We start from the raw sequence: 72,089 nt of genomic DNA, 5'->3' as shown, positions 1-72,089 counted from the left end.
AACAGGTCTGTGAGAGCCGGAATTCTTACTGGTTGGTAGGTGATCAAATACTTATGTCATGCAATAAAATGCAAATTAATTACTTAAAAATCATACAATGTGATTTTCTGGATTTTTGTTTTAGATTCCGTCTCTCACAGTTGAAGTGTAACCCCTGCTCTGCCGTGTCTGTGTGGATTCTAACCCCTGCTCTGCCGTGTCTGTGTGGATTCTAACCCTCTGCTCTGCCGTGTCTGTGTGGATTCTAACCCCCTGCTCTGCCGTGTCTGTGTGGGTTCTAACCCCTGCTCTGCCGTGTCTGTGTGGATTCTAACCCTCTGCTCTGCCGTGTCTGTGTGGATTCTAACCCCTGCTCTGCCGTGTCTGTGTGGATTCTAACCCCTGCTCTGCCGTGTCTGTGTGGATTCTAACCCCTGCTCTGCCGTGTCTGTGTGGATTCTAACCCCTGCTCTGCCGTGTCTGTGTGGATTCTAACCCCTGCTCTGCCGTGTCTGTGTGGATTCTAACCCTCTGCTCTGCCGTGTCTGTGTGGATTCTAACCCCTGCTCTGCCGTGTCTGTGTGGATTCTAACCCCTGCTCTGCCGTGTCTGTGTGGATTCTAACCCCTGCTCTGCCGTGTCTGTCCCTCCCCCAGTGGACCTGTTGGAGAGTTTTGAGAACCACCCCCCCATCGTCCTCCCCAGCGGGGGGTTCAGAGTGGACCTAGACAGTGACTGTATAGAGGACAGCATCTACAGACAGCTGCTCTACGTTAGACACTTCCTCTGGGGGCTACGCACCAAGACTCACCCCACTGGCAACAACACACACACTCACCCCACTGTCAACAACACACACCCCACTGTCAACAACACACACACTCACTCCACTGGCAACAACACACACCCCACTGGCAACAACACTCACCCCACTGGCAACAACACTCACACTCACCCCACTGGCAACAACACACACACTCACCCCACTGGCAACAACACTCACACTCACCCCACTGGCAACAACACTCACACTCACCCCGCTGTCAACAACACACACACTCACCCCACTGGCAACAACACTCACACTCACCCCGCTGTCAACAACACACACCCCACTGTCAACAACACTCACACTCACCCCACTGTCAACAACACACACACACACACTCCCACGGCGGTTAACGGGACTGGAACACGAACGAGCACCGGGACTAGTACCGCCCCTGCAGACTGGCAGGAAGCACAGGTAGGTCACGTGATGCACACACACACGCACACACACACGCACACACACACACACGCACACACACACACACACACACACACACACACACACACACACACACACACACACACACACACACACCCACCCACCCACCCAGACCCACCCAGACCCACCCACTCCTTGCAGTAATCCGGGCCATGTGCCTCAGCAGCTGTGGTTCTTCAGTAGTTACCAGTAATCTTTTACATGAAAGACAAAAGGCCCTTTACTCCGTCCACACACATCGATGTGCACACAGACAATACTGCCCCCCCCCCCCCGGCCCAACTCCCAACTCTGCAAGAACTCAGACTTGCCGCATATGTGATCCCACCCACCCACACCCTGGCGGTGCGGGGTCCTAGACATGACAGCCATGGTAATCAGATTAAGGCTTTAGGACCAGTAAGTAGTTCATCAGGACGGCTGGCTGGGAGAGGCCTACTGCGGCCAACACTCCTGTCTTTAACAGTATTGTAATTGTGTGTTGTTTTATCCCCCCCTCCCCCCCCCATCCAGAGGGAGTGTCCTCCGTCCCACAATATTCCCCGGTCAGGAGGGGGGGAGGCGGGGGAGACGGGTGAGGAGTGGGTGACGGACAGACCCCCAGGCCAATCTCACAGCAGTGTGAGGAGGAATGGCACCGCCCACCACCCCCGGGCAACCAACCAGGACCTTTCGTGCCTCCTGACTCCGCCCAACACGCCCTTGTACCCTGAGGGGGGCGGGGCTGACCTGGTTGGACACGCCCCCCAGGTCAACGGCTGCAGTAATAGCAGACCTCCAACGGATGGGAAGAAAAGCAACGGACTAGACGGTAAAGACTCCTCTACTGACATATATATATGGGTAATATGACATCGGCAACGGACTAGAGGGTAAAGACTCCTCTACTGACATATATATGGGTAATATGACATCGGCAACAGGCTATAGGGTAAAGACTCCTCTACTGACATATATATGGGTAATATGACATCGGCAACGGACTAGAGGGTAAAGACTCCTCTACTGACATATATATGGGTAATATAACATCGGCAACAGACTAGAGGGTAAAGACTCCTCTACTGACATATATATGGGTAATATAACATCGGCAACGGACTAGAGGGTAAAGACTCCTCTACTGACATATAGACGGGTAATATAACATCGGCAACAGGCTAGAGGGTAAAGACTCCTCTACTGACATATAGACGGGTAATATAACATCGGCAACAGGCTAGAGGGTAAAGACTCCTCTACTGACATATATATGGGTAATATAACATCGGCAACAGGCTAGAGGGTAAAGACTCCTCTACTGACATATAGACGGGTAATATAACATCGGCAACAGGCTAGAGGGTAAAGACTCCTCTACTGACATATATATGGGTAATATAACATCGGCAACAGGCTAGAGGGTAAAGACTCCTCTACTGACATATAGACGGGTAATATAACATCGGCTAGAGGGTAAAGACTCCTCTACTGACATATATATGGGTAATATAACATCGGCAACAGGCTAGAGGGTAAAGACTCCTCTACTGACATATATACGGGTAATATGACATCGGCAACGGACTAGAGGGTAAAGACTCCTCTACTGACATATAGACGGGTAATATAACATCGGCAACAGGCTAGAGGGTAAAGACTCCTCTACTGACATATATATGGGTAATATGACATCGGCAACAGGCTAGAGGGTAAAGACTCCTCTACTGACATATATATGGGTAATATAACATCGGCAACGGGCTAGAGGGTAAAGACTCCTCTACTGACATATAGACGGGTAATATAACATCGGCAACGGACTAGAGGGTAAAGACTCCTCTACTGACATATATATGGGTAATATAACATCGGCAACGGGCTAGAGGGTAAAGACTCCTCTACTGACATATATATGGGTAATATGACATCGGCAACGGACTAGAGGGTAAAGACTCCTCTACTGACATATATATGGGTAATATAACATCGGCAACAGACTAGAGGGTAAAGACTCCTGTACTGACATATATATGGGTAATATAACATCGGCAACGGACTAGAGGGTAAAGACTCCTCTACTGACATATAGACGGGTAATATAACATCGGCAACAGGCTAGAGGGTAAAGACTCCTCTACTGACATATAGACGGGTAATATAACATCGGCAACAGGCTAGAGGGTAAAGACTCCTCTACTGACATATATATGGGTAATATAACATCGGCAACAGGCTAGAGGGTAAAGACTCCTCTACTGACATATAGACGGGTAATATAACATCGGCAACAGGCTAGAGGGTAAAGACTCCTCTACTGACATATATATGGGTAATATAACATCGGCAACAGGCTAGAGGGTAAAGACTCCTCTACTGACATATAGACGGGTAATATAACATCGGCTAGAGGGTAAAGACTCCTCTACTGACATATATATGGGTAATATAACATCGGCAACGGGCTAGAGGGTAAAGACTCCTCTACTGACATATATATGGGTAATATAACATCGGCAACGGACTAGAGGGTAAAGACTCCTCTACTGACATATATATGGGTAATATAACATCGGCAACAGGCTAGAGGGTAAAGACTCCTCTACTGACATATAGACGGGTAATATAACATCGGCAACAGGCTAGAGGGTAAAGACTCCTCTACTGACATATAGACGGGTAATATAACATCGGCAACGGGCTAGAGGGTAAAGACTCCTCTACTGACATATATATGGGTAATATAACATCGGCAACGGACTAGACGGTAAAGACTCCTCTACTGACATATATATGGGTAATATGACATCGGCAACGGACTAGAGGGTAAAGACTCCTCTACTGACATATAGACGGGTAATATAACATCGGCAACGGACTAGAGGGTAAAGACTCCTCTACTGACATATATATGGGTAATATAACATCGGCAACGGGCTAGAGGGTAAAGACTCCTCTACTGACATATATATGGGTAATATGACATCGGCAACGGACTAGAGGGTAAAGACTCCTCTACTGACATATATATGGGTAATATAACATCGGCAACAGACTAGAGGGTAAAGACTCCTGTACTGACATATATATGGGTAATATAACATCGGCAACGGACTAGAGGGTAAAGACTCCTCTACTGACATATAGACGGGTAATATAACATCGGCAACAGGCTAGAGGGTAAAGACTCCTCTACTGACATATAGACGGGTAATATAACATCGGCAACAGGCTAGAGGGTAAAGACTCCTCTACTGACATATATATGGGTAATATAACATCGGCAACAGGCTAGAGGGTAAAGACTCCTCTACTGACATATAGACGGGTAATATAACATCGGCAACAGGCTAGAGGGTAAAGACTCCTCTACTGACATATATATGGGTAATATAACATCGGCAACAGGCTAGAGGGTAAAGACTCCTCTACTGACATATAGACGGGTAATATAACATCGGCTAGAGGGTAAAGACTCCTCTACTGACATATATATGGGTAATATAACATCGGCAACGGGCTAGAGGGTAAAGACTCCTCTACTGACATATATATGGGTAATATAACATCGGCAACGGACTAGAGGGTAAAGACTCCTCTACTGACATATATATGGGTAATATAACATCGGCAACAGGCTAGAGGGTAAAGACTCCTCTACTGACATATAGACGGGTAATATAACATCGGCAACAGGCTAGAGGGTAAAGACTCCTCTACTGACATATAGACGGGTAATATAACATCGGCAACGGGCTAGAGGGTAAAGACTCCTCTACTGACATATATATGGGTAATATAACATCGGCAACGGACTAGACGGTAAAGACTCCTCTACTGACATATATATGGGTAATATGACATCGGCAACGGACTAGAGGGTAAAGACTCCTCTACTGACATATAGACGGGTAATATAACATCGGCAACAGGCTAGAGGGTAAAGACTCCTCTACTGACATATAGACGGGTAATATAACATCGGCAACGGGCTAGAGGGTAAAGACTCCTCTACTGACATATATATGGGTAATATAACATCGGCAACGGACTAGAGGGTAAAGACTCCTCTACTGACATATAGACGGGTAATATAACATCGGCAACGGACTAGAGGGTAAAGACTCCTCTACTGACATATATATGGGTAATATAACATCGGCAACGGACTAGAGGGTAAAGACTCCTCTACTGACATATAGACGGGTAATATAACATCGGCAACGGACTAGAGGGTAAAGACTCCTCTACTGACATATATATGGGTAATATGACATCGGCAACGGACTAGAGGGTAAAGACTCCTCTACTGACATATAGACGGGTAATATAACATCGGCAACAGGCTAGAGGGTAAAGACTCCTCTACTGACATATAGACGGGTAATATAACATCGGCAACAGGCTAGAGGGTAAAGACTCCTCTACTGACATATATATGGGTAATATAACATCGGCAACAGGCTAGAGGGTAAAGACTCCTCTACTGACATATAGACGGGTAATATAACATCGGCAACAGGCTAGAGGGTAAAGACTCCTCTACTGACATATATATGGGTAATATAACATCGGCAACGGACTAGAGGGTAAAGACTCCTCTACTGACATATATATGGGTAATATAACATCGGCAACGGACTAGAGGGTAAAGACTCCTCTACTGACATATATATGGGTAATATAACATCGGCAACAGGCTAGAGGGTAAAGACTCCTCTACTGACATATACACAGCAATATAGTTTTTTTTACAGTATGTAATACACACATGCATGTATTTATATATAAAATATAACAATAACATCAGCAATGGACTTGACGATATAAATTCATGTACAGCAACATATAAGAAAATATACTTTTGACATAATCTATACGAAATACACCATAACATGAGAACGGACTGACAACAGAACTGTAGAGAGGAGTGCTGTTGTTCCCTGATAAAACTCTGGATGTGTGCCCCCTGGTGATAGGGTTCAGTACTGCATGTCTATGGCTTTACATGTCACTTTTACATTTTAGTCATTTAGCAGACACTAATCACAGAGCAAATTTACAGGAGCAATTAGGGTTAAGTGCCTTGCTCGAGATGTAGCACGTAGTCGGCTCAGGGAACAGAACCAGCGACCTTTCGGTTACTGGGCCAACGCGCTTAACCGCTGGGCTACCTGCCCTCTAGTCTACGCTGTCTGTTTAGTTGTTTAGTCGTTGACTGTGTGTGTTCGTTGTTCTGTGTTTGTGGGACTGCCTTGTAGCTCTGTGTGTTAGTAGTTCTGTGTTTGTGGGACTGCCTGTCTGTGTGTTAGTTGTTCTGTGTTTGTGGGACTGCCTTGTAGCTCTGTGTGTTCGTAGTTCTGTGTTTGTGGGACTGCCTTGTAGCTGTGTGTGTTAGTTGTTCTGTGTTTGTGTGACTGCCTTGTAGCTGTGTGTGTTAGTTCTGTGTTTGTGTGACTGCCTTGTAGCTCTGTGTGTTCGTTGTTCTGTGTTTGTGTGACTGCCTTGTAGCTGTGTGTGTTAGTTCTGTGTTTGTGGGACTGCCTTGTAGCTCTGTGTGTTAGTTGTTCTGTGTTTGTGGGACTGCCTTGTAGCTCTGTGTGTTAGTTGTTCTGTGTTTGTGGGACTGCCTTGTAGCTGTGTGTGTTAGTTCTGTGTTTGTGGGACTGCCTTGTAGCTGTGTGTGTTAGTTCTGTGTTTGTGGGACTGCCTTGTAGCTCTGTGTGTATCTAGCTGTGGTGTGTGTGTGTGTGTCCTCTGTGCAGGTAGTGTGTGTGAGTTCCCCTTCCCCGTGCCTCCCGGGCCCCTGCTAGCTGATGATGAGTGTTGTCTGGTGTTTGTAGTGGAGCTGAACAAGGGGCCATACGGACTGGGCATGGGACTCATCGATGGACTGGTGAGTAAATCAAATCAAATGTTATGCTTCGTAAAACAACAGGTGTAGACTAACAGTGAAATGTTTACTGACGGGTCCTTTTCCAACAATGCAGAGTTAAAGATAAAATATATAAAATAAAAATACAAATGTGACAAGGAATAAATACACAGTGAATAACATTAACGAGTAAAAATAACATGGCTATATACAGGAAGTACCAGTACTGAGTCAATGTGCAGGGCTACGAGGTAATAACATGGCTATATACAGGAAGTACCAGGTAATAACATGTCTATATACAGGAAGTACCAGTACCGAGTCGATGTGCAGGGCTACGAGGTAATTGAGGTAGCTATGTACATATAGGAAGGGTAAAGTGACTAGGCAACAGGATAGATAATAGACAGTAGCAGCAGCGTATGTGTTGAGTGTGTGTGTGTAATGTGCGTGTGTGTGTATGTGTGTGATGGGGTGTCAGTGAGAGTTAGTACAAAAAAGGGTCAACGCAGGTATTCCAGGTAGCCATTTGCAATCCAGATTGCGTCATCTGTGGATCTTTCGGGGCAGCATGTGACTTGGAGTGGGTCCAGGGTGTCTGGGATGATGGTGTTGATGTGAGCCATGACCAGCCTTTCAAAGCCTTTCATGGCTAATGATGTGAGCGCTACGGGGCGATAGTCATTTAGTTACCTTGGCGATCTTGGGCACGGGGACTGTGGTCTGCTTGAAACATGTAGATATTACAGACAGGATCAGGGAGAGGTTGAACATGTCAGTGAAGAAGTCTCCTGAGTGGCGCAGTGGTCTAAGGCACTGCATCCCAGTGCTAGCTGTGCCACTAGAGATCTTGGTTCGAATCCGGGCTCTGTTGCAGCCGGCCGTGACCGGGAGACTCATGGGCGGCGCACAACTGGCCCAGCGTCGTCCAGGGTAGGGGAGGGAATGGCCGGCAGGGATGTAGCTCAGTTGGTAGAGCATGGCGTTTGCAACGCCAGGGTTGTGGGTTTGATTTCCACGGGGGGCCAGTATGAAAAAAAAAAACTAAGTCGCTCTGGATAAGAGCTTCTGCTAAATGATGTAAATGTAAATGTAAGAGACTTGCCAGTTGGTCAGACCATGCCCAGAGTATGCGTCCTGGTATTCTGTCTGGCCCCGCGGACTTGAGAATGTTAACCTGTTTAAAGGTCTTACTCACGGGCCTCCCGAGTGACGCAGCGGTCTAAGGCAGTGCTAGAGGCGTCACTACAGACCCGGGTTTGATACCGGGCTGTATCACAACCGGACGTGATCGTGAGTCCCATAGGGCGGCGCACAAATGGCCCAGCGTTGTCCGGGTTAGGGGAAGGGGGGGCTTTACTTGGCTCATCACGCTCTAGCGACTCCTTGTGGAGGGCCAGGAGCCTGCAGGCTGAACTCGGTCGTCAGTTGAACGGTGTTTCCTCTGACACATTGGTACGGCTGGCTTCCGGGTTTAAAAGCACGGTTTGGCGGGTCACGTTTCGGAGGACGCATGACTCGACCTTCGCCTCCCGAGCCCGTTGGGGGAGTTGCAGCAATGAGACAAGATCGAAATTGGGGAGAAAAAGGGGGTAAAATACTAAAATCAAATGCAATGAAAAATAAAAGGTCTTACTCACATCGGCTACGAAGAGCGAGATCACACAGTCATCCGGAAGAGCTGGTGCTCTCATGCACGGTTCAGTGTTGCTTGTCTCGAAGCGAGCATAAAAGGAATTTATTTCGTCTGGTAGGTTCGCGTCGCTGGGCAGCTCGCGGCTGGGTTTCCCTTTGCAATCTGTGATAGTTTGCAAGCCCTGCCACATCCGTCGAGCGTCAGAGCCGGTGTAGTAGGATTCGATCTTAGTCCTGTATTGATGCGTTGTCTGTTTGATGGCTCGTCGGAGGTCGTAGCGGGATTTCTTATAAGCGTCCGGTTTAGTGTCCCGCTCCTTAAAAACGGCAGCACTAGCCTTTAGCTCAGTGCGGATGTTGCCTGTAATCCATGGCTTCTGGTTGGGGTAAGTACGTACGGTCACTGTGGGGACGACATCATCAATGCACTTATTAATGAAACCGGTGACTGATGTTGTAAAACTCCTCAATGTTATGGGATGAATGCCGGAACATATTCCAATCTGTGCTAGCGAAACAGTCCTGTAGCTTAGCAACCGCTTCATCGGAACACTTCCATATTCCGTACATCCGGTTTGTGTTTTTGCTTGTAAGCAGGAAGCAGGAGGATATAGTTATGGTTCTGATTTGCCAAAGGGAGAGCGAGAGAGGGCCCTGTATGCGTTTCTGTGTGTGGAATAAAGGTGATCTAGAGTTTTGAACACCTCTAGTTGCACAGGTGACATGCTGGTAAATATGAGGTAAAACAGTTTCCCTGCATTAAAATCACCGGCCACGAGAAACGCTGCATCTGAATGTGCATTTTCTTGTTTGTTTATGGCCCTAAACAGCTCATTGAGTGCGGTCTTAGTGCCAGCATTGGTTTGTGGTGGTAAATAGACAGCTAGGAATAACATAGATGAAAACTCTCTTGGTAAATACATTTACATTTACATTTTAGTCATTTAGCAGACGCTCTTATCCAGAGCGACTTACAGTTAGTGAGTGCATACATTATTTTTTCATTTTTGTCATACTGAGTATGGTCTACAGCTTATCATGAGGAATTCTACCTCAGGCGAGCAAAACCTCGAGACTTCCTTAATATTATAGATCGCGCACAACGTTTCTTAACATTATAGATCGCGCACAACGTTTCTTAACATGAGAGATTGCACACAACGTTTCTTAACATGAGAGATTGTGCATAACGTTTCTTAACATGAGAAATCACTCACAACGTTTCTTAACATTACAGATCACTCACAACGTTTCTTAACATTACAGATCGTTCACAACGTTTCTTAACATTGTAGATCGCAAACAACGTTTCTTAACATTATAGATAGCAAACAACGTTTCTTAACATTATAGTTAGCAAACAACGTTTCTTAACATGAGTGATTGCGCACAACGTTTCGAAACATGAGAGATTGCGCACAACGTTTCTTAACATTAGAGATCGAGCACAACGTTTCTCAGCATTAGAGATTGCACACGTTTCTTAACATTACAGATCACTCACAACGTTTCTTAACATTACAGATAGTTCACAACGTTTCTTAACATTACAGATCGTTCACAACGTTTCTTCGTTTCTTAACATTACAGATCGTTCACAACGTTTCTTAACACTACAGATCATTCACAACGTTTCTTAACATTAGAGAATGCGCACAACGTTTCTTAACATTTGAGATTGCGCACAACGTTTCTTAACATTAGAGACACACATGGAGGTATCCACACATTGAGGCCGGGATTCAATCCGATCTCACTTTGTCTACAATACACTTTTTAAAGACAATCTTCCTGAGTTCGCGGAGACCACATTCAAGGTAAATGCTGCATATGTCGGCTCAATCAGAAATTGACCTTCAAATGCTGCATTTTCCAAATCCACGATCCGATTAAATCCCGGCTTTATTCATTGACAAAATGTACACACAGCAATAGTGATTGGCTGAACATAGTGGGGTGGTAACGTTGAAACAGCTAAACCCTCCTCCTGTCCCCCCCTCTCCTCTCCTCTCTTCCTCCAGCACACTCCTCTGAATGCTCCGGGTATCTATATCAGAACCCTGATTCCAGACGGTCCAGCAGCGTCTGACGGGAGGCTGAGGATTGGAGACCGGATACTAGCGGTTAACGGGACCAGCCTGATAGGAGCAGACTACCAGAGGTGAGGATACTAGAGGGACCAGCCTGATAGGAGCAGACTACCAGAGGTGAGGATACTAGCGGGACCCGCCTGATAGGAGCAGACTACCAGAGGTGAGGATACTAGCGGGACCAGCCTGATAGGAGCAGACTACCAGAGGTGAGGATACTAGCGGGACCAGCCTGATAGGAGCAGACTACCAGAGGTGAGGATACTAGCGGGACCAGCCTGATAGGAGCAGACTACCAGAGGTGAGGATACTAGAGGGACCAGCCTGATAGGAGCAGACTACCAGAGGTGAGGATACTAGCGGGACCAGCCTGACAGGAGCAGACTACCAGAGGTAAGGATACTAGAGGGACCAGCCTGATAGGAGCAGACTACCAGAGGTGAGGAAACTAGAGGGACCAGCCTGATAGGAGCAGACTACCAGAGGTGAGGATACTAGAGGGACCAGCCTGACAGGAGCAGACTACCAGAGGTGAGGATACTAGAGGGACCAGCCTGATAGGAGCAGACTACCAGAGGTGAGGAAACTAGAGGGACCAGCCTGATAGGAGCAGACTACCAGAGGTGAGGATACTAGAGGGACCAGCCTGATAGGCGCAGACTACCAGAGGTGAGGATACTAGAGGGACCAGCCTGATAGGAGCAGACTACCAGAGGTGAGGATACTAGCGGGACCAGCCTGATAGGAGTAGACTACCAGAGGTGAGGATACTAGCGGGACCAGCCTGATAGGAGTAGACTACCAGAGGTGAGGATACTAGCAGGACCAGCCTGATAGGCGCAGACTACCAGAGGTGAGGATACTAGAGGGACCAGCCTGATAGGAGCAGACTACCAGAGGTGAGGATACTAGAGGGACCAGCCTGATAGGCGCAGACTACCAGAGGTGAGGATACTAGAGGGACCAGCCTGATAGGAGCAGACTACCAGAGGTGAGGATACTAGCGGGACCAGCCTGATAGGAGTAGACTACCAGAGGTGAGGATACTAGCGGGACCAGCCTGATAGGAGTAGACTACCAGAGGTGAGGATACTAGCAGGACCAGCCTGATAGGCGCAGACTACCAGAGGTGAGGATACTAGAGGGACCAGCCTGATAGGAGCAGACTACCAGAGGTGAGGATACTAGAGGGACCAGCCTGATCGGAGCAGACTACCAGAGGTGAGGATACTAGAGGGACCAGCCTGATCGGAGCAGACTACCAGAGGTGAGGATACTAGAGGGACCAGCCTGATCGGAGCAGACTACCAGAGGTGAGGATACTAGAGGGACCAGCCTGATAGGCACAGACTACCAGAGGTGAGGATACTAGAGGGACCAGCCTGATAGGAGCAGACTACCAGAGGTGAGGATACTAGAGGGACCAGCCTGATAGGCGCAGACTACCAGAGGTGAGGATACTAGAGGGACCAGCCTGATAGGAGCAGACTACCTCTCTCCTATCTATTATTAAAACTGAATCTCTGGTGATCACTATGTAATACGACTCTACCTCGCTCCTTCTACCCTTCCTCGCTCCTTCTACCCTTCCTCTCTCTCTCTACCCTTCCTCTCTCTCTTTCCTTCCTCTCCCTCTTTCCTTCCTCTCTCTCTTTCCTTCCTCTCTCTCTTTCCTTCCTCTCTCTCTACCCTTCCTCTCTCTCTCTACCCTTCCTCTCTCTCTTTCCTTCCTCTCTCTCTTTCCTTCCTCTCTCTCTACCCTTCCTCTCTCTCTTTCCTTCCTCTCTCTCTTTCCTTCCTCTCTCTCTTTCCTTCCTCTCTCTCTTTCCTTCCTCTCTCTCTTTCCTCTCCTCCTCCCCCTCTCCAGTGCTGTGGATCTGATCCGGCTAGGCGGAGGGCGTCTGCGTTTCCTGGTGGCCAAGTCAGACCTGGAGGTCTCAGAGAAGATCAGCGCTTCGTCCTGCTGACTGGTGGGTACGGCAGGAATCTCCACCCCGGAACGCTGCCCACAGCTCCAACCAGGAGAGAGGGGGGAAGAGAGGAAGGAAAGAGGTAGATGACAGGAAGTGTCTGTCAAAGAGAAAGAGGGAGATACGGAGAGCGGAAGAGAGGAGATGGATTCTAGGAAGATGGACAAGATCCTGGAATGAGGAGATACTCCTGGGAGCGAGAAAGAGCTTTCCTTCAATCCCAACTATCACATGCACGGACACACACAACTCTAATCTGAAATCAGCCTCATCCTCTTGAATGTAAAAAACAGAACTCAGACGAAGATGGTTGGAAAAAAACTAAAATCCCAAATGAATCGATCAAGCACCAAACACTGGGAAGACTCAGGAGTTTATCAGGAGTTTTTTTTGACAAGAGGAGTCAACAGAGATTTAAAAACCAGACAGACATTCTAATGTTCTTTACTGCACTGTTACTACGGTAACACACGCCTGCCTGGATTGGAGGAGGTACCGAGTCACCCCGACTCCCCCATTATCTCTTGAGTATGACTGCCAAGGCAGTTCGACCAATCACCTGCGAATAGTCAGTGATTGAAGCTAAGTCTAACCAATCAGTCTGGTGTTCTTTTAAAGCACAGTAGATTTGGAGGCCGTGGTGCGATTCTCCACCCTTCTCCCCCTGAAGTCAACAATACAATGCTTTCAATCAAACATGTTGTGGGGAATAATCTCAGAAGCAGGTTCCTATGCGTGAACACATCTTTATTAATATTACAACCAAGAGATTAAGCTTTTCTGGTATGTTCTTAAACTGGGGGCCACTGTTAACCAATCTGCTGACAAGCACACACGCATGACAAACCATTGAGATTCAACGAAAAATGTCCAAAATGATGATCGTTGGACTCTCATTGACTATATATACAGTGAGGGAAAAAAGTATTTGATCCCCTGCTGATTTTGTATGTTTTCCCACTGACAAAGAAATGATCAGTCTATAATTTTAATGGTAGGTTTATTTGAACACAGAGACAGAATAACAACAACAAAATCCAGAAAAACGCATGTCAAAAATGTTATAAATTGATTTGCATTTTAATGAGGGAAATAAGTATTTGACCCCCTCTCAATCAGAAAGATTTCTGGCTCCCAGGTGTCTTTTATACAGGTAACGAGCTGAAATTAGGAGCACACTCTTAAAGGGAGTGCTCCTAATCTCAGCTTGTTACCTGTATAAAAGACACCTGTCCACAGAAGCAATCAATCAATCAGATTCCAAACTCTCCACCATGGCCAAGACCAAAGAGCTCTCCAAGGATGTCAGGGACAAGATTGTAGACCTACACAAGGCTGGAATGGGCTACAAGACCATCGCCAAGCAGCTTGGTGAGAAGGTGACAACAGTTGTTGCGATTATTCGCAAATGGAAGAAACACAAAATAACTGTCAATCTCCCTCGGCCTGGGGCTCCATGCAAGATCTCACCTCGTAGAGTTGCAATGCTCATGAGAACGGTGAGGAATCAGCCCAGAACTACATGGGAGGATCTTGTCAATGATCTCAAGGCAGCTGGGACCATAGTCACCAAGAAAACAATTGGTAACACACTACGCCGTGAAGGACTGAAATCCTGCAACGCCCGCAAGGTCCCCCCTGCTCAAGAAAGCACATATACATGCCCGTCTGAAGTTTGCCAATTAACATCTGGATGATTCAGAGGAGAACTGGGTGAAAGTGTTGTGGTCAGATCGCCGTGTTTGGAGGAGGAGGAATGCTGCCTATGACCCCAAGAACACCATCCCCACCGTCAAACATGGAGGTGGAAACATTATGCTTTGGGGGTGTTTTTCTGCTAAGGGGACAGGACAACTTCACCGCATCAAAGGGACGATGGACGGGGCCATGTACCGTCAAATCTTAGGTGAGAACCTCCTTCCCTCAACCAGGGCATTGAAAATGGGTCGTGGATGGGTATTCCAGCATGACAATGACCCAAATCACACGGCCAAGGCAACAAAGGAGTGGCTCAAGAAGAAGCACATTAAGGTCCTGGAGTGGCCTAGCCAGTCTCCAGACCTTAATCCCATAGAAAATCTGTGGAGGGAGCTGAAGGTTCGAGTTGCCAAACGTCAGCCTCGAAACCTTAATGACTTGGAGAAGATCTGCAAAGAGGAGTGGGACAAAATCCCTCCTGAGATGTGCGCAAACCTGGTGGCCAACTACAAGAAACGTCTGACCTCTGTGATTGCCAACAAGGGTTTTTCCACCAAGTACTAAGTCATGTTTTGCAGAGGGGTCAAATACTTATTCCCTCATTAAAATACAAATCAATTTTTGACATGCGTTTTTCTGGATTTTTTTGCTGTTATTCTGTCTCTCACTGTTCAAATAAACCTACCATTAAAATTATAGACTGATCATTTCTTTGTCAGTGGGCAAACGTACAAAATCAGCAGGGGATCAAATACTTTTTTCCCTCACTGTACACACGGTATGTACTAACTGTGTGTATATATATATATATATATATATATATATATATATATATATATATATATATATATATATATATATATATATATATATATATATGTGTACACTTCCAAACTACACTCTGTAAGGAGCACTGTTGGAGTGACCCTGCTATCTGGACATGCTCTATTGAAGAAGAGTGTCATCATGAACGTTCTGATGTTCTATTGTTCTGGAAGAGTGTCATCATGAACGTTCTGATGTTCTATTGTTCTGGAAGAGTGTCATCATGAACGTTCTGATGTTCTATTGTTCCGGAAGAGTGTCATCATGAACGTTCTGATGTTCTATTGTTCCGGAAGAGTGTCATCATGAACGTTCTGATGTTCTATTGTTCTGGAAGAGTGTCATCATGAACGTTCTGATGTTCTATTGTTCTGGAAGAGTGTCATCATGAACGTTCTGATGTTCTATTGTTCTGGAAGAGTGTCATCATGAACGTTCTGATGTTCTATTGTTCCGGAAGAGTGTCATCATGAACGTTCTGATGTTCTATTGTTCCGGAAGAGTGTCATCATGAACGTTCTGATGTTCTATTGTTCCGGAAGAGTGTCATCATGAACGTTCTGATGTTCTATTGTTCTGGAAGAGTGTCATCATGAGGCCCGTTTATAGCTGATGCTAACCTGTGTCCTGATCCTGTCCACATGTCTAGACCGATGTAGACGATTAGAAGACCTTCCTGACCACCTCCGGAGGTCGTTCTGAGGGCAGCTCCGCCCCAGGGAACTGGCAGAACAAAGTGATTGGTTGGATGAAAACTCAGTGGGCAGAGCTTGTCTTAGCGACATGACAGTGGGCGGGGTTTACAGGTGAGCGTCAAATAAGAAAAAGGCCTTGGGTGGGAGGTCGCAACCTACAAGGTTGCCAGTTCGAATCCCAGTTGTGACTTTTTTTCCCCCCAACCTTACCCAACATCTTTAACTATACTGAACAAAAATATAAACGCTACATGTAAAGTGTTGGTTACATGAGCTGAAATAAAAGATCCCAGACATTTTCCATATGAACAAAAAGCGTATTTCTCTCAAATTTTGTGCACAAATTTATTTACATCCGTGTTAGTGAGCATTTCTCCTTTGCCAAGATAATCCATCCACCTGACAGGTGTGGCATATCAAGAAACTGATTAAACAGCATGATCATTACACAGGTGCACCTTGTGCTGGGGACAATAAAAGGCCACTTTAAAATGTGCAGTTTTGTCACACAACACAATGCCCCAGATGTCTCAAGTTTTGAGGGAGCGTGCAATTGGCATGCTGACAGCAGGAATGTCCACCAGAGCGGTTGCCAGAGAATTGAATGTTCATTTCTCTACCATAAGCCGCCTCCAACGTCATTTTAGAGAATTTGGCAGTACGCCCAACCGGCCTCACACCCGCAGACCACGTGTAACCACGCCAGCCCAGGACCTCCACATTTGGCTTCTTCACCTGGAGGATTGTCTGAGACCAGCTATCCGGTTTGCCGAGATCGGTGTGGAAGAACTTGACTGGCCTGCACAGAGCCCTGACCTCAACCCCATCGGACACCTTTGGGATGAATTGGAATGCCGACTGCGAGCCAGGCCTAATCGCCCAACATCAGTGCCAGACCTCACTAATGCTCTTGTGGCTGACTGGAAGCAAGTTACCGCAGCAATGTTCCAACATCTAGTGGAAAGCCTTCCCAGAACAGTGGAGGCTGTTATAGCAGCAAAGGGGGGACCAACTCCATATTAATGCCCATGATTTTGGAATGAGATGTTCGACGAGCAGGTGTCCATATACTTTTGGCCATGTAGTGTGTCATATCATGTAGTGTCTGTGTGGAAATAGTGTTGTGTCACAAGGCCCTCCTCTCTGCTGGCTCACTGGATAAGGCCCTCCTCTCTGCTGGCTCACTGGATAAGGCCCTCCTCTCTGCTGGCTCACTGGATAAGGCCCGCCCCTCTGCTGGCTCACTGGATAAGGCCCGCCCCTCTGCTGGCTCAGTGGATAAGGCCCTCCTCTCTGCTGGCTCACTGGATAAGGCCCTCCTCTCTGCTGGCTCACTGGATAAGGCCCTCCTCTCTGCTGGCTCACTGGATAAGGCCCTCCTCTGTGCTGGCTCACTGGATAAGGCCCTCCTCTGTGCTGGCTCAGTGGACAAGGCCCTCCTCTGTGCTGGCTCACTGGATAAGGCCCGCCCCTCTGCTGGCTCAGTGGATAAGGCATTGGAATAGGGACCGGAAGGTTCTAATCTTACCGATGGCCTTTCTCAAAAAAAGGTATATTTCAGCGTAAAGCGATACCTCGAGTCAACGGCGCCATCTGCCAATGATTTTAAATGGTTTGATAATCCAGATCAGTTTATACTCATAAGATAAAGATACGTCTCCCTGACTACCTCAGCAGCTGGTCAGAAAGATCTGATTACAATCACTTCTTTTAAAATCGTCCACACCTGGCACAATCAGAATGTGGACAAGATCAGGACACATGTTAGCACCAGGTATAAACGGGGCCTAAAGGAGATTCAGTGTTCTGCAGCTAAAGCCAATATCCTCATGTGCATCCATCTACACATCAATGACATTATTATTTGACCTTGTATTTGTGCTTAATTAGTGTAATGATTTGTACCAGTCTGTATTTAACACGTGCGAGCATGTCTCTGATCTCACGTCCGATTATACTTTTCAGTATTTACACTCTTTAGAACCACAGGATTATTGAATATGAATATGAATAAACTGTTGACAGGAAGTGACGTTTCCGTGTTTCGGAATCTTTGGGGAAAATGTTAAACTAAGGTCGGGATCCAATGCCAATGCTATAGCCGTACGATAATGCACTTTTTAAGGGTCACTTACGGTTGAGCTGACATGCACAGCGTTTACCATGAATGCCATCTCCGCAGACGTCTGGGGAAAATTCCTTTTAAAAAAACCACGCTGTCGGCTGCACAGTGACTTACGCTATAGTCAGTGTAAACATTTGTTATTATTTTTTTTTAAAGACCGTTGGACACAGCAGATGAAAACCAGACCGCTGGACACAGCAGATGAAACCAGACCGCTGGACACAGCAGATCAATGAGATAATTTTATTTGTGCTACAAATTTTTTAACAGATCACAAACAGAAACATTTAAAAATACATATATATTTTTTTCTCCAAAAAATTGGATAATAGCAGTTATTTAATAGAATAGCAAAATACTTTCTGCAAAAACATACCATGGTCTCAACCCACCTTTAAATACCATGGTCTCAACCCACCTTTAAATACCATGGTCTCAAGCCACCTTTAAATACCATGGTCTCAACCCACCTTTAAATACCATGGTATCAAGCCACCTTTAAATACCATGGTCTCAACCCACCTTTAAATAGCAGTGTTTTTTTTTTGTTGTTGTAGGTTTTTTAATGCAACAATCATAGATTTTATATAAAGACTGGTGATCAGCAGACAGTCTAAACGGGACGTTGAGAAACGCCAAACGAGGGAAAAAAACATTTTGAAGTGTTACAAAATCGTGTCCTGATTAGTTAGTTATTAAAAAGACAGGCTAAAGCTGAGGAGTACAAACTATAGAATCTAGTACATTCTAATTCCATATGTAGAACCCTATCTGGACTCTCCTGCAGAGACTAGACACCAGGGAGGGAGAAGAGAAACTACTAGCCCACAGCAGACACTATAGACTGGGTCAGAGACTAGACACCAGGGAGGGAGAAGAGAAACTACTAGCCGACAGCAGACACTATAGACTGGGTCAGAGAGAAGGTTAGACATAGAGGGTGAGGAATAAAAGAGATAGAAAGGGAGAGAGATAGAAAGGGGGAGAGAGAGATAGAAAGGGAGAGAGAGAGATAGAAAGGGAGAGAGAGAGATAGAAAGGAAGAGAGAGAGAAAGGGAGAGAAAGATAGAAAGGGAGAGAGAGAGATAGAAAGGGAGAGAGAGAGAGATAGAAAGGGATGGAGAGAGAGATAGAAAGGGATGGAGAGAGATAGAAAGGGAGAGAGAGAGATAGAAAGGGAGAGAGAGATAGAAAGGGAGAGAGAGAGAGATAGAAAGGGAGAGAGAGAGAGAGAGAAAGGGAGAGAGAGAGAGATAGAAAGGGAGAGAGAGATAGAAAGGGAGAGAGAGATAGAAAGGGAGAAAGGGAGAGAGAGATAGAAAGGGAGATAGTTAGAAAGGGAGAAAGGGAGAGAGAGATAGAAAGGGAGAGAGGAGATAGAAAGGGAGAGAGATAGAAAGGGAGAGAGAGAGAGATAGAAAGGGAGAGAGAGAGAGATAGAAAGGGAGAGAGAGATAGAAAGGGAGAGAGAGATAGAAAGGGAGAGAGAGAGAGATAGAAAGGGAGAGAGAGAGAGATAGAAAGGGAGAGAGAGAGAGATAGAAAGGGAGAGAGAGAGAGATAGAAAGGGAGAGAGAGAGAGATAGAAAGGGAGAGAGAGAGAGATAGAAAGGGAGAGAGAGAGAGATAGAAAGGGAGAGAGAGAGATAGAAAGGGAGAGAGAGAGATAGAAAGGGAGAGAGAGAGAGATAGAAAGGGAGAGAGAGAGAGATAGAAAGGGAGAGAGAGAGATAGAAAGGGAGAGAGTTAGAGATAGAAAGGGAGAGCGTTAAGAGGAAAATATTTTTTTTTTTAAACAGTTGTAAATTGTAGCTGCGTAGTTATGTTGAGTTGGTCCCACCCTTCAATTCCCCTGACAAAAGGTTCTTCCTGCTTCCAGAGTATCACAGCCTGCCTCCTGCTACACCATGTAAGGCAGACCTCCAGAAGGCTATAGCTTCTACCTCCTCCCTGCAGTCACAAACACCAGGTCCTGATCTGAAGCGCTCTCGCCGCAATGTTACAAAATAAAAGTCCTGTTCTGATGCGGTCTGCAATGTTACAAAATAAAAAGTCCTGTTCTGAAGAAGTCTGCAACATTACAAAATTAAAAGATCTGAAGCGCTCTGTGCAATGTTGCAAAATTAAAGTCCTGCTCTAAAGCCGTCTGCAATGTTACAAAATAAAAGTCCTGTTCTGAAGCGGTCCGCAACGCTACAAAATAAAAGTCCTGTTCTGAAGCAGTCCGCAACGCTACAAAATAAAAGTCCTGTTCTGAAGCAGTCCGCAATGTTACAAAATAAAAGTCCTGTTCTGAAGCAGTCCGCAATGTTACAAAATAAAAGTCGTGGTCTGAAGCAGTCCGCAATGTTACAAAATAAAAGTCGTGGTCTGAAGCAGTCTGACATGTTACAAAATAAAAGTCCTCAACATTAAAAACATGATTTAACATTAAAAAGTAAAAGCTCCCTAGATAAACAAAAAAAGAAACATTTAAGGCTTTTTAAGGGATAAAATGATCATGATAATGCTAAAATATGAAACTGTACACAGACACACACACAGCTGGGATCCACACCTGGGTCACACACACCCACAGCTGAGATCCACACCTGGGTCACACACACTATAGCAGTGGTTCCTCTCCTCGCGGACCCCAGACGTTTCAACCAATGGTGTTGTAGCTCTGAACTAGCTCGCCTGATTCACCCCAATCAGAGGCTTGATAATTAGTTGACCAGTTGAATCAGGTTGAATCAGGTGTGCTTAGGCCCCCGTGTAGCTCAGTTGGTAGAGCATGGCGTTTGCAACGCCAGGGTTGTGGGTTCGATTCCCACTGGGGGGACCAGTATGAAAAATGTATGCACTCACTAACTGTAAGTCGCTCTGGATAAGAGCGTCTGCTAAATGACTAACATGTAAACACATGGAACGTCTGGGGGTCCCTGAGGAGAGGTCAGAACTACTGTATTATAGTACAGGGTATTATAGTATAGTACAGGGTATTATAGTATAGTACAGAGTATTATAGTATAGTACAGAGTATTATAGTATAGTACAGTATAGTATAGTACAGAGTATTATAGTATATTACATAGTATTATAGTATATTACATAGTATTATAGTATATTACATAGTATTATAATATAGTACATAGTATTATAGTACAGAGTATTATAGTATAGTACATAGTATTATAGTATAGTACAGAGTATTATAGTATATTACATAGTATTTCAGTATAGTACAGAGTATTATAGTATATTACATAGTATTACAGTATAGTACAGAGTATTACAGTATAGTACAGAGTATTTGCAGTGTGTAGTTGACCCAGGTTATAACTCAGCACCTTCTAATGATGAAAATAAACACAATCAGACCGTCTAAATTAGGTTAGCTTCCTCCCTCCGACCTACTCTCCTCTCCTCAGAGACACCAGGTCCTGCAGGGGCCTCCTCTCCTCCTCTCCTCTCCTCTCCTCAGAGACACCAGGTCCTGCAGGGGCCTCCTCTCCTCCTCTCCTCTCCTCTCCCCAGAGACACCAGGTCCTGCAGGGGCCTCTCCTCCTCTCCAGAGACACCAGGTCCTGCAGGGGCCTCCTCTCCTCCTCCCCTCTCCCCAGAGACACCAGGTCCTGCAGGGGCCTCCTCTCCTCCTCTCCAGAGACACCAGGTCCTGCAGGGGCCTCCTCTCCTCCTCTCCTGGGCCACGGTGTCTGCTGGTTCTTACCAAACCTTGGTCTTAAAGCACTATTTATTATTTAAAGGAAAATAGGGTGCCATTTGGGCCACAGACCTTTATCTACCTGGTGACACCTGGGGTGCGTGACACCAAATGGCACCACAGGGAGAGATCTGGCATCAGGGGTTAAAGGTCAGGGACCTGGCGTCATCTAGCAGTTATTGATCACTGGGCTGTTATTAATCAATACGAGTTATGGATGACTGGTCAGCGATCGTTAATTGACAGCCATCAGTAGGAGGTTAGAGGTCAGGGATGAGAGGGTGAACCGGCAGACACTGGGACCCAGGGGTCAGAGACTGGTGAGATGGTTCACCCAGAGAGGATCCCCCCCTTCCTCTAGGCACCAGGTTAGGGGGGTTAGAGGTCAGAAGTTCTACTTCCTGTTGTCGTGTGGCTGAGAGCTCATGGCCACGATGACTGGCTGCTGCATGGGAGGAGCCGCCTCGTCGTCCTCCTCCATCTTAGGCCTCTTAGCCTGGGGCTCGCCTGGCACCTCCGGCCCAACATCAGGCCCCGCGCTGGGCTGTCTGCTCACCAGGACTGGGGGGGAGCTGGAGGCCTGGGCTGCCAGGATCTGGAGAGGACTGGTCAGAGCTGGAGGAGGGGAGAGGAAAGCAGAGGAGAAGGAGAGGAGGGGGGAGAGAGGGATGGGAGGAGGGGGGAGAGAGGGATGGGAGGAGGGGGGAGAGAGGGATGGGAGGAGAGGGGAGAGAGGGATGGGAGGAGAGGGGAGAGAGGGATGGGAGGAGAGGGGAGAGAGGGATGGGAGGAGAGGGGAGAGAGGGATGGGAGGAGAGGGAAGAGAGGGATGGGAGGAGAGGGGAGAGAGGGATGGGAGGAGAGGGGAGAGAGGGATGGGAGGAGAGGGGAGGGGGGATGGGAGGAGAGGGGAGGGGGGATGGGAGGAGAGGGGAAGAGGGATGAGAGGGGAGGGGGGATAGGGGAAGAGGGATGGGAGGAGAGGGGAGGGATGGGAGGAGAGGGGAGGGGGGATGGGGAGAGAGGGATGGGAGGAGAGGGGAGGAGGGATGGGAGGAGGGAGGAGGGATGGGAGGAGAGGGGAGGGATGGGAGGAGAGGGGAGGGATGGGAGGAGAGGGGAGGGGGGAGATGAGATGGGAGGGGGGAGATGAGATGGGAGGGGAGGGGGAGTGCAGAGAGAAAGTCAACTTCAACAACATAATGAGACATAACTCACCATAAATCAATGACATTAACATACCAACCACGTCAACGACAAACACTGGCTGCTAAGGTAGCCGTACCGTAAGCGTTGGCGACGCTGGTAGTCGTGGCGACGGCAGTGTGTTTGCCGTTCTGAGTGACGGGGCGGACAGGGAGCTGGTGCAGCCCCAGAGATAGGCCACGCCCCTCCGACCCCTGACCCCCCTGCTGAGCTCCCTCCAACGACTGGATCACCCGTTCCCTAGTCTGCTGCTGCATGTCTGGGGGGACATGTATTCATATATTAACACTCAACAAAAATACAGACGCAACATGTAAAGCTCCCTCCAACGACTGGATCACCCGTTCCCTAGTCTGCTGCTGCATGTCTGGGGGGACATGTATTCATATATTAACACTCAACAAAAATACAGACGCAACATGTAAAGTGTTTGTCCCATGTTTCATGAGCTGAAATAAAAGAGCCCAGAAATATTCCAGACGCACAAAAAGCTGATTTCTCTCAAATGTTGGGCACAAATTTGTTTACATCCCTATATACACACACACATATATATATACATATATACATACACACATATACATATATATATATATATATATATATATATATATATATATATATGCACACACACTACCGTTCAAAAGTTTGGGGTTCACTTAGAAATTTCCTTGTTTTCGAAAGAAAAGCAATTTTTTGGTCCATTAAAATACAGTGTAGACATTGGTAATGTTGTAAATGGCTATATTAAAACTTTTGACCGGGAGTATATATATATATATATACACATATATACATATATATACATATACATACACACACACACACACTATGCAACATATCCATGATATACAGTTGAAGTCGGAAGTTTACATACACTTAGGTTGGAGTCATTAAAACTCATTTTTCAACCACTCCACAAATGTCTTGTTAACAAACTATAGTTTTTGCAAGTCGGTTAGGACATCTACTTTGTGCATGACACAAGTAATTTTTCCAACAATTGTTTACAGACAGATTATTTCACTTATAATTCACTGAATCACAATTCCAGTGGGTCAGAAGTTTACATACACTAAGTTGAATGTGCCTTTAAACAGCTTGGAAAATTCCAGAAAATGATGTTATGGCAGCCAAGACCTCAGAAAAAAATGTGTAGACCTCCACAAGTCTGGTTCATCCTTGGGAGCAATTTCCAAACACCTGAAGGTACCACGTTCATCTGTACAAACAATAGTACGCAAGTATAAACACCATGGGACCACGCAGCCGTCATACCGCTCAGGAAGGAGACGCGTTCTGTCTCCTAGAGATGAACGTACTTTGGTGTGAAAAGTGCAAATCAATCCCAGAACAACAGCAAAGGACCTTGTGAAGATGCTGGAGGAAACAGGTACAAAAGTATCTATATCCACAGTAAAACGAGTCCTATATCGACATAACCTGAAAGGCCGCTCAGCAAGGAAGAAGCCACTGCTCCAAAACCGCCATAAAAAAGCCAGACTACAGTTTGCAACTGCACATGGGGACAAAGATCATACTTTTTGGAGAAATGTCCTCTGGTCTGATGAAACAGAAATAGAACTGTTTGGCCATAATGACCATCGTTATGTTTGGAGGAAAAAGGGGGACGCTTGCAAGCCGACGAACACCATCCCAACCGTGAAGCACGGGGGTGGCAGCATCATGCTGTGGGGGTGCTTTGCTGCAGGAGGGACTGGTGCACTTCACAAAATAGATGGCATAATGAGGAAGGAAAATTGTGGATATATTGAAGCAACATCTCAAAACATCAGTCAGGAAGTTAAAGATTGGTCGCAAATGGGTCTTCCAAACGGACAATGACCCCAAGCATACTTCCAAAGTTGTAGCAAAATGGCTTAAGGACAACAATGTCAAGGTATTGGAGTGGCCATCACAAAGCCCTGACCTCAATCCTATAGAAATGTGTGGGCAGAACTGAAAAGGCATGTGCGAGCAGGGAGGCCTACAAACCTGACTCAGTTACACCTGCTCTGTCAGGAGGAATGGGCCAAAATTCACCCAACTTATTGTGGGAAGCTTGTGGAAGGCTACCCGAAACGTTTGACCCAAGTTAAACAATTTAAAGGCAATGCTACCAAATACTAATTGAGTGCATGTAAACTTCTGACCCACTGGGAATGTGATGAAAGAAATAAAAGCTGAAATAAATAATTATCTAATATTATTCTGACATTTCACATTCTTAAAATAAAGTGGTGATCCTAACTGACCTAAGACATGGAATTTTTACTAGGATTAAATGTCAGGAATTGTGAAAAACTGAGATTAAATGTATTTGGCTAAGGTGTATGTAAAATTCCGACTTCAACTGTATATATAATATGTGGTCCTCTGTAGCTCAATTGGTAGAGCATGGCGCTTGTAACGCCAGGGTAGTGGGTTCGATCCCCGGGACCACCCATACGTAAAAATGTATGCGCACATGACTGTAAGTCGCTTTGGATAAAAGCGTCTGCTAAATGGCATATTATTATTATTATTATATTATTATATACATTTTACATTTTACATTTTAGTCATTTAGCAGACGCTCTTATCCAGAGCGACTTAGAGTTAGTGAATACATATTTTTTTATACTGGCCCCCCGTGGGAATCGAACCCACAACCCTGGCGTTGCAAACGCCATGCTCTATCAACTGAGCTACATCCCTGCCGGCCATTCCCTCCCCTACCCTGGACGACGCTGGGCCAATTGTGCGCCGCCACCATGGGTCTCCCATAGTTTTGATGTCTTCACTATTATTCTACAATGTAGAAAATAGTAAAAATAAAGAAAAACCCTTGAATGAGTAGGTGTTCTAAAACGTTTGACCGGTAGTGTATATACCGGTACTATATACAGTGGGGAGAACAAGTATTTGATACACTGCCGATTTTGCAGGTTTTCCTACTTACAAAGTATGTAGAGGTCTGTAATTTTTTATCATAGGTACACTTCAACTGTGAGAGACGGAATCTAAAACCAAAATCCAGAACATCACATTGTATGATTTTTAAGTAATTAATTTGCATTTTATTGCATGACATAAGTATTTGATACATCAGAAAATCAGAACTTAATATTTGGTACAGAAACCTTTGTTTGCAATTACAGAGATCATACCTGTAGGTCTTGACCAGGTTTGCACACACTGCAGCAGGGATTTTGGCCTACTCCTCCATACAGACCTTCTCCAGATCCTTCAGGTTTCGGGGCTGTCGCTGGGCAATACGAACTTTCAGCTCCCTCCAAAGATTTTCCATTGGGTTCAGGTCCGGAGACTGGCTAAGCCACTCCAGGACCTTGAGATGCTTCTTACGGAGCCACTCCTTAGTTGCCCTGGCTGTGTGTTTCGGGTCGTTGTCATACTGGAAGACCCAGCCACGACCCATCTTCAATGCTCTTACTGAGGGAAGGAGGTTGTTGGCCAAGATCTCACGATACATGGCCCCATCCATCCTCCCCTCAATACAGTGCAGTCGTCCTGTCCCCTTTGCAGAAAAGCATCCCCAAGGAATGATGTTTCCACCTCCATGCTTCACGGTTAGAATGGTGTTCTTGGGGTTGTACTCTTCTTTCTTCTTCCTCCAAACACGCCAAGTGGAGTTTAGACCAAAAAGCTCTATTTTTGTCTCATCAGACCACATGACCTTCTCCCATTCCTCATCTGGATCATCCAGATGGTCATTGGCAAACTTCAGACGGGCCTGGACATGCGCTGGCTTGAGCAGGGGGACCTTGCGTGCGCTGCAGGATTTTAATCCATGACGGCGTAGTGTGTTACTAATGGTTTTCTTTGAGACTGTGGTCCCAGCTCTCTTCAGGTCATTGACCAGGTCCTGCCGTGTAGTTCTGGGCTGATCCTTCACCTTCCTCATGATCATTGATGCCCCACGAGGTGAGATCTTGCATGGAGCCCTAGACCGATCTTGCATGGAGCCCATTGACCGTCATCTTGAACTTCTTCCATTTTCTAATAATTGCGCCAACAGTTGTTGCCTTCTCACCAAGCTGCTTGCCTATTGTCCTGTAGCCCATCCCAGCCTTGTGCAGGTCTACAATTTGATCCCTGATGTCCTTACACAGCTCTCTGGTCTTGGCCATTGTGGAGAGGTTGGAGTCTGTTTGATTGAGTGTGTGGACAGGTGTCTTTTATACAGGTAACGAGTTCAAACAGGTGCAGTTAATACAGGTAATGAGTGGAGAACAGGAGGGCTTCTTAAAGAAAAACGAACAGGTCTGTGACAGCCGGAATTCTTACTGGTTGGTAGGTGATCAAATACTTATGTCATGCAATAAAATGCAAATTAATTACTTAAAAATCATACAATGTGATTTTCTGGATTTTTCCGTCTCTCACAGTTGAAGTGTACCTATGATAAAAATTACAGACCTCTACATGCTTTGTAAGTAGGAAAACCTGCAAAATCGGCAGTGTATCAAATACTTGTTCTCCCCACTGTATGTATGTATATATGTATCTATACACACAAACACACACAGTATGCAACATATCCAAATGGAGACCTAGACCCTACCCACAATACACTTGTGGAGATTTCAGAGGACTTGATTGGTAGAAGCAATATGGTTAAATTTCCACCTAGCCAATCAGAGGGCAAGGTAGAGCTATTACCATATCACCATATTACCATATCACCATCTCACTATATTACCATATCACCATATTACCATATCACCATATTACCATATCACCATCTCACTATATTACCATATCACCATATTACCATCTCACTATATTACCATATCACCATCTCACTATATTACCATATCACCATCTCACTATATCACCATATCACCATATCACCATCTCACTATATTACCATATCACCATATTAACATATTACCATATCACCATATCACCCTATTACAATACCACCATATCACCATATTACCATATCACCATCTCACTATATCACCATCTCACTATATTACCATATCACTATATTACCATATCACTATATTACCATATTACCATATCACTATATTACCATATTACCATATCACCATATCACCATATTACCATATCACCATCTCACTATATTACCATATCACCATATCACCATCTCACTATATTACCATATCACCATATTACCATATCACCATCTCACTATATTACCATATCACCATCTCACTATATTACCATATCACCATATTAACATATTACCATCTCACCATCTCACCCTATTACAATATCACCATATTACCATATCACCATATCACCATATCACCATATCACCATATTACCATATCACCATATTACCATATCACCATATCACCATATTACCATATCACCATATTACCAACACCTGTGAAATCCTCTCAGATTGTCTAGGGTCTAGGGGTCCATTTGGGATTGGGCCACAGTCTCGCCGTACCTCTATGCTCGCCGCTGCCCTCTGCTCCCTGCTGGCCAGCGCTGGTATTACCATGACTCTGTCCCCCCCCGGGGGTGAGGATGTACCCGTTGGCGGGGTGAGAGGCCGTAGCCGTGGTGACCAGACGGAGCATAGTGAGGGTACTGGGGGGGCTCTGCAGCATGTGGAGGGTCTGTCCCCCACCGAACAAGGCTAGGGGTTTACCCATCCCCGAGGGCAGGGGGTGGGGCGGGGCAGCCATGATCACAGGCTGGCCGTGAACTGGAGAACCTGGGGGGAGGGTGGGGGAAAAACACACCTTCTTTAGTTGTGATGTCTGAGCATCTGTAGATGTGTTCTTACCTGTGTATCTGTGTATCTGGTACGGAGGATAGGTTACAGTGTAGATGTGTTCCTACCTGGGGCGCTCTGTGTATATCTGTACTCTGGTACGGAGGCCAGTTTATGAGCCAGGTCGTGGTGGTGGGTGTGGTCATGAGACAGAGGAGACCCTTCTCTAGAGAGACACTCTGGGGTCTGGACACCACTGGAGGGGGGGGAGAGGAGACCCTGGTGGGTGGGGGAGGCTGGGGCACTCCTAGAGGGGAAAGGGGGGAGAGAGGGAGATGGGGGGAGGGGGAGAGGGGGAGAGGGGGAGGGGTGGGGAGAGGGGGGAGAGGGAGGGAGGGAGAGAGGGAGAGGGGGAGAGAGGGGGAGGGGGGAGAGAGGGAGATAGGGGGAGAGAGGGAGATAGGGGGAGAGAGGGAGAGAGGGGGAGAGAGGGAGAGAGGGGGAGAGAGGGGGAGGGGGAGAGAGGGGGAGGGGGGAGAGAGGGAGGGGGATAGAGGGAGGGGGAGAGAGGGGGAGGGGGGAGAGAGGGAGGGGGAGAGAGGGAGGGGGATAGAGGGAGAGAGGGGGAGAGAGAGATGGTTAGGGCATAAAAATGATGCAAACACACTAACTCAAGTCAAACAGGGTCCTTCAGTAAAACACACTAACTCAAGTCAAACAGCGTCCTTCAATAAAACACACTAACTCAAGTCAAACAGGGTCCTTCAGTAAAACACACTAACTCAAGTCAAACAGCGTCCTTCAATAAAACACACTAACTCAAGTCAAACAGCGTCCTTCAATAAAACACACTAACTCAAGTCAAACAGGGTCCTTCAGTAAAACACACTAACTCAAGTCAAACACGGTCCTTCAGTAAAACACACTAACTCAAGTCAAACACGGTTCTTCAATAAAACACACTAACTCAAGTCAAACACGGTCCTTCAGTTAAACACACTAACTCAAGTCTAACACGGTCCTTCAGTAAAACACACTAACTCAAGTCAAACAGACTGAATGGGACTTTTCAAAAGGTGAGAGCAAAGAGCAAACACACACTCCAGGATTGTCTCACACCCTCACAGACACACCCTCACAGACACACACTCACTCACAGACACACCCTCACTCACAGACACACACTCACTCACAGACACACACTCACTCACAGACACACACTCACTCACAGACACACACTCACTCACAGACACACACTCACTCACAAACACATCTTACTGCGAGCTAGACAGACTTACTTTGTTCTATCCAATCACATGAGAGCAGAAGCAGAGAGAGAGATGAGAGGGTTAAACAGACAGAAACAGACAGATTATAACTGTAACTGACAGAGGAGAGAAAGAGAGAGAGAGAGGGAGAGAGAGGGAGGGTTAAACAGAGAAACAGACAGATTATAACTGTTTAACAGAGAGGAGAGAGAGAGAGAGAGAGAGAGGGAGAGAGAGAGAGAGAGATGGAGAGATACAGGAGAAAGACAGAGAGAGAGAGAGAGAGAAAGAGAGATACAGGTGAGAGACAGAGAGAGAGAGAGAGAGAGAGAGCCAGAGAGAGAGAGAGAGAGAGAGAGAGAGAGAGAGAGAGAGAGAGAGAGAGAGAGAGAGAGAGAGAGAGAGAGAGAGAGAGAGAGAGAGAGAGAGAGAGAGAGAGAGAGAGAGAGAGAGAGAGAGAGAGAGAGAGAGAGAGAGAGAGAGAGAGAGAGAGAGAGAGAGAGAGAGGAGGGTTAAACAGAGACAGATTATAACTGTTTAACTAACAGGTCATACTACATCAAGGAGAAGGGTCTAAAGAGAGGCTAATGTGTATGCAGGCTTTTCCTCCAGCCCTGCACTAACACACCTGGTTCTACTAACCAGTTTTTCTTCACAACCTTCTTTAGCTGAATCAGCTGCGTTACCTAAGGCCAGGGGTCAGAGGTCAGGGGTCAGAGGTCAGGGGTCGTACCTGGATGAGAGCGGTCCGAACGGCGTGCGGAAGCAGGCCACGCCCCTCTGCCGTCTCTTCCTGAAGGCCTGCTCCACCAGCTTCCCCTCTGAGGCCGAGTCCACGCGCCAGAAACTACCTTTCCCAGGCTCCTCCTGGCTCCGAGCCACCTTCAGGAAGTAACGGTTCAGGGACAGGTTGTGGCGGATGGAGTTCTGGGAACGGAGGAGGGAGGACAGCTGGTGTTACTTTGGGATTTACACAAGAAACAGTTTTTATTTACTTTGGGAGGGACAACAATCTTCCATCAAAAACCTGGTTACCTTCCTGGTTTAGGTACGGTAGTAGGGGTAGTGTCTGGTGATGTGTAGTTACCTGTCAGCCGTACGGTAGTAGGGGTAGTGTCTGGTGATGTGTAGTTACCTGTCAGCGGTACGGTAGTAGGGGTAGTGTCTGGTGATGTGTAGTTACCTGTCAGCGGTACGGTAGTAGGGGTAGTGTCTGGTGATGTGTAGTTACCTGTCAGCGGTACGGTAGTAGGGGTAGTGTCTGGTGATGTGTAGTTACCTGTCAGCGGTACGGTAGTAGGGGTAGTGTCTGGTGATGTGTAGTTACCTGTCAGCGGTACGGTAGTAGGGGTAGTGTCTGGTGATGTGTAGTTACCTGTCAGCGGTACGGTAGTAGGGGTAGTGTCTGGTGATGTGTAGTTACCTGTCAGCGGTACGGTAGTAGGGGTAGTGTCTGGTGATGTGTAGTTACCTGTCAGCGGTACGGTAGTAGGGGTAGTGTCTGGTGATGTGTAGTTACCTGTCAGCGGTACGGTAGTAGGGGTAGTGTCTGGTGATGTGTAGTTACCTGTCAGCGGTACGGTAGTAGGGGTAGTGTCTGGTGATGTGTAGTTACCTGTCAGCGGTACGGTAGTAGGGGTAGTGTCTGGTGATGTGTAGTTACCTGTCAGCGGTACGGTAGTAGGGGTAGTGTCTGGTGATGTGTAGTTACCTGTCAGCGGTACGGTAGTAGGGGTAGTGTCTGGTGATGTGTAGTTACCTGTCAGCGGTACGGTAGTAGGGGTAGTGTCTGGTGATGTGTAGTTACCTGTCAGCGGTACGGTAGTAGGGGTAGTGTCTGGTGATGTGTAGTTACCTGTCAGCGGTACGGTAGTAGGGGTAGTGTCTGGTGATGTGTAGTTACCTGTCAGCGGTACGGTAGTAGGGGTAGTGTCTGGTGATGTGTAGTTACCTGTCAGCGGTACGGTAGTAGGGGTAGTGTCTGGTGATGTGTAGTTACCTGTCAGCGGTACGGTAGTAGGGGTAGTGTCTGGTGATGTGTAGTTACCTGTCAGCGGTACGGTAGTAGGGGTAGTGTCTGGTGATGTGTAGTTACCTGTCAGCGGTACGGTAGTAGGGGTAGTGTCTGGTGATGTGTAGTTACCTGTCAGCGGTACGGTAGTAGGGGTAGTGTCTGGTGATGTGTAGTTACCTGTCAGCGGTACGGTAGTAGGGGTAGTGTCTGGTGATGTGTAGTTACCTGTCAGCGGTACGGTAGTAGGGGTAGTGTCTGGTGATGTGTTGTTACCTGTCAGCGGTACGGTAGTAGGGGTAGTGTCTGGTGATGTGTAGTTACCTGTCAGCGGTACGGTAGTAGGGGTAGTGTCTGGTGATGTGTAGTTACCTGTCAGCGGTACGGTAGTAGGGGTAGTGTCTGGTGATGTGTAGTTACCTGTCAGCGGTACGGTAGTAGGGGTAGTGTCTGGTGATGTGTAGTTACCTGTCAGCGGTACGGTAGTAGGGGTAGTGTCTGGTGATGTGTAGTTACCTATCAGTGGTACGGTAGTAGGGGTAGTGTCTGGTGATGTGTAGTTACCTGTCAGCGGTACGGTAGTAGGGGTAGTGTCTGGTGATGTGTAGTTACCTGTCAGCGGTACGGTAGTAGGGGTAGTGTCTGGTGATGTGTAGTTACCTGTCAGCGGTACGGTAGTAGGGGTAGTGTCTGGTGATGTGTAGTTACCTGCCAGCCCTTGTCAGCGGTACGGTAGTAGGGGTAGTGTCTGGTGATGTGTAGTTACCTGTCAGCGGTACGGTAGTAGGGGTAGTGTCTGGTGATGTGTAGTTACCTGTCAGCGGTACGGTAGTAGGGGTAGTGTCTGGTGATGTGTAGTTACCTGTCAGCGGTACGGTAGTAGGGGTAGTGTCTGGTGATGTGTAGTTACCTGTCAGCGGTACGGTAGTAGGGGTAGTGTCTGGTGATGTGTAGTTACCTGTCAGCGGTACGGTAGTAGGGGTAGTGTCTGGTGATGTGTAGTTACCTGTCAGCGGTACGGTAGTAGGGGTAGTGTCTGGTGATGTGTAGTTACCTGCCACCTTGTCAGCGGTACGGTAGTAGGGGTAGTGTCTGGTGATGTGTAGTTACCTGTCAGCGGTACGGTAGTAGGGGTAGTGTCTGGTGATGTGTAGTTACCTGTCAGCGGTACGGTAGTAGGGGTAGTGTCTGGTGATGTGTAGTTACCTGTCAGCGGTACGGTAGTAGGGGTAGTGTCTGGTGATGTGTAGTTACCTGTCAGCGGTACGGTAGTAGGGGTAGTGTCTGGTGATGTGTAGTTACCTGCCAGCCCTTGTCAGCGGTACGGTAGTAGGGGTAGTGTCTGGTGATGTGTGTGTAGATTCCAGAGAGGGTCAGCTGTCTGTCTGGTGCTGAAGAGATGGCCTGGACTATCAACTGGGCGTAGGAGTAGGGAGGCTTGGACTCATCCTGGATAAGAGAGGAGAGGGGGGTTAACACACACACACACACAGTAGACACACACACACACACAGTATATACACACACACTCGACACACACACACACACACAATAGACACACTAGACACACACACACACACACACAGTAGACACACACACACACACACACAGTAGACACACACACAGTAGACACACACACACACACACAGTAGACACACACACACACACACAGTAGACACACACACACGGAGTGAGGTATACCCTGGGGCTGTCTCCGCCGCCGGACTCTCCCTGTTGCTCGGCAATGCCCCTCTGTTGCTCGGAGACAGCCTTTGCAGCGAACTCTGCAGCCAGCTGGAGGTCGGAGGTCACGTTGCGTCCGTAGCGATAACCCGATGACCCCGCACCCCTCGGACTGGCCGGGCACGAGTTAGGAACACTGGAGAGGAGGAGAGAGGAGGAGAGGAGGAGGAGGAGAGAATGATGAAGATCTAGAATAGAATGGGATAATTCCACCTAATTGAATTGCACTGAGACTCTTGACTTTCACTTAAAATGTATGCCAAACAGAAATCATTGATTTCAAAGTCTAACAAACCATACAACTCTATAAGGACTGCTTTTAACTATTTACACTGAACATTTTCCAATAACACATTTACTGGAAGAACTGTGCAGATTTACTGTACAGCACTGTACTCTACTCTGTACTACTGTATATACTCTACTCTGCTGTACTCTACTCTGTACTACTGTATATACTCTACTCTGCTGTACTCTACTCTGTACTACTGTATATACTCTACTCTGCTGTACTCTACTCTGTACTACTGTATATACTCTGCTCTGCTGGACTCTACTCTGTACTACTGTATATACTCTACTCTGCTGTACTCTACTCTGTACTACTGTATATACTCTACTCTGCTGTACTCTACTCTGTACTACTGTATATACTCTACTCTGCTGTACTCTACTCTGTACTACTGTATATACTCTACTCTGCTGTACTCTACTCTGCTGTACTCTACTCTGTACTACTGTATATACTCTACTCTGCTGTACTCTACTCTGTACTACTGTATATACTCTGCTCTGCTGTACTCTACTCTGCTGTACTCTACTCTTTACTACTGTATATACTCTACTCTGCTGTACTCTACTCTGTACTACTGTATATACTCTGCTGTACTCTACTCTGTACTACTGTATATACTCTGCTGTACTCTACTCTGTACTACTGTATATACTCTACTCTGCTGTACTCTACTCTGTACTACTGTATATACTCTACTCTGCTGTACTCTACTCTGCTGTACTCTACTCTGCTGTACTCTACTCTGTACTACTGTATATACTCTACTCTGCTGTACTCTACTCTGCTGTACTCTACTCTGTACTACTGTATATACTCTGCTCTGCTGTACTCTACTCTGCTGTACTCTACTCTGCACTACTGTATATACTCTACTCTGCTGTACTCTACTCTGTACTACTGTATATACTCTACTCTGCTGTACTCTACTCTGTACTACTGTATATATTCTACTCTGCTGTACTCTACTCTGCTGTACTCTACTCTGCTGTACTCTACTCTGTACTACTGTATATACTCTACTCTGCTGTACTCTACTCTGTACTACTGTATATACTCTGCTCTGCTGTACTCTACTCTGCTGTACTCTACTCTGCACTACTGTATATACTCTACTCTGCTGTACTCTACTCTGTACTACTGTATATACTCTACTCTGCTGTACTCTACTCTGTACTACTGTATATATTCTACTCTGCTGTACTCTACTCTGCTGTACTCTACTCTGTACTACTGTATATACTCTACTCTGCTCTACTCTACTATGTACTACTGTATATATTCTACTCTGCTGTACTCTACTCTGTACTACTGTATATACTCTGCTGTACTCTACTCTGTACTACTGTATATACTCTACTCTGCTGTACGCTGTACTACTGTATATACTCTACTCTGCTGTACTCTACTCTGCTGTACTCTACTCTGTACTACTGTATATACTCTACTCTGCTGTACTCTACTCTGTACTACTGTATATACTCTACTCTGCTGTACTCTACTCTGTACTACTGTATATACTCTACTCTGCTGTACTCTACTCTGTACTACTGTATATACTCTACTCTGCTGTACTCTACTCTGCTGTACTCTACTCTGCTGTACTCTACTCTGTACTACTGTATATACTCTACTCTGCTCTACTCTACTATGTACTACTGTATATATTCTACTCTGCTGTACTCTACTCTGTACTACTGTATATACTCTGCTGTACTCTACTCTGTACTACTGTATATACTCTACTCTGCTGTACTCTGTACTACTGTATATACTCTACTCTGCTGTACTCTACTCTGCTGTACTCTGTACTACTGTATATACTCTACTCTGCTGTACTCTACTCTGTACTACTGTATATACTCTACTCTGCTGTACTCTACTCTGTACTACTGTATATACTCTACTCTGCTGTACTCTACTCTGTACTACTGTATATACTCTACTCTGCTGTACTCTACTCTGCTGTACTCTACTCTGTACTACTGTATATACTCTACTCTGCTGTACTCTACTCTGTACTACTGTATATACTCTGCTGTACTCTACTCTGTACTACTGTATATACTCTACTCTGCTGTACTCTACTCTGTACTACTGTATATACTCTACTCTGCTGTACTCTACTCTGCTGTACTCTACTCTGCTGTATTCTACTCTGCTGTACTCTACTCTGTACTACTGTATATACTCTACTCTGCTGTACTCTACTCTGTACTACTGTATATACTCTGCTCTGCTGTACTCTACTCTGCTGTACTCTACTCTGCACTACTGTATATACTCTACTCTGCTGTACTCTACTCTGTACTACTGTATATACTCTACTCTGCTGTACTCTACTCTGTAGTCTGTACTACTGTATATACTCTACTCTGCTGTACTCTACTCTGTAGTACTGTATATACTTTGCTGTTCTCTACTCTGTACTACTGTATATACTCTACTCTGCTGTACTCTGTACTACTGTATATACTCTACTCTGCAGTACTCTACTCTGCTGTACTCTACTCTGCTGTACTCTACTCTGTACTACTGTATATACTCTACTCTGATGTACTCTACTCTGCTGTACTCTACTCTGTACTACTGTATATTCTCTGCTCTGCTGTACTCTACTCTGCTGTACTCTACTCTGCACTACTGTATATACTCTACTCTACTGTACTCTACTCTGTACTACTATATATACTCTACTCTGCGCTACTGTATATACTCTACTCTGCTGTACTCTACTCTGCACTACTGTATATACTCTACTCTACTGTACTCTACTCTGTACTACTGTATATACTCTACTCTGCTGTACTCTACTCTGCTGTACTCTACTCTGTACTACTGTATATACTCTACTCTGCTGTACTCTACTATGTACTACTGTATATACTCTACTCTGCTGTACTAATGTATATATTCTACTCTGCTGTACTCTACTCTGTACTACTGTATATACTCTACTCTGCTGTACTCTACTCTGCACTACTGTATATACTCTACTCTGCTGTACTCTACTCTGTATTACTGTATATACTCTACTCTGCTGTACTCTACTCTGTACTACTGTATATACTCTACTCTGCTGTACTCTACTCTGTACTACTGTATATACTCTGCTGTACTCTACTCTGTACTACTGTATATACTCTGCTGTACTCTACTCTGTACTACTGTATATACTCTACTCTGCTGTACTCTACTATGTACTACTGTATATACTCTACTCTGCTGTACTCTACTCTGTACTACTGTATATACTCTACTCTACTGTACTCTACTCTGTACTACTATATATACTCTACTCTGCGCTACTGTATATACTCTACTCTGCTGTACTCTACTCTGTACTACTGTATATACTCTACTCTGCTGTACTCTACTCTGTACTACTGTATATACTCTACTCTGCTGTACTCTACTCTGCTGTACTCTACTCTGTACTACTGTATATACTCTACTCTGCTGTACTCTACTCTGTACTACTGTATATACTCTACTCTGCTGTACTCTACTCTGCTGTACTCTACTCTGCACTACTGTATATACTCTACTCTGCTGTACTAATGTATATATTCTACTCTGCTGTACTCTACTCTGTACTACTGTATATACTCTACACTACTGTATATACTCTACTCTGCTGTACTCTACTCTGTACTACTGTATATACTCTACTCTGCTGTACTCTACTCTGTACTACTGTATATACTCTACTCTGCTGTACTCTACTCTGTACTACTGTATATACTCTACTCTACTCTGCTCTACTCTACTCTGTACTACTGTATATACTCTACTCTGCTGTACTCTACTCTGTACTACTGTATATACTCTACTCTGCTGTACTCTACTCTGTACTACTGTATATACTCTACTCTGCTGTACTCTACTCTGTACTACTGTATATACTCTACTCTGCTGTACTCTACTCTGCTGTACTCTACTCTGCTGTACTCTACTCTGTACTACTGTATATACTCTGCTCTACTCTGTACTACTGTATATACTCTACTCTACTGTGCTCTACTGTATATACTCTACTCTGCTGTACTCTACTCTGTACTACTGTATATACTCTACTCTGCTGTACTCTACTCTGTACTACTGTATATACTCTACTCTGCTGTACTCTACTCTGTACTACTGTATATACTCTACTCTGCTGTACTCTACTCTGCTGTACTCTACTCTGTACTACTGTATATACTCTACTCTGCTGTACTCTACTCTGTACTACTGTATATACTCTACTCTGCTGTACTCTACTCTGTACTACTGTATATACTCTACTCTGCTGTACTCTACTCTGCTGTACTCTACTCTGTACTACTGTATATACTCTACTCTGCTGTACTCTACTCTGTACTACTGTATATACTCTACTCTGCTGTACTCTACTCTGTACTACTGTATATACTCTACTCTGCTGTACTCTACTCTGTACTACTGTATATACTCTACTCTGCTGTACTCTACTCTGCTGTACTCTACTCTGTACTACTGTATATACTCTACTCTGCTGTACTCTACTCTGTACTACTGTATATACTCTACTCTGCTGTACTCTACTCTGTACTACTGTATATACTCTACTCTGCTGTACTCTACTCTGCTGTACTCTACTCTGCTGTACTCTACTCTGTACTACTGTATATACTCTAATCTGCTGTACTCTACTCTGCTGTACTACTGTATATACTCTACTCTGCTCTACTCTACTCTGTACTACTGTATATACTCTACTCTGCTGTACTCTACTCTGTACTACTGTATATACTCTACTCTGCTGTACTCTACTCTGTTCTACTGTATATACTCTACTCTGCTGTACTCTACTCTGTACTACTGTATATACTCTACTCTGCTGTACTCTACTCTGTACTACTGTATATACTCTACTCTGCTGTACTCTACTCTACTCTGCTGTACTCTACTCTGCTGTACTCTACTCTGTACTACTGTATATACTCTACTCTGCTGTACTCTACTCTGTACTACTGTATATACTCTACTCTGCTGTACTCTACTCTACTCTGCTGTACTCTACTCTGCTGTACTCTACTCTGTACTACTGTATATACTCTACTCTGCTGTACTCTACTCTGTACTACTGTATATACTCTACTCTGCTGTACTCTACTCTGCTGTACTACTGTATATACTCTACTCTGCTCTACTCTACTCTGTACTACTGTATATACTCTACTCTGCTGTACTCTACTCTGTACTACTGTATAATAATAATAATAATAATATGCCATTTAGCAGACGCTTTTATCCAAAGCGACTTACAGTCATGTGCGCATACATTTTTACGTATGGGTGGTCCCGGGGATCGAACCCACTACCCTGGCGTTACAAGCGCCATGCTCTACCAATTGAGCTACAGAGGACCACTGTATATACTCTACTCTGCTGTACTCTACTCTGTACTACTGTATATACTCTACTCTACTCTGCTCTACTCTACTCTGTACTACTGTATATACTCTACTCTGCTGTACTCTACTCTGTACTACTGTATATACTCTACTCTGCTGTACTCTACTCTGTACTACTGTATATACTCTACTCTGCTGTACTCTACTCTGTACTACTGTATATACTCTACTCTGCTGTACTCTACTCTGTACTACTGTATATACTCTACTCTGCTGTACTCTACTCTGTACTACTGTATATACTCTACTCTGCTCTACTCTGTACTACTGTATATACTCTACTCTGCTGTACTCTACTCTGATGTACTCTACTCTGTACTACTGTATATACTCTACTCTACTCTGCTCTACTCTACTCTGTACTACTGTATATACTCTACTCTGCTGTACTCTACTCTGTACTACTGTATATACTCTACTCTGCTGTACTCTACTCTGTACTACTGTATATACTCTACTCTGCTGTACTCTACTCTGTACAACTGTATATACTCTACTCTGCTGTACTCTACTCTGTACTACTGTATATACTCTACTCTGCTCTACTCTACTCTGTACTACTGTATATACTCTACTCTGCTGTACTCTACTCTGTACTACTGTATATACTCTACTCTGCTGTACTCTACTCTGTACTACTGTATATACTCTACTCTGCTGTACTCTACTCTGTACTACTGTATATACTCTACTCTGCTGTACTCTACTCTGTACTACTGTATATACTCTACTCTGCTGTACTCTACTCTGTACTACTGTATATACTCTGCTGTACTCTACTCTGTACTACTGTATATACTCTACTCTGCTGTACTCTACTCTGTACTACTGTATATACTCTACTCTGTTGTACTCTACTCTGTACTACTGTATATACTCTACTCTGCTGTACTCTACTCTGTACTACTGTATATACTCTACTCTGCTGTACTCTACTCTGTACTACTGTATATACTCTACTCTGCTGTACTCTACTCTGTACTACTGTATATACTCTGCTGTACTCTACTCTGTACTACTGTATATACTCTACTCTGCTGTACTCTACTCTGCTGTACTCTACTCTGCTGTACTCTACTCTGTACTACTGTATATACTCTACTCTGCTCTACTCTACTCTGTACTACTGTATATACTCTACTCTGCTCTACTCTACTCTGCTGTACTCTACTCTGTACTACTGTATATACTCTACTCTGCTCTACTCTACTCTGTACTACTGTATATACTCTACTCTGCTGTACTCTACTCTGCTGTACTCTACTCTGTACTACTGTATATACTCTACTCTACTCTACTCTGTACTACTGTATATACTCTACTCTGCTGTACTCTACTCTGTACTACTGTATATACTCTACTCTGCTGTACTCTACTCTGTACTACTGTATATACTCTACTCTGCTGTACTCTACTCTGCTGTGCTCGGACAAGTAGGACTGATTTCTTACTTGTCCGAAAGATCAAGTCACTTGTCCCCAAAAAGGTCTGTATCACCATGGGGCCAAAAAGGAGACTGTAAATGGTGTTGTATGATGCAAGGAACCACTTCATTAAATAACCTTCATTATTATCACTGGTATTGACAAGGCACATAACCCCCCACAAAGTAAAATACTGCACTGATAAAAACACATGTGGTCCGTCAAATGTACGGTTCTGTCTGTCTGATGGCTGACCTGCCTATACTGATAGATAGGCCTAGTGCAGAGTTCTGACTGTCTGTCTGATGGCTGACCTGCCTATACTGATAGATAGGCCTAGTGCAGAGTTCTGACTGTCTGTCTGATGGCTGACCTGCCTATACTGATAGATAGGCCTAGTGCAGAGTTCTGACTGTCTGTCTGATGGCTGACCTGCCTATACTGATAGATAGGCCTAGTGCAGAGTTCTGACTGTCTGTCTGGTGGCTGACCTGCCTATACTGATAGATAGGCCTAGTGCAGGGTTCTGACTGTCTGTCTGGTGGCCGACCTGCCTATACTGATAGATAGGCCTAGTGCAGGGTTCTGACTGTCTGTCTGGTGGCTGACCTGCCTATACTGATAGATAGGCCTAGTGCAGGGTTCTGTCTGTCTGGTGGCCGACCTGCCTATACTGATAGATAGGCCTAGTGCAGGGTTCTGACTGTCTGTCTGGTGGCTGACCTGCCTATACTGATAGATAGGCCTAGTGCAGGGTTCTGTCTGTCTGGTGGCTGACCTGCCTATACTGATAGATAGGCCTAGTGCAGGGTTCTGACTGTCTGTCTGGTGGCTGACCTGCCTATACTGATAGATAGGCCTAGTGCAGGGTTCTGTCTGGTGGCTGACCTGCCTGGTGGCTGACCTGCCTATACTGATAGATAGGCCTAGTGCAGGGTTCTGTCTATCTGGTGGCTGACCTGCCTATACTGATAGATAGGCCTAGTGCAGGGTTCTGACTGTCTGTCTGGTGGCTGACCTGCCTATACTGATAGATAGGCCTAGTGCACGGTTCTGACTGTCTAGTGGCTGACCTGCCTATACTGATAGATAGGCCTAGTGCACGGTTCTGACTGTCTGTCTGGTGGCTGACCTGCCTATACTGATAGATAGGCCTAGTGCAGGGTTCTGACTGTCTGGTGGCTGACCTGCCTATACTGATAGATAGGCCTAGTGCAGGGTTCTGACTGTCTGTCTGGTGGCTGACCTGCCTATACTGATAGATAGGCCTAGTGCAGGGTTCTGACTGTCTGTCTGGTGGCTGACCTGCCTATACTGATAGATAGGCCTAGTGCAGGGTTCTGTCTGTCTGGTGGCTGACCTGCCTATACTGATAGATAGGCCTAGTGCAGGGTTCTGACTGTCTGTCTGGTGGCTGACCTGCCTATACTGATAGATAGGCCTAGTGCAGGGTTCTGACTGTCTGGTGGCTGACCTGCCTATACTGATAGATAGGCCTAGTGCAGGGTTCTGACTGTCTGGTGGCTGACCTGCCTATACTGATAGATAGGCCTAGTGCAGGGTTCTGACTGTCTGGTGGCTGACCTGCCTATACTGATAGATAGGCCTAGTGCAGGGTTATGACTGTCTGTCTGGTGGCTGACCTGCCTATACTGATAGATAGGCCTAGTGCAGGGTTCTGACTGTCTGTCTGGTGGCTGACCTGCCTATACTGATAGATAGGCCTAGTGCAGGGTTCTGACTGTCTGTCTGGTGGCTGACCTGCCTATACTGATAGATAGGCCTAGTTCAGGGTTCTGTCTGTCTGGTGGCTGACCTGCCTATACTGATAGATAGGCCTAGTGCAGGGTTATGACTGTCTGTCTGGTGGCTGACCTGCCTATACTGATAGATAGGCCTAGTGCACGGATCTGTCTGTCTGGTGACCGACCTGCCTATACTGATAGATAGGCCTAGTGCAGGGTTCTGACTGTCTGTCTGGTGGCTGACCTGCCTATACTGATAGATAGGCCTAGTGCAGGGTTCTGTCTGTCTGGTGGCTGACCTGCCTATACTCATAGATAGGCCTAGTGCAGGGTTCTGACTGTCTGTCTGGTGGCTGACCTGCCTATACTGATAGATAGGCCTAGTGCAGGGTTCTGACTGTCTGTCTGGTGGCTGACCTGCCTATACTGATAGACATTCCTAGTAGAATCGAATCTTGACACTCAGAAATGGGAGTCGACACCGGGAAGTCGACGTGCAAGGAGTGGAGGAATCAATTCTTTATGAGTCGACTCTCCACCACTAGGTCATCGTCGTTAACAGCTGGAAAATGACAGAGAAAGGCCAGCGACAGCAGCAGTCCTGTACGACAATACTCTGACAAGTTAAATGAGAAGGAAATGCAGACTTTGTGAGGTGGAACTGAGGTACAGTGATAGTAGTACAGGTGCAATAATTAACCATCTGAAAGGGGCGCACCGTGAGACCCAAACCATCTGAAAGGGGCGCACCGTGAGACCCAAACCGTCTGAAAGGGGCGCTCCGTGAGACCCAAACCATCTGAAAGGGGCGCTCCGTGAGACCCAAACCATCTGAAAGGGGCGCACCGTGAGACCCAAACCGTTGCTGCATTGGGAATTTACGTGGAATTCTATGACTTTTTCTTCGCGTTTTACGGAAAACTGATTTTGATAAAATGACTAAATCCCTACTACAAGGTGGGAGGATCCCCAGACACACACACACACACACACACACACACACACACACACACACACACACACACGCACACACACACACGCCCCTCCTTCTGGCAGTAAAGTAAAGAGTGGTTTCCAGGGGAGAGTGTGTGTTGCTGTTCAGATGCTGTGGTGTGTGTTGTTCAGATGCTGTAGTGTGTTGTTGTTCAGATGCTGTAGTGTGTGTTGTTCAGATGCTGTAGTGTGTGTTGTTGTTCAGATGCTGTGGTGTGTGTTGTTGTTCAGATGCTGTAGTGTGTTGTTGTTCAGATGCAGTAGTGTGTGTTGTTGTTCAGATGCTGTAGTGTTTATTGTTGTTCAGATGCTGTAGTGTGTGTTGTTGTTCAGATGCTGTAGTGTGTGTTGCTGTTCAGATGCTGTAGTGTGTGTTGCTGTTCAGATGCTGTAGTGTGTGTTGTTGTTCAGATGCTGTAGTGTTTGTTGTTGTTAAGATGCTGTAGTGTGTGTTGTTGTTCAGATGCTGTAGTGTGTGTGTGTTGTTCAATTGCTGTAGTGTGTGTTGTTGTTCAGATGCTGTAGTGTGTGTGTGTTGTTCAGATGCTGTAGTATGTGTTGTTGTTCAGATGCTGTAGTGTGTGTTGTTGTTCAGATGCTGTAGTGTGTGTTGTTGTTCAGATGCTGTAGTGTGTGTTGTTGTTCAGATGCTGTAGTGTGTGTTGTTGTTCAGATGCTGTAGTGTGTGTTGTTCAGATGCTGTAGTGTGTGTGTGTGTGTGTTGTTCAGATGCTGTAGTGTGTGTTGTTGTTCAGATGCTGTAGTGTGTGTTGTTGTTCAGATGCTGTAGTGTGTGTGTGTTGTTCAGATGCTGTAGTGTGTGTGTGTGTTGTTGTTCAGATGCTGTAGTGTGTGTGTTGTTGTTCAGATGCTGTAGTGTGTGTGTTGTTGTTCAGATGCTGTAGTGTGTGTTGTTCAGATGCTGTAGTGTGTGTGTTGTTGTTCAGATGCTGTAGTGTGTGTTGTTGTTCAGATGCTGTAGTGTGTGTTGTTGTTCAGATGCTGTAGTGTGTGTTGTTCAGATGCTGTAGTGTGTGTGTGTGTTGTTCAGATGCTGTAGTGTGTGTGTGTTGTTCAGATGCTGTAGTGTGTGTGTGTGTGTTGTTCAGATGCTGTAGTGTGTGTGTGTGTGTTGTTCAGATGCTGTAGTGTGTGTGTGTTGTTGTTCAGATGCTGTAGTGTGTGTGTTGTTGTTCAGATGCTGTAGTGTGTGTTGTTGTTCAGATGCTGTAGTGTGTGTTGTTGTTCAGATGCTGTAGTGTGTGTGTGTTGTTCAGATGCTGTAGTGTGTGTGTGTTGTTCAGATGCTGTAGTGTGTGTGTTGTTCAGATGCTGTAGTGTGTGTTGTTCAGATGCTGTAGTGTGTGTTGTTGTTCAGATGCTGTAGTGTGTGTTGTTGTTCAGATGCTGTAGTGTGTGTTGTTGTTCAGATGCTGTAGTGTGTGTTGTTGTTCAGATGCTGTAGTGTGTGTTGTTGTTCAGATGCTGTAGTGTGTGTTGTTGTTCAGATGCTGTAGTGTGTGTTGCTGTTCAGATGCTGTAGTGTGTGTTGTTGTTCAGATGCTGTAGTGTGTGTTGTTCAGATGCTGTAGTGTGTGTTGTTCAGATGCTGTAGTGTGTGTTGTTCAGATGCTGTAGTGTGTGTTGTTGTTCAGATGCTGTAGTGTGTGTTGTTGTTCAGATGCTGTAGTGTGTGTTGTTGTTCAGATGCTGTAGTGTGTGTTGCTGTTCAGATGCTGTAGTGTGTGTTGTTGTTCAGATGCTGTAGTGTGTGTTGTTGTTCAGATGCTGTAGTGTGTGTTGTTCAGATGCTGTAGTGTGTGTTGTTCAGATGCTGTAGTGTGTGTTGTTCAGATGCTGTAGTGTGTGTTGTTCAGATGCTGTAGTGTGTGTTGTTGTTCAGATGCTGTAGTGTGTGTTGTTCAGATGCTGTAGTGTGTGTTGTTGTTCAGATGCTGTAGTGTGTGTGTGGTGGTCTAACAGCAGGGTTAAGGGCTGCAGCTGCTTCAAACAAAAGAAGAGGAAGGAGACATGAGGAGGAGGAAGAGTGAAATGAGAGAGAAAGAAAATAGAGGACAGGAAAATATAAAACAAACCGTTAAAACTCCAATCACACAACCTTAGAACTAACTGGAACTATAGAACTATAATCACACAACCTTAGAACTAACTGGAACTATAGAACTATAATCACACAACCTTAGAACTAACTGGAACTATAGAACTATAATCACACAACCTTAGAACTAACTGGAACTATAGAACCATAATCACACAACCTTAGAACTAACTGGAACTATATAACTATAATCACACAACCTTAGAACTAACTGGAACTATAGAACTATAATCACACAACCTTAGAACTAACTGGAACTATAGAACTATAATCACACAACCTTAGAACTAACTGGAACTATAGAACTATAATCACACAACCTTAGAACTAACTGGAACTATAGAACTATAATCACACAACCTTAGAACTAACTGGAACTATAGAACTATAATCACACAACCTTAGAACTAACTGGAACTATAGAACTATAATCACACAACCTTAGAACTAACTGGAACTATAGAACTATAATCACACAACCTTAGAACTAACTGGAACTATAGAACTATAATCACACAACCTTAGAACTAACTGGAACTATAGAACTATAATCACACAACCTTAGAACTAACTGGAACTATAGAACTATAATCACACAACCTTAGAACTAACTGGAACTATAGAACTATAATCACACAACCTTAGAACTAACTGGAACTATAGAACTATAATCACACAACCTTAGAACTAACTGGAACTATAGAACTATAATCACACAACCTTAGAACTAACTGGAACTATAGAACTATAATCACACAACCTTAGAACTAACTGGAACTATAGAACTATAATCACACAACCTTAGAACTAACTGGAACTATAGAACTATAATCACACAACCTTAGAACTAACTGGAACTATAGAACTATAATCACACAACCTTAGAACTAACTGGAACTATAGAACTATAATCACACAACCTTAGAACTAACTGGAACTATAGAACTATAATCACACAACCTTAGAACTAACTGGAACTATAGAACTATAATCACACAACCTTAGAACTAACTGGAACTATAGAACTATAATCACACAACCTTAGAACTAACTGGAACTATAGAACTATAATCACACAACCTTAGAACTAACTGGAACTATAGAACTATAATCACACAACCTTAGAACTAACTGGAACTATAGAACTATAATCACACAACCTTAGAACTAACTGGAACTATAGAACTATAATCACACAACCTTAGAACTAACTGGAACTATAGAACTATAATCACACAACCTTAGAACTAACTGGAACTATAGAACTATAATCACACAACCTTAGAACTAACTGGAACTATAGAACTATAATCACACAACCTTAGAACTAACTGGAACTATAGAACTATAATCACACAACCTTAGAACTAACTGGAACTATAGAACTATAATCACACAACCTTAGAACTAACTGGAACTATAGAACTATAATCACACAACCTTAGAACTAACTGGAACTATAGAACTATAATCACACAACCTTAGAACTAACTGGAACTATAGAACTATAATCACACAACCTTAGAACTAACTGGAACTATAGAACTATAATCACACAACCTTAGAACTAACTGGAACTATAGAACTATAATCACACAACCTTAGAACTAACTGGAACTATAGAACTATAATCACACAACCTTAGAACTAACTGGAACTATAGAACTATAATCACACAACCTTAGAACTAACTGGAACTATAGAACTATAATCACACAACCTTAGAACTAACTGGAACTATAGAACTATAATCACACAACCTTAGAACTAACTGGAACTATAGAACTATAATCACACAACCTTAGAACTAACTGGAACTATAGAACTATAATCACACAACCTTAGAACTAACTGGAACTATAGAACTATAATCACACAACCTTAGAACTAACTGGAACTATAGAACTATAATCACACAACCTTAGAACTAACTGGAACTATAGAACTATAATCACACAACCTTAGAACTAACTGGAACTATAGAACTATAATCACACAACCTTAGAACTAACTGGAACTATAGAACTATAATCACACAACCTTAGAACTAACTGGAACTATAGAACTATAATCACACAACCTTAGAACTAACTGGAACTATAATCACACAACCTTAGAACTAACTGGAACTATAGAACTATAATCACACAACCTTAGAACTAACTGGAACTATAGAACTATAATCACACAACCTTAGAACTAACTGGAACTATAGAACTATAATCACACAACCTTAGAACTAACTGGAACTATAGAACTATAATCACACAACCTTAGAACTAACTGGAACTGTCCAACTACACAACTAAAGAACTAGAGAACTCTGTAAACAGGTTTAGAACTGTGGAACCTCCAAACTATACAACTAGAGAACTATGTAAATAGGTTTAGAACTGTGGAACCTCCAAACTATACAACTAGAGAACTATGTAAATAGGTTTAGAACTGTGGAACCTCCAAACTATACAACTAGAGAACTATGTAAATAGGTTTAGAACTGTAGAACCTCTAGAGAACTATGTAAATAGGTTTAGAACTGTGGAACCTCCAAACTATACAACTAGAGAACTATGTAAATAGGTTTAGAACTGTGGAACCTCCAAACTATAGAAGTAGAGAACTATGTAAATAGGTTTAGAACTGTAGAACCTCTAGAGAACTATGTAAATAGGTTTAGAACTGTGGAACCTCCAAACTATACAACTAGAGAACTATGTAAATAGGTTTAGAACTGTGGAACCTCCAAACTATACAACTAGAGAACTATGTAAATAGGTTTAGAACTGTAGAACCTCTAGAGAACTATGTAAATAGGTTTAGAACTGTGGAACCTCCAAACTATACAACTAGAGAACTATGTAAATAGGTTTAGAACTGTGGAACCTCCAAACTATAGAAGTAGAGAACTATGTAAATAGGTTTAGAACTGTGGAACCTCCAAACTATACAACTAGAGAACTCTGTAAATAGGTTTAGAACTGTGGAACCTCCAAACTATACAACTAGAGAACTATGTAAATAGGTTTAGAACTGTGGAACCTCCAAACTATACAACTAGAGAACTATGTAAATAGGTTTAGAACTGTGGAACCTCCAAACTATACAACTAGAGAACTATGTAAATAGGTTTAGAACTGTAGAACCTCTAGAGAACTATGTAAATAGGTTTAGAACTGTGGAACCTCCAAACTATACAACTAGAGAACTATGTAAATAGGTTTAGAACTGTGGAACCTCCAAACTATAGAAGTAGAGAACTATGTAAATAGGTTTAGAACTGTAGAACCTCCAAACTATACAACTATAGAACTATGTAAATAGGTTTAGAACTGTGGAACCTCCAAACTATAGAACTATAGAACTCTGTAAATAGGTTTAGAACTGTGGAACCTCTATAGAACTATAGAACTATGTAAATAGGTTTAGAACTGTGGAACCTCTAGAAAACTATAGAACTATGTAAATAGGTTTAGAACTGTGGAACCTCTATAGAACTATAGAACTATGTAAATAGGTTTAGAACTGTGGAACCTCTAGAAAACTATAGAACTATGTAAATAGGTTTAGAACTGTGGAACCTCCAAACTATACAACTATAGAACTATGTAAATAGGTTTAGAACTGTGGAACCTCCAAACTATACAACTATAGAACTATATAAATAGGTTAATAACTGTGGAACCTCTATAGAACTATAGAACTATGTAAATAGGTTTAGAACTGTGGAACCTCTGGAGAACTATAGAACTATGTAAATATGTTTAGAACTGAGAACTAGAGTGATGTAATCAGCAGGGTCGTAACCCCAGACTCCCCTCAACCTTTACTTCACTCATGTATTCTTTAGAAATAATGTATTTTTTCAGCACTTTACTTTTGCTACAAACGACAGCACACACACACACACCCACACACACACACTCACACCCTTATCCCTCCCTCCCTCCCTCCCTCCCTCCCTCCCTCCCTCCCTCCCTCTTCTAGTCCACCCCCCACCAGTGTCAACATGAGAACTGCCAAGGAGAGGGGGACGTTAGGGGAGAATATAAAAACACACAGTAGAAACTTGTCCAACTAGACCAGTGGCTCCTATTACCATGTGAAGGTCCCAATGTTTTGGTTTTGGGGAGTGTCTGGGGGAAGTGTCCATGTATCAAGTACTGTAGGGGGTGTTACAGTAGCTAGCCTGGATAAGGCCACAGGGGTAGGGGGTGTTACAGTAGCTAGCCTGGATAAGGCCACAGGGGTAGGGGGTGTTACAGTAGCTAGCCTGGATAAGGCCACAGGGGTAGGGGGTGTTACAGTAGCTAGCCTGGATAAGGCCACAGGGGTAGGGGGTGTTACAGTAGCTAGCCTGGATAAGGCCACAGGGGTAGGGGGTGTTACAGTAGCTAGCCTGGATAAGGCCACAGGGGTAGGGGGTGTTACAGTAGCTAGCCTGGATAAGGCCACAGGGGTAGGGGGTGTTACAGTAGCTAGCCTGGATAAGGCCACAGGGGTAGGGGGTGTTACAGTAGCTAGCCTGGATAAGGCCACAGGGGTAGGGGGTGTTACAGTAGCTAGCCTGGATAAGGCCACAGGGGTAGGGGGTGTTACAGTAGCTAGCCTGGATAAGGCCACAGGGGTAGGGGGTGTTACAGTAGCTAGCCTGGATAAGGCCACAGGGGTAGGGGGTGTTACAGTAGCTAGCCTGGATAAGGCCACAGGGGTAGGGGGTGTTAGAGCAGCTAGCCTGGATAAGGCCACAGGGGTAGGGGGTGTTACAGTAGCTAGCCTGGATAAGGCCACAGGGGTAGGGGGTGTTACAGTAGCTAGCCTGGATAAGGCCACAGGGGTAGGGGGTGTTACAGCAGCTAGCCTGGATAAGGCCACAGGGGTAGGGGGTGTTACAGTAGCTAGCCTGGATAAGGCCACAGGGGTAGGGGGTGTTACAGTAGCTAGCCTGGATAAGGCCACAGGGGTAGGGGGTGTTACAGTAGCTAGCCTGGATAAGGCCACAGGGGTAGGGGGTGTTACAGTAGCTAGCCTGGATAAGGCCACAGGGGTAGGGGGTGTTACAGTAGCTAGCCTGGATAAGGCCACAGGGGTAGGGGGTGTTACAGTAGCTAGCCTGGATAAGGCCACAGGGGTAGGGGGTGTTACAGTAGCTAGCCTGGATAAGGCCACAGGGGTAGGGGGTGTTACAGTAGCTAGCCTGGATAAGGCCACAGGGGTAGGGGGTGTTACAGCAGCTAGCCTGGATAAGGCCACAGGGGTAGGGGGTGTTACAGTAGCTAGCCTGGATAAGGCCACAGGGGTAGGGGGTGTTACAGCAGCTAGCCTGGATAAGGCCACAGGGGTAGGGGGTGTTACAGTAGCTAGCCTGGATAAGGCCACAGGGGTAGGGGGTGTTACAGTAGCTAGCCTGGATAAGGCCACAGGGGTAGGGGGTGTTACAGTAGCTAGCCTGGATAAGGCCACAGGGGTAGGGGGTGTTACAGTAGCTAGCCTGGATAAGGCCACAGGGGTAGGGGGTGTTACAGTAGCTAGCCTGGATAAGGCCACAGGGGTAGGGGGTGTTACAGTAGCTAGCCTGGATAAGGCCACAGGGGTAGGGGGTGTTACAGTAGCTAGCCTGGATAAGGCCACAGGGGTAGGGGGTGTTACAGTAGCTAGCCTGGATAAGGCCACAGGGGTAGGGGGTGTTACAGTAGCTAGCCTGGATAAGGCCACAGGGGTAGGGGGTGTTACAGTAGCTAGCCTGGATAAGGCCACAGGGGTAGGGGGTGTTACAGTAGCTAGCCTGGATAAGGCCACAGGGGTAGGGGGTGTTACAGTAGCTAGCCTGGATAAGGCCACAGGGGTAGGGGGTGTTACAGTAGCTAGCCTGGATAAGGCCACAGGGGTAGGGGGTGTTACAGTAGATAGCCTGGATAAGGCCACAGGGGTAGGGGGTGTTACAGTAGCTAGCCTGGATAAGGCCACAGGGGTAGGGGGTGTTACAGTAGCTAGCCTGGATAAGGCCACAGGGGTAGGGGGTGTTACAGTAGCTAGCCTGGATAAGGCCACAGGGGTAGGGGGTGTTACAGTAGCTAGCCTGGATAAGGCCACAGGGGTAGGGGGTGTTACAGTAGCTAGCCTGGATAAGGCCACAGGGGTAGGGGGTGTTACAGTAGCTAGCCTGGATAAGGCCACAGGGGTAGGGGGTGTTACAGTAGCTAGCCTGGATAAGGCCACAGGGGTAGGGGGTGTTACAGTAGCTAGCCTGGATAAGGCCACAGGGGTAGGGGGTGTTACAGTAGCTAGCCTGGATAAGGCCACAGGGGTAGGGGGTGTTACAGTAGCTAGCCTGGATAAGGCCACAGGGGTAGGGGGTGTTACAGTAGCTAGCCTGGATAAGGCCACAGGGGTAGGGGGTGTTACAGTAGCTAGCCTGGATAAGGCCACAGGGTGTGATAGGAGCGAGGGAAGGGGGTGTGTGTGTGTGTGTGTGTGTGTGTGTGTGTGTGTAGGAGGCTAAGGGGGGAGCTCTGAAAAGGAAACCAGTGATATACAACTATAGAACTATGTAAATAGGTTTAGAACTGTGGAACCTCCAAACTATAGAACTATAGAACTATGTAAATAGGTTTAGAACTGTAGAACCTCCAAACTATACAACAATATAACTATGTAAATAGGTTTAGAACTGTGGAACCTCCAAACTATAGAACTATAGAACTATGTAAATAGGTTTAGAACTGTGGAACCTCCAAACTATACAACTATAGAACTATGTAAATAGGTTTAGAACTGTAGAACCTCCAAACTATACAACTATAGAACTATGTAAATAGGTTTAGAACTGTAGAACCTCCAAACTATACAACTATAGAACTATGTAAATAGGTTTAGAACTGTAGAACCTCCAAACTATACAACAATATAACTATGTAAATAGGTTTAGAACTGTGGAACCTCCAAACTATAGAACTATAGAACTATGTAAATAGGTTTAGAACTGTGGAACCTCCAAACTATACAACTATAGAACTATGTAAATAGGTTTAGAACTGTGGAACCTCCAAACTATACAACTATAGAACTATGTAAATAGGTTTAGAACTGTGGAACCTCTAGAGAACTATATAACTATGTAAATAGGTTTAGAACTGTGGAACCTCCAAACTATACAACAATATAACTATGTAAATAGGTTTAGAACTGTGGAACCTCCAAACTATACAACTATAGAACTATGTAAATAGGTTTAGAACTGTGGAACCTCCAAACTATACAACTATAGAACTATGTAAATAGGTTTAGAACTGTGGAACCTCCAAACTATACAACTATAGAACTATGTAAATAGGTTTAGAACTGTGGAACCTCTAGAGAACTATATAACTATGTAAATAGGTTTAGAACTGTGGAACCTCCAAACTATACAACTATAGAACTATATAAATAGGTTTAGAACTGTGGAACCTCCAAACTATACAACTATAGAACTATGTAAATAGGTTTAGAACTGTGGAACCTCCAAACTATACAACTATAGAACTATGTAAATAGGTTTAGAACTGTAGAACCTCCAAACTATAGAACTATAGAACTATGTAAATAGGTTTAGAACTGTAGAACCTCCAAACTATACAACAATATAACTATGTAAATAGATTTAGAACTGTGGAACCTCCAAACTATACAACTATAGAACTATGTAAATGGATTTAGAACTGTGGAACCTCCAAACTATACAACTATAGAACTATGTAAATAGGTTTAGAACTGTGGAACCTCCAAACTATACAACTATAGAACTATGTAAATAGGTTTAGAACTGTGGAACCTCCAAACTATACAACTATAGAACTATGTAAATAGGTTTAGAACTGTGGAACCTCCAAACTATACAACTATAGAACTATGTAAATAGGTTTAGAACTGTGGAACCTCTAGAGAACTATAGAACTATGTAAATAGGTTTAGAACTGTGGAACCTCCAAACTATACAACTCTAGAACTATGTAAATAGGTTTAGAACTGTAGAACCTCCAAACTATACAACTCTAGAACTATGTAAATAGGTTTAGAACTGTAGAACCTCCAAACTATACAACTATAGAACTATGTAAATAGGTTTAGAACTGTAGAACCTCCAAACTATACAACTATGTAAATAGGTTTAGAACTGTGGAACCTCTAGAGAACTATAGAACTATGTAAATAGGTTTAGAACTGTGGAACCTCCAAACTATACAACTATAGAACTATGTAAATAGGTTTAGAACTGTAGAACCTCCAAACTATAGAACTATGTAAATAGGTTTAGAACTGTGGAACCTCCAAACTATAGAACTAAGTAAATAGGTTTAGAACTGTGGAACCTCCAAACTATACAACTATATAACTATGTAAATAGGTTTAGAACTGTGGAACCTCTATAGAACTATAGAACTATGTAAATAGGTTTAGAACTGTGGAACCTCCAAACTATACAACTATAGAACTATGTAAATAGGTTTAGAACTGTGGAACCTCCAAACTATACAACTAGAGAACTATGTAAATAGGTTTAGAACTGTGGAACCTCCAAACTATACAACTAGAGAACTATGTAAATAGGTTTAGAACTGTGGAACCTCTAGAGAACTATAGAACTATGTAAATAGGTTTAGAACTGTGGAACCTCCAAACTATACAACTAGAGAACTATATAAATATGTTTAGAACTGAGAACTAGAGTGATGTAATCAGCAGGGTCGTAACCCCAGACTCCCCTCAACCTTTACTTCACTCATGTATTCTTTATAAATAATGTATTTTTTCAGCACTTTACTTTTGCTACAAACGACAGCACACACACACACACCCACACACACACACTCACACCCTTATCCCTCCCTCCCTCCCTCCCTCCCTCCCTCCCTCCCTCCCTCCCTCTTCTAGTCCACCCCCCACCAGTGTCAACATGAGAACTGCCAAGGAGAGGGGGACGTTAGGGGAGAATATAAAAACACACAGTAGAAACTTGTCCAACTAGACCAGTGGCTCCTATTACCATGTGAAGGTCCCAATGTTTTGGTTTTGGGGAGTGTCTGGGGGAAGTGTCCATGTATCAATTACTGTAGGGGGTGTTACAGTAGCTAGCCTGGATAAGGCCACAGTGTGTGATAGGAGCAAGGGAAGGGGGGGGGGGGGGGGGTGGGGGTGTGTGTGTGTGTGTAGGAGGCTAGGCAAAACAACCTGTGGTTGAACCAATCAGGAGCCTGCTAGCGGCTGCCGTGCCATATATGGCTTGTGTACACACACCATGACACTGGAGGGCACACGTGGTGCAGGACCACACACCCACCACCAGGGGGAGACACAGAGGGGATACGTGGTGCAGGACCACACACACACCACCAGGGGGGGACACAGAGGGGATACGTGGTGCAGGACCACACACACACCACCAGGGGGAGACACAGAGACACAGAGGGGATACGTGGTGCAGGACCACACACACACCACCAGGGGGAGACAGAGGGGATACGTGGTGCAGGATCACACACACACCACCAGGGGGAGACACAGAGGGGATACGTGGTGCAGGATCACACACACACCACCAGGGGGAGACACAGAGACACAGAGGGGATACGTGGTGCAGGACCACACACACACCACCAGGGGGAGACACAGAGACACAGAGGGGATACGTGGTGCAGGACCACACACACACCACCAGGGGGAGACACAGAGGGAATACGTGGTGCAGGACCACACACACACCACCAGGGGGAGACACAGAGACACAGAGGGGATACGTGGTGCAGGACCACACACACACCACCAGGGGGAGACACAGAGACACAGAGGGGATACGTGGTGCAGGACCACACACACACCACCAGGGGGAGACACAGAGACACAGAGGGGATACGTGGTGCAGGACCACACACACACCACCAGGGGGAGACACAGAGACACAGAGGGGATACGTGGTGCAGGACCACACACCCACCACCAGGGGGAGACACAGAGGGAATACGTGGTGCAGGACCACACACACACCACCAGGGGGAGACACAGAGACACAGAGGGGATACGTGGTGCAGGACCACACACACACCACCAGGGGGAGACACAGAGACACAGAGGGGATACGTGGTGCAGGATCACACACACACCACCAGGGGGAGACACAGAGACACAGAGGGGATACGTGGTGCAGGACCACACACACACCACCAGGGGGAGACACAGAGACACAGAGGGGATACGCTGGGAAACACTTCCTCTCTCTTCCCAGGGGTTTTTTCTGACTAAGTCTTGGGCGAGTGTTTTTTCGGGCACCTATGTCCAAATATATATATATACAAAAAATATAACATATACACATACACACACACACACACACACACACACATTGTGGTCCTCTGTAGCTCAGCTGGTAGAGCACGGCGCTTGTAACGCCAAGGTAGTGGGTTCGATCCCCGGGACCACCCATACACAAAAAAAATGTATGCACGCATGACTGTAAGTCGCTTTGGATAAAAGCGTCTGCTAAATGGCATATTATTATTATTATACATATAAATAATATTTTCGAATGGAGAAATGTTTTCTTTGTAAACTTAAACTACTAAAAGTATTTAGAAAAGATAGAGCTATATACTTCAAATAGGCCACAGCGTGATAGGAGCGAGGTGCCAGGAAAATAACCTCTCACTCACTCGGTACCAGGAAAATAACCTCTCACTCACTCGGTGCCAGGAAAATAACATCTCACTCACTCGGTGCCAGGAAAATAACCTCTCACTCACTCGGTGCCAGGAAAAATAACCTCTCACTCACTCGGTGCCAGGAAAATAACCTCTCACTCACTCGGTGCCAGGAAAATAACCTCTCACTCACTCGGTGCCAGGAAAATAAACTCTCACTCGGTGCCAGGAAAATAACCTCTTTAATAATGTTTACATATCTTGCACTACTCATCTCATATGTATATACTGCATTCTATTCTATAATATTCTACTGTATCTTAGTCCATGCCGCTCTGTCATTGCTTGTCCATATATGTATATATTCTTAATTCATTCCTGACTTAGATTTGTGTGTATTGGCTATATGTTCTGAAATTAATAATAATAATAATAATATTGTTAGATATTACTTGTTAGATATTACTGCACTGTCAGAGCTAGAAGCACAAGCATTTCGCTACACCCGCAATAACATCTGCTAAACACGTGTATGCGACCAATACGATTTGATTTGAATAAGATCATCTTTTGAGAACTAAAAATCACCTAAATAAAAACTAGACAATCAGGGAGAATCTAAAATTCCCCAAATGATGCATTCAGGAGTGTCATGGAACAGTCCCCCCAACTAACGCGAACTCAGAGATTCTGAACGTGTGTGTGTGTGTGTGTGTGAGCATGCATGCATGTGTTAATCTATCTGTCCTCACCTGAGGGTGCCTGTCGGGGAGGGCAGCGGGCTGACCAGGTGTCGCAGGTCATCATGGTGCATTGTGGGAATGCTGATCTTGAGGGGGGAGATGTGGGGGAGGAGGGAGAGGCGGGGCGGAGGAGACTGCTGCTCCTCCTCTCTCAACTCCTCTCCAGGCAACAGAGAGGAGAACTGGATCTTTATGACTGTACTGGGGAACCTTAATACACAGCTAGAGGAGGGGAGGGGAGAGAGGGGGGTGGGGGGGGGGGGAGAGAGAGAGGAGAGGGGGAGGAGAGAGAGGGGGGGAGGAGAGAGAGGAGAGAGATGGGAAGGAGAGAGAGAGAGGGGGAGGAGAGAGAGGAGAGAGATGGGGAGGAGAGAGAGGGGGAGGAGAGAGAGGAGAGAGAGAGAGAGGGGGAGGAGAGAGAGGAGAGACAGGGGGAGGAGAGAAGAGGAGAGGGGAGAGGGGGAGGAGAGGGGAGAGGAGAGAGAGAGAGGGGGAGGAGAGAGAGGAGGAGGAGAGAGAGGAGAGACAGGGGGAGGAGAGAGAGGAGAGAGATGGGAAGGAGAGAGAGAGAGGGGGAGGAGAGAGAGGGGGAGGAGAGAGAGGGAGGAGAGAGAGAGGGGGAGGAGGATGAGGAGAGAGAGAGGGGGAGGAGAGAGAGAGAGGGGGAGGAGAGGGGAGAGGGGGAGGAGAGGAGAGGGGAGAGAGAGGGGGAGGAGAGAGAGAGGGAAGACAGATGGAGGTGTTTAGTTCACTATTTTACAGTTCCTAGACATTAGAACACTCTCTACTCCTATTAGAGCAGCCATTAGTTCCATTAAGTTAACACACCTGGTTACACCTGTAGGACACTTTCCCCTGGTGGTAATAATGCTGCCACTAAGTTTTTCAGTTGGTGGCACCAGCCCATGATCAGGTTAGTATATAGACAGAGACAGACAGACAGGCACCACACAGACAGACAGACAGGCAGACAGATAGCTGCCTCACACTTACATTTATAGTCATTTAGCAGACGCTCTTATTCAGAGCGACTTACAGTTAGTTAGTGCATACATTTTTCATACTGGCCCCCCGTGGGAATCGAACCCACAACCCTGGCGTTGCAAACGCCATGCTCTACCAACTGAGCTACACGGGACCAGCACACTTCCCTTTGAAACACACTATTCCTGTTCTACTTTTTAAAATGTGTGTTTGAATGGAAAGTACAGTTGAAGTCGGAAGTTTACATACACCTTAGCCAAATACATTTAAACTCAGTTTTTCACAATTCCTGACATTTAATCCTAGTAAAAAATTCCTTGTTTTAGGTCAGTTAGGATCACCACTTTATTTTAAGAATGTGAAATGTCAGAATAATACTAGAGAGAATGATTTATTTCATCACATTTCATCACATTCCCAGTGGGTCAGAAGTTTACATACACTCAATTAGTATTTGGTAGCATTGCCTTTAAATTGTTTAACTTGGATCAAATGTTTCGGGTAGCCTTCCACAAGCTTCCCACAATAAGTTGGGTGAATTTTGGCCCATTCCTCCTGACAGACCTGGTGTAACTGAGTCAGGTTTGTAGGCCTCCTTGCTCGCACACGCTTTTTCAGTTCTGGCCACATATTTTCTATAGAATTGAGGTCAGGGCTTTGTGATGGCCACTCCAATACCTTGACATTGTTGTCCTTAAGCCATTTTGGCACAACTTTGGAAGTATGCTTGGGATCATTGTCCATTTGGAAGACCCATTTGCGACCAAGCTTTAACTTCCTTACTGATGTCTTGAGATGTTGCTTCAATATATCCACATAATTTTCTTTCCTCATGATGCCATCTATTTTGTGAAGTGCACCAGTCCCTCCTTCAGTAAAGCACCCCCACAGCATGATGCTGCCAACCCCGTGCTTCACGGTTGGGATGGTGTTCTTCGGCTTGCAGGCTCCCCCATTTTCCTCCAAACGTAACGATGGTCATTATGGCCAAACAGTTCTATTTTTGTTTCATCAGACTAGAGGCCATTTCTCCAAAAAGTACGATCTTTGTCCCCATGCGCAGTTCCAAACCGTAGTCTGGCTCTTTTATGGCGGTTTTGGAGCAGTGGCTTCTTCCTTGCTGAGCGGCCTTTCAGGTTATGTTGATATAGGACTCGTTTTACTGTGGATATAGATACTTTTGTACCTGTTTCCTCCAGCATCTTCACAAGATCCTTTGCTGTTGTTCTGGGATTGATTTGCACTTTTCGCACCAAAGTACGTTCATCTCTAGGAGACAGAACGCGTCTCCTTCCTGAGCGGTTTGACGGCTGTGTGGTCCCATGATGTTTATACTTGCGTACTATTGTTTGTACAGATGAACGTGGTACCTTCAGACGATTGGAAATTGCTCCCAAGGATGAACCAGACTTGTGGAGGTCTACAATTTTTTTTCTGAGGTCTTGGCTGATTTCTTTTGATTTTCCCATGATGTCAAGCAAAGAGGCACTGAGTTTGAAGGTAGGCCTTGAAATACATCCACAGGTACACCTCCAAATGACTCAAATGATGTCAATTATCCTATCAGAAGCTTCTAAAGCCATGACATCATTTTCTGGAATTTTCCAAGCTGTTTAAAAGGCACAGTCAACTTAGTGTATGTAAACTTCTGACCCACTGGAATTGTGATACAGTGAATTACAAGTGTTATATATATAATATATAAATATGTTATAATTATTAATCTGTCTGTAAACAATTGTTGGAAAAATTACTTGTATCATGGACAAAGTAGATGTCCTAACCGACTTGCCAAAACTATAGTTTGTTAACAAGAAATGTGTGGAGTGGCTGAAAAAAAGTTAATGACTCCAACCTAAGTGTATGTAAACTTCCGACTTCAACTGTACATCTCCACTTGATGTGATTAATTGAATTATTTTTGATAACAGTAATAAGAATCTTATTCCTCCATTCATTAGAAACAACAACAATATTGTCATCTGTGTGATCAGTTGACGCTGATGATGGTGATCTTAGGCTTGTGTGCGGCTTCTCGGTCATGGAAGCCCATTTCATGAAGCTCCCGATGAACAGTTATTTTGCCGACGTTGCCTCCACCAGAGGCAGTTTTGGAACTCGGTACTGAGTGTTGCAACCGAGGACAGACGATTTTTACGAGCAGCGTGCTTCAGCACTCGGCGGTCCCGTTCTGTGAGCTTGTGTGGCCTACCACGTCGCGGCTGAGCCGTTGTTGCTCCTAGACGTTTCCACTTCACAATAACAGCACTTACAGTTGACCGGGGCAGCTCTAGCAGAGCAGACATTTTACAAACTAACTTGTTGGAAAGGTGGCATCCTATGACGGTGCCACGTTGAAAGTCATTGAGCTCTTCAGTACGGGCCATTCTCTACTGCCAATGTTTGTCTATGGAGATTGAATGACTGTGTGCTCGATTTTATACACCTGTCAGCAACGGGTGGCTGAAATAGCCAAATCCACTCATCTGGTCCCGTGTAGCTCAGTTGGTAGAGCATGGCGTTTGCAACGCCAGGGTTGTGGGTTCGATTCCCACGGGGGGGCCAGTATGAAAATGTAAGTCGCTCTGGATAAGAGCGTCTACTAAATGACTAAAATGTAAATTTGAAGGAGAGTCCACATACTTTCGACCATGTGTGATATCTATCTATCTATCTATATATAAACATCCCTTCTTCAGGACCCTGACTTTCGAAGATAATTAATCCAAATAACTTCACAGATCTTCGTTGTAAAGGGTTTAAACACTGTTTCCCATGCTTGTTCAATGAACCATAAACAATTAATGAACATGCACCTGTGGAACGGTCGTTAAGACACTAACAGCTTACAGACGGTAGGCAATTAAGGTCACAGTTATGAAAACTTAGGACACTAAAGAGGCCTTTCTACTGACTCTGAAAAACACCAAAAGAAAGATGCCCAGGGTCCCTGCTCATCTGCGTGAACGTGCCTTAGGCATGCTGCAAGGAGGCATGAGGACTGCAGATGTGGCCAGGGCAATAAATTGCAATGTCTGTACTGTGAGACGCCTAAGACAGCGCTACAGGGAGACAGGACGGACAGCTGATCGTCCTCGCAGTGGCAGACCACGTGTAACAACACCTGCACAGGATCGGTACATCCGAACATCACACCTGTGGGACAGGTACAGGATGGCAACAACAACAACTGCCCTATATACACACACACACACACACACACACACACACACACACACACACACACACACACACACAGTACCAGTCAAAAGTTTGGACACACCTACTCATTCCAGGGTTTTTCTTTATTTTTACTATTTTCCACATTGTAGAATAATAGTGAAGACATCAAAACTTTGAAATAACACATATGGAATCATGTAGTAACCAAAATAGTGTTAAACAAATCAAAATATATTTTATATTTGAGATTCTTCAAAGTAGCCACCCTTTTGCCTTGATGACAGCTTTGCACACTCTTGGCATTCTCACAACCAGCTTCACCTGGAATGCTTTTCCAACATTCTTGAAGAAGTTCCCACATATGCTGAGCACTTGTTGGCTGCTTTTCCTTCACTCTGCGGTCCAACTCATCCCAAACCATCTCATTTGGGTTGAGGTCAGGTGATTGTGGAGGCCAGGTCATCTGATGCAGCACTCCATCACTCAAATAGCCCTTACACAGCCTGGAGGTGTGTTGGGTCATTGTCCTGTTGAAAAATAAATGATAGTCCCACTAAGCGCAAACCAGATGGGATGGTGTATCGCTGCAGAATGCTGTGGTAGCCATGCTGGTTAAGTGTGCCTTGAATTCTAAATAAAATCACTGACAGTGTCACCAGCAAAGCACCCCCACACCACCTCCTCCATGCTTCACGGTGGGAACCACACATCTGGTGATCATCCGTTCACCTACTCTGCGTCTCACAAAGACATGGCGGTTGGAACCAAAAATCTCAAATTTGGACTCATCAGACCAAATTACAGATTTCCACCGGTCTAATGTCCATTGCTCGTGTTTCTTGGCCCAAGCAAGTCTCTTCTTCTTATTGGTGTCCTTTAGTAGTGGTTTCTTTGCAGCAATTCGACCATGAAGGCCTGATTCACGCAGGCTCCTCTGAACAGTTGATGTTGAGATGTGTCTGTTACTTGAACTCTGTGAAGCATTTATTTGGGCTGCAATTTCTGAGGCTGGTAACTCTAATGAATTTATCCTCTGCAGCAGAGGTAACTCTGGGTCTTCCTTTCCTGTGGCGGTCAGTTTCATCATAGCGCTTGATGGTTTTTGCAACTGCACTTGAAGGCACACCTGTTAATTGAAATGATTTCCAGGTGACTACCTCATGAAGCTGGTTGAGAGAATGCCAAGAGTGTGCAAAGCTGTCATCAAGGCAAAGGGTGGCTACTTTGAAGAATCTAAAATATATTTTGATTTGTTTAACACTTTTTTGGTTACTACATGATTCCATATGTGTTATTTCATAGTTTTGATTTTTTTAAACATTTTTTGTCATTTAGCAGATGCTCTTATCCAGAGCAACTTACAGGAGCAATTAGGGTTAAGTGCCTTGCTCAAGGGCACATCGACAGATTTGTCACCGAGTCGGCTCTACTGGCACAACGCTCTTAACCACTAAGCTACCTGATGTCTTCACTATTACTCTACAATGTAGATTTTTTTTTTTTTTTTTTTTAACTGGAATGAGTAGGTGTGTCCAAACTTTTGACTGGTACTGTATATATATTCCAGACTGACATTTGTCGTTATGATATTTCTATGTTTTTTTGTATTGCTTGCTAGGTATTCCTGCACTGTTGTTGCTAGAGAAACAAGCATTTCGCTGCGTCTGCAAATCTGTGTAGGCGACCAATAAACTTTGATTAGATCGTAAATATCCGTCATGCTGACTTGAGTGACTTTGTTTACGCGACGCCGCCGCCCGTCAAAACACTAAGATACAGTCAGTAGCTAAGCTAACAAGTTAACTCTAAATGTGGCTAATGTTTCAGTTTAGCTACTTCCATAATGCTGCTCACGTCTGCAACGGATTCACTTTAGCTAGCGTCTTCCTAATGTAGGTAACAAGTTAGCCACAGTCTCCTATCTTTTTCAATATGGGCTCTCAATGCGAATGGCTAATGTATTGAGTAGACAACTAGTTAGCTTCACAGTAGCCAGCTTAGATGTGTAATGTGGCTTATGTTTGTTTATGTAGCTAGCAACATTAGCATGCTAGTTATGCTAAGCTAACTTACAAGTTAGCCACAGCCTCCTATCTTTTTCCAATATGGGGCTCTCAATGCGAATGTATTGAGTAGACAACTAGTTAGCTAGCTAGCTTCCAGTAGCCAGCTTAGATGGTGTAATGTGGCTTGTGTTTTGTTTATGTAGCTAGCAACATTAGCATGCTAGTCATGCTAAACTAACTTACTCTCGGGGCAGTTGCATGGGTGGCGCGCCTCTCCTCTGAAACACGCCGTCCACGAACACCCCGTTCTTGCCGAGGCAGCGCAGCGAGAACCCGCACGGCTCCTCCAAGGTGATCTGGAGGTGCCGCCGAGAGATGAAGCTGGAGTGACCCATGTTGATGTCCACGGAGCCGTGCGACGAGTTACGGCCTACGGTCACCGTTCGCTGCCGCATGACAAACTCAAAGTCCCGGCCTTCGAGCTTGGCCAGGGCCCGAGGCGGGGACGCGAGGCGAGTAGGCATTCCGCAGCCCCGGCCCAGCACCGAAGAGCCCGAGAAGGAGAAATTGGGAGGGTGTGCGGCCGAGGTCACCCCGACTCGAACAGGGCTGCAAGGGGCAGATTGCAAGGCCAGTAGGGCTCGAGCTCCGTTGTCGTCCCGAAAGTCTGCCATCTTCTTTTTTTTGGGGGGGGGGGGGGGGGTGAATACAAACACACTCTCGACTCTCAGACACACACAGGTCCCTGCAACGTGAAGGGTTATTGGACAGGCCCGCTCGCTAGCTCCGTCGCTGTCGGAGAGACAGAAACAACATGGATTCTGGCCGCGGTGAAGACCCGGTGTGAATGAGGAGTGTGATCCGGAAATGGAGTTAGTTCGACAAAGTTGTCTCGACCCTTCGGTCCAATAATAACACCTGATAGCGATAAGACAATCCTGTTCTACCAAGCCGACGCTGTAAACATCACACTGTTGCTGCTCAATAAATATACCCCCCCGTTCTATATCCCACTATGCCTATCAATTTGTAGCGTTGTTCAAGACCAGATTGACCAGACGAGGCCAATAGTATGGTATTATTGAAGATGTTAGGCTTATTGGAATCGTATTTAACAATATTATATATATTTTTTGTGCTCTTTTTTTTTATTTTCTAAACGGTAAAAAAAAATAGTATGCCCTTGGACGAGAGAGGGTTAATACTCGTTTCCAGGAACCGGACAACACGTGCGTGACATATGTCGTTGGTTCGGGGCCAGAATGAGAAATGTTTTTAATTTGAGATGATTACTTGTTTGGTCACTGCTATCCCCGACTGTTTGTTCGGAATATGAAGGTGAACTTTTCTCTGTGTGAAGGAGGTGAACTTCATGACCAGAGATTCTCTGCACTGTGTTTATAAACGCTGAAAGTACAAGATAACTGGAAAGTGTGGAGAGTGGATCAGTTGTTTGGAATGGGACCAGGCGAGCTACCGCCCTTACGAAAAACTGTTTTTTTACTACAGTAATTTTTCAGCGTTATTCTGCAATTACTGAAAATACCAAAATACCACAGTGGACTGATGTTACTGCACTTTTACTGCACTTTTAAAACGGCAATCTTTTTTTGTAAGGGCAGGGCTGTGTATTTACATCCAATGGCCACACGAGGGCGGTATTGGGATCGGAAAACAAACGCACATGTGTGGAACACTACAATTAGGCCTAGCTGAATGAAATTAGAAATATGTCTTGATAAATAACAAATCAATATATATATATATTAATTGTTCTCATGTATATTTGTGTGTGTTTGTAACTTATTAAAAACAAAAAACTAAGTTTTAAGTGAGGATAGGCATCGTTCTGAAGCTGAAAAAAGATAGGAAATTCACATGAGCACATATTTATACATACATTTAGCAGACGCGCTTATCCAGAGCGACTTACAGTTAGTGAGTACATACATTTTTCATACTGGCCCCGTGGGAATCGAACCCACAACCCTGGCGTTGCAAACGCCATGCTCTACCAACTGAGCTACACGGGGAACAGCACCACAATGCCTATTCCACCCATGCTCTACCAAGGTTTTCCCAGCACACAGCTTTGACCTACTACAGTAGCTATGTTGGTATTGTACTTCAAACTATGTTTAGGCAGGTTGCTTAGGATTCAAACCTTCTCAAAAAGCCTGATTCATAGTCTTAGACGAGGTGCTTCCACATTAATATGATTTGTACCACATACAGGGTAAAGTATTGGATTCTTCACACACCACAGTACGATATTATCCTATTAATCATTTTCATGCTTTTTTGAATTTCAATCAAAGCAACCTTTGCTTCTATTCTTATGCTGAACAAAAATATAAACGCAACATTGCATATAAGGAAATCAGTCAATTGAAATAAATAAATTCGGCCCTAATCTATGGATTTCACATGACTGGGAATACAGATTTTTTTTTAAAGGTAGGGGCGTGGATCAGAGTAACCAGTCAGTATATGGTGTGACCACCATTTGCCTCGTGCAACGCGACACATCTCCTTCGCATAGAGTTGATCAGGCTGTTGGTTGTGGCCTGTGAAATGTTGTCCCACTCCTCATCAATGACTGTGCGAAGTTGCTGGATATTGGCGGGAACTGGAACACGCTGTCGTACAAGTCGATCCAGAGCATCCCAAACATGCTCAATGGGTGACATGTCTGGTGAGTATGCAGGCCATGGAAGAACTGGAACATTTTCAGCTTCCAGAAATTGTGTACAGATCCTTGCAACATGATGCTGTGCATTATCATGCTGAAACATGAGGTGATGGCGGTGGATGAATGGAGTGACAATGGGCCTCAGGATCTCATCACGGTATCTCTGTGCATTCAAATTGCCATCGATAAAATGCAATTGTGTTCGTTGTCTGTAGCTTATGCCTGCCCATACCATAACCCCACCACCACCATGGGGCACTCTGTTCACAACGTTGACATCAGCAAACCGCTCACCCACATGACACCATACACGTTGTCTGCCATCTGCCCGGTACAGTGGAAAACCGGGATTCATCCGTGAAGAGCACACTTCTCCAGCATAGCTGTGGCCATTGAAGGTGAGCATTTGCCCACTGAAGTCGGTTATGACGCCAAACTGCGGTCATGTCAAGACCCTGGTGAGGATGACGAGCACGCAGATGAGCTTCCCTGAGACGGTTTCTGACAGTTTGTGCAGAAATTCTTTGGTTGTGCATTTCCCACTGTTTCATCAGCTGTCTGGGTGGCTGGTCTCAGACGATCCCACTGGTGAAGAAGCCAGATGCGGAAGTCCTGGGCTGGCGTGGTTACACGTGGTCTGTGGTTGCGATGCCGGTTGGACATACTGCCAAATTCTCTAAAATGACGTTGGATGCGGCTTATGGTAGGGAAATTAACATTCAATTATCTGGCAACAGCTCTGGTCATTCATGGTCTCGATGAACAGCTGAGGTCTTGAACAGCTGAGGTCTTGAGGTCAGCTGAGTGGTAGAATCAGGTGTGGTACCACTGGGCTTGACGAACAGCTGAGTAGTAGAACCAGGTGTGGTACCACTGGGCTTGACGAACAGCTGAGTGGTAGAACCAGGTGTGGTACCACTGGGCTTGACGAACAGCTGAGTGGTAGAACCAGGTGTGGTACCACTGGGCTTGACGATCAGCTGAGTGGTAGAACCAGGTGTGGTACCACTGGGCTTGACGAACAGCTGAGTGGTAGAACCAGGTGTGGTACCACTGGGCTTGACGAACAGCTGAGTGGTAGAACCAGGTGTGGTACCACTGGGCTTGACGAACAGCTGAGTGGTAGAACCAGGTGTGGTACCACTGGGCTTGACGAACAGCTGAGTGGTAGAACCAGGTGTGGTACCACTGGGCTTGACGAACAGCCTGCATAACCTTGTAGATCGTCAAGAGCAACTTTTGATAACTCCTGATACAACCAACCACTGTAAATAAATTACCAACGGCTGAGAAACATCTGGAAAAATACAAAGTCGTTAGACAAGTACAAAACTCTTAAGATAAATTATAGACATATTTACAAATCTGAAAGTGGATAGGTGCTCTAAACCCTTGAATAGAAAAACTTCAGCTGTAAATGTCCTAAGTAATGTTGAACACAGCTGTCCAACGTCCTCATTTATAAACAGGAAACCAGGTGGGAGAACTCACAGATTTGGAACAGAACATACATGTTTAAATATTGACAGTGTGCGAAGTAGCGTGTTTACTGCGTGAATTTGAATTGCCATGAGTTGTTTGTCAGTTCCACATGGGCCAGCTTGCATTTCTCCATGACAGGCGCATTCCCACAATCCCCCCCCCCCCCCCCCCCCCCCCCCCAATCTGCCATAAAGCACTGTGGCGATTGGCTTGCATCTCTACAGATGAGGGCAAAGACCTCTTCCTTGAGAGTCTGAGAGCTGGTCTTTCCTCCGTTCTAGCGAGACACACACAGTAGTACACACCACCACACTCACTGCCACTCGCCTGCCACTCCACCAACCCAAAGGCCACCCCACTCACTGCCACTCGCCTGCCACTCCACCAACCCAAAGGCCACCCCACTCCCTGCCACTCGCCTGCCACTCCACCAACCCAAAGGCCACCCCACTCCCTGCCACTCGCCTGCCACTCCACCAACCCAAAGGCCACCCCACTCCCTGCCACTCGCCTGCCACTCCACCAACCCAAAGGCCACCCCACTCCCTGCCACTCACCTGCCACTCCACCAACCCAAAGGCCACCCCACTCCCTGCCACTCGCCTGCCACTCCACCAACCCAAAGGCTCTTTCAAGAGCCGCCTAATAAATATACATAAGTGTGTGTGTCGGGGATGGGGATTGTCAAAACTAGAAATTAATAATTGTCAAAATGTATCCTTGTCAAAATGTATCCAATCTTCAGATACACAGCCTTTACAATACGAACCCTGCTCTTAAAAACGCTGATTTCGACAGACCATTTAAATGGACACTCCTGAAGTGTTTGTTCCAAAACTATTCTGGGTCGTTTGTTTCCTCTTGCTTGGTTCAAATACAAACAGTCTAAAACAGTTGATTTGTTGGAAACAGATTCATTTCATCAAGTAGCTAAACAAAGTTAGCGAGCATGTCATTTTCTCAGGGCTGACCATTTTTTTTTTTTTTGAAAAGCTTGGAGTGAGATTTACTGTGTGAATTTTATTGGCCTCTGGCACAATCCCTACACGGGGGGGGGGGGGGGGGGGGGGATTTGACTGTTTTAAAGCTAATTTCCTGTTTTACGTATTTCGACATGGCTTAGGCAATATGACCAATCAGCTGTATTCAGGATGTTTTTAACACTAAATTAATACAAAAAAATGTGACTACTTTTTTACTTTGAGACTTTTGGGGAATTAAATGTAAAGTATGCTAATGTTTTTTTTAGGTGGTTTGACACTTTATTCAGACAGTAATGAAATGAGATAGGTAGACCGACAAATGCTAGAAACAGTGGGAAGGTTGGAAGCAGGGATTGATCCATGTTCTCATGTGGAAAGTGCTAGAAACAGTGGGAAGGTTGGAAGCAGGGATTGATCCCTGTTCTAATGTGGAAAGTGCTAGAAACAGTGGGAAGGTTGGAAGCAGGGATTGATCCCTGTTCTCATGTGGAAAGTGCTAGAAACAGTGGGAAGGTTGGAAGCAGGGATTGATCCCTGTTCTCATGTGGAAAGTGCTAGAAACAGTGGGAAGGTTGGAAGCAGGGATTGATCCCTGTTCTCATGTGGAAAGTGCTAGAAACAGTGGGAAGGTTGGAAGCAGGGATTGATCCCTGTTCTCATGTGGAAAGTGCTAGAAACAGTGGGAAGGTTGGAAGCAGGGATTGATCCCTGTTCTCATGTGGAAAGTGCTAGAAACAGTGGGAAGGTTGGAAGCAGGGATTGATCCCTGTTCTCATGTGGAAAGTGCTAGAAACAGTGGGAAGGTTGGAAGCAGGGATTGATCCCTGTTCTCATGTGGAAAGTGCTAGAAACAGTGGGAAGGTTGGAAGCAGGGATTGATCCCTGTTCTAATGTGGAAAGTGCTAGAAACAGTGGGAAGGTTGGAAGCAGGGATTGATCCCTGTTCTCATGTGGAAAGTTGTATGCGACACGTGCTGGGGAGTGTAACCACTACACCAAGTCTCTGCATAGGAAATTGTAATATTAATGGTTGATGGCAGCGGGTAACCAAAGGACACAAACATTTTATATTTTGTTATTAGGGTGAACTCTCTTTAAAATAGGTCTGGAAGAAAATCCAGCTTGCTCTCCAGCAGGGTTGGCCACCCCTGAGCTATGTTTCCCAAGTGCCGGGTGTTTGAAAATGTTCTCGTCGTAACAATACATTTATCAAAATCACCCAACCTTCAAGAAAAATCTAATGAATATCAATATTCAGGTGGTTTATGCCTACTAGTTGAATATCCTTACCGTCATCTTCCTCTACATAGACACGATATGATGCCTTTATGAGTTGTGAGTCTCCCTACCATCTCTGCCTAGCATGTGCACGTCAAAAACTATATTTGTTTCTTGGAGTATTTCATATCCAATGCTTATTTGTATGACTTATTGAAAACAGTCCATGAATGGCCGCAAAAAATACACAGCCTCATATAATTCATCTTCAAACACACAAGTAGGGCATATCAGATTTCAAATATGTGATTACACTGGCGACACTGGGAAGAAGTGGAATAGTACAATATTATTATTATTTTATTTTTTGTCATTTAGCAGACGCTCTTATCCAGAGCGACTTACATGAGCAATTAGGGTTAAGTGCCTTGCTCAAGGGCACATCGACAGATTTTCCACCTAGTCGGCTCGGGGATTAGAACCAGCGACCTTTCGGTTACTGGCACAACGCTCTTAACCACTAAGCTACCTGCCGCCCAATAAATGTGGGGAATACAATAGACGTGGGGAATACCGGTAGTGCTGTTGCTGACGATGTCACGCCCTGACGTTGAGATCTCCAGTTGAGTTGGTCAGGGTGGGAATTCTATGTCATATATTTCTATGTTGGCCGGGTTGTGGATCCCAATCAGAGGCAGCTGTCGATCGTTGTCTCTGATTGAGGATCATCCTTAGGTAGCCATTTTGCCTACCTATGTTGTGGGGATCTTGTTTCGGTTTTTTAGGCTTGTTGCTGTTAGCGTTTGAACTTCACGGTCTGTTGGATTTTGTTATTTTGTCAAGTGTTTATTTATAAACGACTATGTACGCAAACCACGCGGCACCTTGGTCCGACCATTTATTTATACAACGAACGCGACAGACAAGCGCAGTAATTACCCTGTATTATAGCCCCGTTAAGAACGGGAATTGTTCGCACTGATCTGACTAAATAAAGTAAAGAGTCAATAAAATCTCCAGAAGACTAGATTACATAAATCTGCCCCTTCACGCTATCCAAATTATTTTTATATTTATTGTGTTGTCGTCGTCATGGTTACATCCCTGAGATGAGAAGAAATGAGTCTACACTTTGGGAGAAGGACAATGGATATGCAGTCCAATGTTAACGGGCACACACTTTGGGAGAAGGATAATGGATATGCAGTCCAATGTTAACGGGCACACACTTTGGGAGAAGGATAATGGATATGCAGTCCAATGTTAACGGGCACACACTTTGGGAGAAGGACAATGGATATGCAGTCCAATGTTAACGGTCATTGACACCTTTTGAGTCCGTAGTAAAAAAGGTATTCCATAAAAGGGCAGATAATTGACACAAGGTGCTGCAGTAGTAAGTAGTAGTGAAATCCATAATTAACCAGCTCTGGATCCATTAGGGAGACCTCTGTAGCTCTGGATCCATTAGGGAGACCTTTAGGACTCATTCCTCCTGTTGAGCCCCTACCCTGCCAGCTGTAAACCATTTCTCCATCTCATTCCTCCTGTTGAGCCCCTACCCTGCCCGCTGTAAACCATTTCTCCATCTCATTCCTCCTGTTGAGCCCCTACCCTGCCCGCTGTAAACCATTTCTCCATCTCATTCCTCCTGTTGAGCCCCTACCCTGCCAGCTGTAAACCATTTCTCCATCTCATTCCTCCTGTTGAGCCCCTACCCTGCCCGCTGTAAACCATTTCTCCATCTCATTCCTCCTGTTGAGCCCCTACCCTGCCCGCTGTAAACCATTTCTCCATCTCATTCCTCCTGTTGAGCCCCTACCCTGCCTGCTGTAAACCATTTCTCCATCTCATTCCTCCTGTTCAGCCCCACCCTGCCTGCTGTAAACCATTTCTCCATCTCATTCCTCCTGTTCAGCCCCACCCTGCCTGCTGTAAACCATTTCTCCATCTCATTCCTCTTGTTGAACCCCTACCCTGCCTGCTGGAAACCATTTCTCCATCCCATTGCCCCAGTTAAGTATGAAAAATGTATGCACTCACTAACTGTAAGTGGCTCTGGATGAGAGCGTCTGCTAAATGACTAAAATGTCAATGTTAATCAAAAGAAGGGGAGCGGCTGTGACTGTAATTGATGCTGTAAATTGCTTTTTTTATTTTTTGTGTCAATGACTGAATGTGATGAACTCCCTTTATTGTGTATGTGTGTCCCTCCTTTTTGAACGTTTAATAAAACCTTTATTCAGCCAAGAAATCCATATTTTCATTGATGAAATATTCAGCAGACTGAACAGTCATGTACCAATGGGTGGCAGGTAGCTTAGTGGTTAAGAGTGTAGTGCCAGT

General features: G+C 45.1%; 2 protein-coding genes across 4 annotated transcripts in view; one reads left to right on the top strand and one right to left on the bottom strand.

The window, feature by feature from the left end:
* LOC311118220 (ras-associating and dilute domain-containing protein-like) overlaps window positions 1-12,795 on the top strand; it is a gene marked incomplete at both ends in the record, with an annotated part of 15,806 nt that extends 3,011 nt beyond the window's left edge. Inside the window, 5 exons of the mRNA XM_084193063.1 lie at window positions 636-1,225; window positions 1,763-2,060; window positions 6,994-7,124; window positions 10,760-10,899; window positions 12,696-12,795. Coding sequence (XP_084049189.1) covers window positions 636-1,225; window positions 1,763-2,060; window positions 6,994-7,124; window positions 10,760-10,899; window positions 12,696-12,795 — 1,259 coding nt within the window. The remainder of the gene's footprint in view (window positions 1-635; window positions 1,226-1,762; window positions 2,061-6,993; window positions 7,125-10,759; window positions 10,900-12,695) is intronic.
* A 5,575-nt stretch (window positions 12,796-18,370) lies between these two features.
* LOC311118221 (forkhead box protein K1-like) lies at window positions 18,371-64,065 on the bottom strand. 3 transcript variants are annotated; one of them, XR_014611775.1, is made up of 10 exons: window positions 63,612-64,065; window positions 57,205-57,417; window positions 33,730-33,907; window positions 33,331-33,477; window positions 30,751-30,944; window positions 28,878-29,056; window positions 28,480-28,749; window positions 23,134-23,313; window positions 21,811-22,463; window positions 18,371-21,777 (listed from the first exon to the last, which is right to left on the bottom strand). XR_014611775.1 is itself a non-coding variant. In XM_084193064.1 (9 exons), the coding sequence occupies exons 1-9, from the start codon at window positions 64,040-64,042 to the stop codon at window positions 22,243-22,245; spliced, it is 2,013 nt and encodes a 670-aa protein (XP_084049190.1). In that variant the 5' UTR covers window positions 64,043-64,065; the 3' UTR covers window positions 18,371-22,242. The 3 variants fall into 3 exon arrangements, 2 of the variants coding, with proteins under 2 accessions (XP_084049190.1, XP_084049191.1); XM_084193064.1 differs by having other exon boundaries at window positions 18,371-22,463; XM_084193065.1 differs by lacking the exons at window positions 18,371-21,777; window positions 21,811-22,463; window positions 23,134-23,313 and adding an exon at window positions 23,320-23,421.
* Window positions 64,066-72,089: the final 8,024 nt, after the last annotated feature.

This window comes from Coregonus lavaretus (genome assembly GCF_964263955.1).
Source record: "Coregonus lavaretus genome assembly, contig: HAP1_SCAFFOLD_1661, whole genome shotgun sequence".
Taxonomy (NCBI): domain Eukaryota; kingdom Metazoa; phylum Chordata; class Actinopteri; order Salmoniformes; family Salmonidae; genus Coregonus; species Coregonus lavaretus.
Note: the sequence above shows the minus strand (reverse complement) of the source record. Positions and strands in the feature narration are given on the sequence as shown.

What these genes read in the sequence shown, in the direction of transcription:
- LOC311118221 (XM_084193064.1), bottom strand. Translation starts at nt 64,042, where the DNA reads ATGGCAGACTTTCGGGACGACAACGGAGCTCGAGCCCTACTGGCCTTG. An exon ending in ATATACACAGAGCGCCCCAG is followed by an intron (nt 28,750 to 28,877) that starts GTAGGAACACAT and finishes CCCTCCCCCCAG; the next exon opens with GTTCTCCAGTTCACGGCCAG. An exon ending in GGGCAGCGGCGAGCATAGAG is followed by an intron (nt 23,314 to 28,479) that starts GTACGGCGAGAC and finishes ATGTCCCCCCAG; the next exon opens with ACATGCAGCAGCAGACTAGG.